This window comes from Callorhinchus milii, unplaced genomic scaffold, assembly GCF_018977255.1.
Source record: "Callorhinchus milii isolate IMCB2004 unplaced genomic scaffold, IMCB_Cmil_1.0 Scaffold3, whole genome shotgun sequence".
NCBI classification, from domain to species: Eukaryota; Metazoa; Chordata; class Chondrichthyes; order Chimaeriformes; family Callorhinchidae; genus Callorhinchus; species Callorhinchus milii.
Genome location: NW_024704744.1, coordinates 61462762 through 61534850, shown reverse-complemented (window position 1 = coordinate 61534850; position 72089 = coordinate 61462762). Strand labels below are relative to the sequence as shown.

The 72089-nt window shown below is 41.4% G+C and overlaps 1 protein-coding gene and 1 long non-coding RNA gene across 2 annotated transcripts; one reads left to right on the top strand and one right to left on the bottom strand.

Annotated features, from left to right (window-relative positions):
- Positions 1–45793: 45793 nt before the first annotated feature.
- LOC103181762 lies at positions 45794–48685 on the top strand. Its single transcript, XR_488237.1, has 3 exons — positions 45794–45862; positions 47971–48047; positions 48625–48685. It is a non-coding gene; the product is annotated as an uncharacterized LOC103181762 (long non-coding RNA).
- A 1-nt stretch (position 48686) lies between these two features.
- zgc:174356 (uncharacterized protein LOC100137120 homolog) lies at positions 48687–71794 on the bottom strand. The gene is made up of 6 exons (XM_007898437.2): positions 71643–71794; positions 66852–67578; positions 65963–66060; positions 57237–57375; positions 50614–50697; positions 48687–48847 (listed from the first exon to the last, which is right to left on the bottom strand). The coding sequence occupies exons 1-6, from the start codon at positions 71742–71744 to the stop codon at positions 48687–48689; spliced, it is 1311 nt and encodes a 436-aa protein (XP_007896628.2). The 5' UTR covers positions 71745–71794.
- Positions 71795–72089: the final 295 nt, after the last annotated feature.

The following is a 72089-nucleotide window of genomic DNA, read 5'->3' as shown; positions in this document are numbered from 1 at the left end:
AGACTGGATGGGCTGAAGGTCCTTCTTCATCCAAACTGATCTTATGATCATATGAAAACTGTAAACGTTACAAATGAAAGGAAATCTCTACTTATCAGCACTTGTCAGTTAGGAACCATAGAAATGTACCTCACGGTATGAAATCGTTCAACCCACTGTGCCTGTTCCTTATTACCTTGGTGCCCCTTTTGAGCTCTCGAGCCACCTCATCGCAGCAGCCTCCGAGCTGCTATTTTGTGTGTAACTCTGCATCCTATTACCTCACAAATAAACATTGTGTAGACATCGGCCCTCAGGCACATACCAGCAGCTCTGAAGCACGAGCCCAACAAGGAGTGATTGATGGGCACCGAGCATTAAAGCTTACCGAGGACTAAGGGGCAATTCAGTGAATATACAAAATACAATTTACAATTCACGTTTATATAGTGCCATTCACGTCAGGAGGATGGCTCAAATCATTTAAACACATTTAGGTCTCTTATGAATTCCAAAGATGCACATAGTTTTAGTTGGATAGTTCTGTGCATAGGCAGGAGGTTTGTATTCCACCAAATCAGGTTTTCATGTTTGACGTGTACCTGGGGAAACAGCCTTGCATTGTTGAGTTGAATACTAACACACACAAACCGTCCTGCACTGTTCATCCATTGAGGGCAAAGCAAGCTGTTTATTCTTTTCCTCTATCAATGACATCATTGTGCATGACATCACCAGCCCCCTCTCCCTCCCCCACCCCCACCGATAAGCACTCCTACGTCCTTGACATCGATCTTTCTCTACCAATGATAACAGATACCAGATCGTTGTAATTCAAAACACAAGGATACAGTCTGAATGGGCAGGATGTGACCTGAATCACTGCCGGCCAAGGAATTGGGTATAAGCAGCTTGAAGCACTTGGGGAGCTGCTTTGCTGCTCTGAAATTCAGACAGTACAAAAGAACAAAGGCTCCTTTTTATGCAGGCAACTTACCTGTTCAGGCTTGGGTCAATTTGATAAGCCCTGTTAAATTCCTATTAGCATCACTGGCTGCCTGCGGTATTTCTCACCACACATTCAGAGTGCCAGGAGAGGCTGACTGGCTGGGACCTGACCTGAGCAAATGCCCTCCCACCTAAAGGTCTGTCACTTTTCAGGACACCTTGCAAGATACCAGGGATACATATCTGTGAGAATGGAATTGATGAGGAAGTGGACTTTTCAGGGCAATCTTCACCACCTCTCCCACCATTCTCTGTTCAAAACTCTCCAGTCCAGACTTTGTCTCTCCACAGCACTACTCTATTAACACCTTGCCTCTCTGGAATTGGGATTTGTTGTCCCTTCTCTTCTGCAAGGCCTTAAATAAGTGTTAGTTAATTGTATGCAATCCATTTCTTGCCTAACTCATATAAACTTTGCAATCAATCTTTAAAGGGACATTGTATGTACAATATTATCCTAAGTGTAATTGAAGTGCAATGAGACAAATACTGGCCTCATGCTACCATTGTACCGTTGATGTACAGATATATATTTAAATATTGGTAGTCATACATTGTCTAGTTCTGAGAAGTCAATATCTACAAATTGCACAACATATGACTTTCTGAGAACTTGTGTACCTTGCGTTTCTTAACTCTCTTGCTCTAAAGGTGGAGCTTCATGCTGAGGCTCCGTGGGTGTCAGATGCTCTTCAGTATCTCACCAATGTAGTCATTCTTCTCTTTAGCTTCCAACAATTGTAATAAACATAAAATGAAAGAAAACAGTTATCAATCAAATAGATAGATTTTCAGCAGCCTCCCTTATCACATTAAATTCACATTTCACAAACGTAGGCAAGGTTTCCTTTCAGCGCAATAATCTGTAGACCACAGGTACCTTTCTGATCCAATTTTTTTAACCTTTAGCAAGTCCCACCGTTGAAGATGCAAAATTGGTGAAAAGGGCCTAAATGGATTTGGTTGGCATAGAAGGTAAAACAAAATAGAAACTAATTGACATTTATATAGCGCAATATCACGTTAAAAAGTGCTAACACAAGAAATGATGATCAATTTCCCACAAATAGCCATGAGATGAATGATCATTTTGTCAGAAGGATTGTTAGCTAGGCCACTGTGAGAAACTCTCTGCTCTTTTCAGGTAAAGTCAGGGGATCTTTAACAGCTATTTGAGCAGCAGGACGGGGTTTAAAGATGGTACCTCCAACAATACAGCGCTCCCCCACAGCTCCACTGAGTGTCGGCTCAGGTTATGAACTGTAGACAACAGTCTTCTGACCCACAGATGAGAGCGCTACCAAGTCAGTGAAAGAAAATGGGAATCCTGATTGACTCTTTCCCTCCTCAATTTGGCTCATTTCTTATTGAGTGTTTCTTTCTGCTGATCCTTGAAAAGTCTGTTGCTTTCTTTCTTTCCCTCTTACTCTTGACTCCAAATCCATTCCTTTTGGCCAGTGACTCCGGTCCATGCTTTTCTTCATCTCTTGCTTTCCTTATATTTGAAGTCGCTCCGTTTTCTAACTATTTCTATGCATCTTGATCTTGTTCTGTCTTTTTTCCCTACGACTGAGCCCAGACTGATCTTCACTCCAAAGATAAATGCAAAATCTTCACAACACCCAAACCCCACACCACCCCACCATCCCTCCACCCTCCCCCACCACACACACACAAACTTCTATTGTTGGCACCTCAACTTTGCACGACTAAAAAATAAAGACAAATAACTCATTCTGTGTGGGAGAAATTCTGTCTAGCAATGCCAAACCACATGGTCCAAGTCTCCACTACTGGAACCCAACCCCCCCACAAACGAAACATTCACTTCCCCCTTTGCCCCATTCCAGCAAAGTGGAAACATATGGAACAGAAACCCCTACCATCCACCCCCTCCCTGTTATGAAAAGCCAAACCTCAGTGGAAAAGAATCATCCATTGCCAGATTTAAAATGTAATAAAATTAAAGCATTTCAGCGTGACAAGGGGTGGGAGTCCAAAATAAATTTCTTAAACACACGCCAGCAGTCGATGTGCAATTTGAAGAAAGGAAATGGGTACAATACCAATGGAAGAGAAACGCAGATCTTTGAATTTCTTTTGTTTAAGTTCAATCTTCCTCTTCTTTAATCGATGTGCTTTGTGTGGCAGTTTTCTGGTTCCAGGCTAAGTGCTATTTTGCTTCAATAAGAGATGTTTTGTGCATTTGCCCCTGAAATGCAATTATAACTTAGAAACACTGGGACATTATACATGTAAGATTACATTTTTTTTAAATGGCATGAAAGTGCACGGAACCATAGAAAATTTACAAGACGGATGGAGGGAAGGATTATTATTATTACATTGAACCTTAGCATTGTACCTCAACCTTAGAGAGCAACTCTTGATTACAGGACCACCCATTTCTATTTTCCAGATTAGCTATATATGTGGAACCTCTGAATGAGACCAACAAACTACAGCCAGTGTTACAGCTGTCAAGATAATTTGAATAGGTTGCAGCTTTTCTCTCTGGAATTGTGAAGAATGAGAGAGAACCTGATAGAGGGTTTAAGATTATCAAAGGATTCTATAAGGTGGACGTCAATAAATTGTTTCCACTTGTTGGTGAGACGAAAACTAGAGGGCTTATCACTGGATAAGATATCCAGTGATAAATTGAATAGGGACTTTGGGAGGAATTTCTTCACAAAGAGGGAGATGAAAATGTTATACTTACCACCAGAAGCTGTGGTTGAAGTAAAAAGCATCATTATATTTAAGAGAAAATGTGATGCATACAAAATGGAATAGAAAGGTGTAGGAGAAGGTAATAGGAATAGGGAAGAGGACAAATTACATTTGATCCATCTGTGACCAGCGTTCCCTCTGCCTCCTCATCCTCCTTGACCACTCTGCTGCCTTCGATACCGTTGACTACTCTATCCTCCTCCACCGCCTCTCCTCTCACCTCAACCTTCATGGTTCTGTCTATGAATGGTTCAGATCCTACCTCTAACACGGTGTCCATTTTATCTCTAGAAACGGCTTCTCCTTGAGCCCCAGTACCATCTTGTGGGGAATTCCTCAGGGCTTTGTCCTTGGTTCCCTCCTTTTCAATATCTATATGCTCCCTCTTGGTGACATCATCTGTAGACATGAGGTCAACTTCCACATGTATGTGGATGACATCCAACTCTATCTCTCTGGCTCCAGCCTTGACTCCAGGACCACTGCTGTCCTAACAGAATGTCTGTCAGACATCAAGTCCTGGATGAGAGTTAACTTTCTATCTCTGTGACCTTTTAACGCCCTACCAACCTGCCCGCTCCCTCCACTCAGTGCGCTCTGGCCTGCTTCACGTCCCTGCCTCGCCTGCCCCATCATTGGTGGGTGGGCCTTCTGCCACTCTGCCCCCACCCTCTGGAACTCCATCCAGAAGTCCCTCTGCCTCGCCCCCTCCTCTTCAACTGTGCCCTCCTTAACCCCCTGCTCTCCACCCCCCCCCCCCCCCCCCCACACACACACACCGATCCCGACCCCCAGCTCAGGTCCGAAACAACAACAACAACAAAATTCCATTTGAAACACTGATTATCAAGCTCCTTGGGACGTCCTCCTGGCACGAAAGGGGTTATACAAATATAATTTGCTTGTTGTTGTAGGAGAGATGCAGGTTCACATGGTAGACAAGCACAGGTACAGACTAGTTAACAATAACGATAATAATAATAATCCTTGCATTTGATATAGCGTCTGATCACGTCTTCAAGACGTCTCAAAGGACGTCACAGAATATACTGTAAAGTGAATCAACTGTACATTTGTGGGTGAATTATTATTTATTATTAGTTTATTATTTTTAATTGGGCTGAATGGCCTGTTTCTGCACTGAATCACTCAACATAAATCTATGTAACACTGGGATGGTTTTGATCTGTAGATGCCATTCAACAAAAGGGATTGGCCCAGATTCAATTCACCAGCAGCTATTAGCTATCAGGAAACATTCATATCTTCAGCTGGCACTGGTTGCTGAAGTGAAAGGTGATTGTTGAGCAGTCGATCCCTAGAATTATCTTTATTCCAAAGTTTATTTTGTCAATATTAAAATCAAAACTTTGTCATGGGAGAGGAAAGGATAACATTTCGAAGAAACACATAAACCCTGCTTGGTGACAGATCAGAGTGGGCCTCGGTGATTTGATCTTACTGATGTGCTGCCAGACTCTAAAACTGCAGGAAATTATTTGGGAAAGTTCTTTGGTGACTGTAAATAGATTTCAATTAATCTCTATAAACAATTCCCATTAGTTTGCTGGACCAACTTGCCATTTTTTGTGTTCGGCAATCAAAGAAATGTCAGCTGTAGCAACAATAACTTGCCCATTAAATGAAGCAGTCGACAGGGCAACAGGCACCCCAGGACAGGGAGAACTCAGGATAGCTGGGAATGATTACAGGGTCTATAATCTCATCAAAAGATCCAGATAAAACCATAAACTTTAAGAACTGTCATCCGAAACCAGAGATAAGATTACAGCTTTGAAATCGCTCCAGTGCAATTTTTAAAAAATATATAATATATACTCTGAAGTTTTCATGGCAATGGTTTCGTTCAAAGTTTTGGTCCGTTCTGCACCAACACTGAAGGATTATATATCATGTTCAGTAAACACAGCAGTCATGTCACAATCAAACAGTCGGTTACACTGTCGCCAATGCAATCTCTTTGTTAGTTTCAAAGGGATTTGAAAAGAAAAATGGGCCAAGGCATTCAGGGTTTTACGCTCATGAAAGGTGAGGGATGTTAGTGGCAAGCAATGGAGTCCTTTGTGGGGTCCTATAGTGTATTGGTTAGATCACTCGCCTGGCAAGGGAGAGGACCTGAGTTTGATTCCCAGGCAGGGCAAAACTTTAGGCAAGTTTCCTTACTCCACACGTGGATCGCTTTCCAGGGGTAATAATCCATTCAAAAACATTAAATAAATTTAAGAAATTGATCACTCAATCCACGACTGTTTGTGGGACATTGCTGTGCACAATTAACTTCACTCTTAATTTCCAGACAGCTATTTTTAAGAACCGAGGAAACCTGCCTTTCAAATACAGACAAATGAAGAATTTTTCACAATTTTGCGCCATCTTAAATCTTAAGATAAAATGATCCTACTGCAGACTACACCCAGGCCTCAGGGCTTAATCTGACCATTAATAAGCACATGCCAGCAAGGTGAGAGATATTACTGACCAGCAGAATTTGACCTCCCTCATGTCAGGTTCAAGATAACTCCCAGATCAGATAAACCATGCCCACAACTCTGTGCTCTTTCTGTAGTCTCTGAACAGTACTTCTCACTGCACCAGTGTCCTTCTCCACAGGCACTGCTCTCTGAATGAGACTGATAATTCAGCGATAGTTTTGGGGTCTGTACCCACATGTATTGGAGCGAACGTAAGCCAATCTCACCTCAATCACAAGCTCACCCAAACTCACTTCATGTTGGATATTTACAGAGAGGCGGCTTTCATCCTACTTGTTTAGGCTGCATTGGAACCCAGGTTGTACGGGTGAGAGTTCAGTTTATTAATTCACTACACCATCCAGTCTCCTGCTAAGTTAACTTTTAAAAAAAGCTTGATTTTGGAGAAATATGGTTATAACAACAAGATCCGAAGTTTGCAGCCTGGCTTAGTTGATAGCATTCATTCCGAGTCAGAAGGTTGTTCGCATATTAGGATGTTTAGCTGGAGTGTCTAGGCAGACACTCCAACGGTGGGGGAATATTGCATTGTCAGAGGTGCATCATTTGGATGAGACATTAAACTGAGGTCCCATCTGCCTATTAAAGTGGATATTAAATATTGGCCCAGTTTTGCTTGTTTTTCTCTCTCCTGCTGTTCTGGTTTTGAAAAGTTATTCTGCTCAGGCCGTCCATTCCTATATGTTATGATAAAGTGATGTAGCTGTGTATTTATCTATGTCACCTTGTGATTTTAAACCTACAGTATTTAACAATTTTGATTTTTAAACCATACAATGTTTTTTTCCTGTTAACTAGGAAATATGTGTCACTCTTAAAGGGCTGGATGGTGCAGTGAGTAGCAATGACATTATTTCTGAATCGCCCAAAAATGTGTTAAACATTTAAAACTAATAAATATTTGCTTCTGATTTTCAGGTTTTGTGCACTAAAAGCACACAAAGTGCATCGGTGTGCTTTTCTTTTAAAGCATTAGGTTCCCCTGGGATATATTTGTTAATAGAGGCAATAACAGGACCAGTCCATATTGCCCAGCCGATTTCTATCAACATGTAAAACAACTATTGGGATCACACTCTCGTGGCATGGTTCTCATTAAAAAGTAATATGGTTCAGAAGCAGTAGAATAAATCAATTGATTGTGTAGTTTATATTGATCAACCGTTTTTGCCTCTAGAGATTTTTGTCCCAAATCCTTTGTCTTTGACAGCAACAAACGACTTATCCACAGTTTTACAAAGTGAGCCAGCTGTAAAATAAATGATGTGCATCTTGTGGTTAAGCAATGCATATGAAATGGCAGGATTTTCCGGGAGGCACAAGATTAACACAATAAAAGGTCGGCCTCTAATTCATAAACTGTAAGATCACAGTTCAACCCGCCTGTAACCTGAGCTCCACTGAATCCAATGACTGAAGTTGCACATGTGGTCAGTCTGACAGCCTTCAAACCGATAGGTCTGAAATTCAGTCCACTTTTAGCGTTAACATCATTTTGTCTTAAAATGTAGATCTCGCAGAATTGCAGAAGATTCTTAAATTTGGCCTTAATTTGAGAGAAGGATTTCTGTGGTTCTTAGCAAATTAAGGCTAAAATTAAGAATTTTATATTAGGAGTAGAGATTAAATTGTAATAAGTGCTTTGAGATGCTACCTCACATGAAGGGCACTATATAAATGCAATTTGTTGTAAAATTTTCAGGTGGTACATGTTTGCATTTGCTCTGATTCAGATTGCTGATGCCTAAAATAATTCTTACACACGCTGTATTATATATGTTTGTTGACCAGTTCAACAGAGAAACATTTGAAGACTTCCTATTGGAGAGAAAACTCTAGAGAGGTAAAATGATCACATTCAGGTGAAAGCAGTCTGACAGTGGACTCATTTAAAAAGCAGCTCTATACTATGATGAGGGAATGGTAGGATGATGCGATGGATGCGCCGAAGAGTGTTCTTCAACCAGACCAATCTTGCGATCTTGGCAATTAATCGGGAACAGCTCAACTATAATATGACATATAATAATAATCACATCAGAAAGCACTTCACAGAGGTTTCTGTAACATGTAGGTGACTATGTATGTGTAGGCAAACTCAGCAGCCAATTCCCACAAATAGCCATGAGGTGAATGACCAATTGTCATTGTTGGCCAAGAATCCAGAAGAAACTCCTCTCTCTTTTCAAATAAGGCATGGGTTCTTTAACATCCCTCTGAACAGACAGACAAGACCTCAGTTTAGTATCAAACCCAAAGGATGGCACCTCTGAAAACAGCACTCCCCCAACACTAGAGTATCGACCTAGCCCATTAAGCGCTTTAAGACATCTCAACAACGTGATAAGACTCTATATTAAATGCAAAGATTATTATGAGTTGACAGTCCCCAAAAGAGAACTTGACCCCACAACCTTCTGTCTCAGAGACAAGAGTGCTACCAATTGAGCCAAGATGTACGCATCTGAAGAAGAAAAAATGTTGACTCTTTATTTAGATGTTTCTCAGTTTTGATGAAGAATTTTACTAAAAAAAAAGTGTTTTCTCTTTTCAGAAGCCGATTAATCTCCTTTGGATTTCCAACATTTCTGGTTTCTAGGTTTAATAGTATAGTAATTGGTTGCAGACATTACTAACCAGACAACCTAAGGTCCCAGTGATCCAGATACCTGCCAACTAATATGGTGCTAAGTAGTTGTATCTGCTTAGAATCCTAGATTCAATAAAATTGACAGTGCAGAAGAAGTGTATTTGGACCATTGAGTGTGCACTGACTCTCAAGCAAGCTGTCTTTCCCTATCCCGAACCCCACATTCATTGATCGCTGGACTGATAAATAGTTTTGGGGTTCCTTTACTTCACCAAAGAATGAATTCAATTTTCTCCTCTCCCAATTAAACAAACCAAACTTAAACAAAATTGTTTCTGTAAAATTGCCAGGCTATTGTAATACAATGCAGACCAGAAGAATGGATAACCTATAAGTAGGTGAAAATTTTCAACATAATGCTGCTTATAATTCATCCATTCTGATGACAGAACATTGGGAGTTAAGACTTCCCGGCAATGGTGCGGTTCAATGGTTACAACAGCATTAGCACATCGATTAGTTTGCACTGCAAATGAATAGTTTGAAGCTTAAGGCAATGCACTTGGACTACTGCCAACACATCTGGCTAACAGTATCAAGATATGTAGGAATGGTATCAAGATGGATATGTTCATAAGCTTTCGCCGCACTTCATATGATTAATATGCATTATCAATAACAACAATAACAACAATTTTATGTTGCGCAGCGTCTAGGAGCAAGCAAAAATGATGTGTTTGTTCCCTCCGTACCACCTTTGCTACTGTTTGCACCATTTTTAGGTGAATTTTGCACTTATCAAGATGAGGGAAGGGCTCCGGTCTAGACTGACCTGTCGCTAAGTACCCTAGAGGCGGAGGATTAAGCAGCTGGTGATGAGCAAGCCTGGTACATAGCATTGGACTTGGACCTCAAAAACATCAAGGTAGTTAGCTGTCAACGTCACAAGCTGTCCTGTCAAGGTCCTCCAACCACACTGAAGACAGATGCCCGCCAGATACCTGATGAGGAAACTCTGAGGCTTAGGGCGACAGCTGCTGGATGGCGTTACCTGGAATCCAAGTTCGTGAACATACGTTCGTACATCCAGTGCCTGGAATCCACCATGATTGGCCTACAGAGAGGCAAGTAACTGCCACTTCAACTCAGCACCTCAATTTGTGGAACCATCGCTCAATAGGAAGGATGTTTGCCCGAGCAGCGGGCAGGAAGACAGTAGCAGTTCTCTCACCCATTTCATGCTGAGATGCGTTGCCCACTGGGAAGGTCACAGGGAGTTTCTTGTACATACCATCCACCTGGTGAGGATCAAACCTGCACTTGGCAAATGACCAACTAGTGACTATCCTCCTGGGGTTGGGGGGGAGGGGGGAGGTTTCGAGGACTCCTTGGAGCTGAACTGGCTCCAAGGTGACATGCCTGGCAATGAAATATCGGAATGGAGCCAGCCCTCTGTGACGGTCTCGGTAGTCCGGTTCCTGAGCCAGGCAGGTCCACAGTATTCCAAGGCATTGCTGTTGACAACACAGCCAGCCTGGCTCATCAGTAGGACTTGGAAGGGCAGATTAATCAGTGGGGCAGTGAGTCATCCCACTCAGCTCCTGTTAACTTTGCAAGCCAAAGCCCTAATGGGTAGGGTGGTCCTAGCTGGTAGGGTGGTCCTCATGGTAAACCTTGCCAGACAGCAATATCAATGGCAAGCTATGTGGTTTTAGCTGGTCAGACTCCAGCAGTACCCCAATGCAACTCTGGAGTCCACAAGCCCTGGCTCTTGCCACACTGCGTCTAATACTTTCCGGAATTAGGTAAGCAAGATGCGTCTCTCTAGGGAGAGAGTGCACACTTATATAAAATAAGTTTAGCCAGTGTCAATCCAGCTCCTTGTGGGCATGAGCTCACAGGACAAAACAATCTAACAATCTATCTCTATCACCTATCTCCCAATCTATCACCCCCAACAATCTATCTCTGGGATTTCCATGTGTGTGTAGGTGGGCTGCATGGACATCTCAGCTTGGTTTGGATACTCTTGGAGATGGGTTTCCACGTTAGTCAGACACCCAGCTGATTCACAAAAAAATCAGGGTGAGAGATATCAGCCCTGGAAAATGGGCCATTTTTTCCCCCATTTTAAGGATCTGTTGCACACTTAGGAGGAGTACAGCATGGGTTAATTGAAGAGTAAGGCTCCCCCCTTCCCCCCAACAGTGTGTGCATTTCAGCCCAGTCTGAGAAGCGCACTCCTGCTGAACCAGTCTGACATTTTCGATTTCCCATATCAACCATCTTGTGGCCTCTCTCGTTGAAATTGCCAATTAGAGTCAAATTAAGGGCAATTTTGTCCTGTGAGCTGATGCCCACAAGGAGCTGGATCGACAATGGCCAAACTCATTTTCCATAAGTGCAATGTTTTGAATAAAGTTTCTATTGCACCACAAGTGTATAATAAATAATCAGTGGCTATTTATGGATTATTTATGAGCCCTGTGCTTTCTGGCTTCCCAAACTGTATGGCCCATCACATTGATGGCTGGCTTTTAAACTGTCCTTCCTTGCAGTAAATTCTACCGTTGCTCTGACTGACTGCAAACTGAAAGTTTGGGGGTCACACTGTAGCCAACATAATTTTCGCCCACAAAATACAGAGTCAATTCACTTTACAATATATTCTGTGAAGTGCTTTGAGATGTCTCAATGACATGATATATCAAATGCAAGGATTATTATGATAATGAACATGAACACAAGCTGCTCATAAGCACTCCGAGACATGACACACATATATAAATGCAAGTTGTTGTCATTTTACCAAACCAAAACAAGAGATAGTATTTAAAATATAGTGATATTCAAAGGTTTCCCTGTTAAGGACTTCAAGGCACAAATGAGGACTCTGAAAGTACATCACATTGATTCATGTAATAATCTGCACCTCTGACAATATAGCACACCTTCAGCACTGCATTAAAGTGTCGCATTTTCCTGTTCAGTTGGTCACTAAAGATCCCATGACACTAATTCAAAAAGAGCTCAGAATCCCAACATGAAACTTGAACCCACAACGTTCTGCCTCAGAGGCAAAGGCCAGGCTGACACTAATATACTTCCAGTGACTAGAATGAGTCCTTGTTATGACTGCGGCACCGACCCGAGCTGCTTCCCCACAATGCCCCCACCCCTGTACTCTACCCTCACTTACTCTCGCTCAGTCCTCCTCTCCCACTGCTCTCCCCGACTCCTATCCCTGCATGACCGTCCCACAACCTCCCTCTGCTCCAGCCTACAAATTCTCCGTCGGGCCCACCGTGGGAGTTGCCGCTGGCTGTCCAACAGCAGACACTCTGACTGCCCTATCCCCCACACTCTCCACAAGGCTCACCAGTCCCCGACCACAGGGGCCAACCTCTCCTCCCTGATCCACATCCCTACCTTCCTTATCAGTCTCCCCCCCTCCTCCGTCTCACCCCCCACTTTCCGCCATCAACTGTCCCCTCCGCATTGGTCTACAAAACGTCCATTCCTCTCCAACAAAACACATACCATCCAAGACCTCATCATCGATAAACACATCGCCATCCTTGCCCTCACTGAAACCTGGGTCACTCCAGGTGACACCTTCCCCTGACTGAGTCCACACCACCCAGCTACACCTTCCATCACACCCCTCGGCCAAACCGCCATGATGGCAGGGTGGCTCTCATCTCCCGGTCCCTGCTCGGCCTTTCCCCATACTCCTCTGGAACCTTCCATTCCTTTGAGCACCTTTCCTTCTATCACCCCTCCAATCTTTCCCTCAAAATTCTCCTTATCTACTGAACCCAAACCCTCCCCCACCTTCATCCCTGACATCTCCACCCTTCTATTTTCCCTCTCCCTTTACTCTGAACGCCTCCTCATCTTTGGCGACTTCAACCTTTACTTCATGCCCTCCTGCTCTACCTCTGCTGACTTTTCCTCCCTTATCTCCTCCCTCAATCTCTCCCTCCACATCCACTCCGCCACCCACGTCCGTGGTCATCCCTTCGACCTGATGATCACTTGGGGCCTCACCGTTTCGGACCTCACCATCATCGACAAAGCGATCTCGGACCATCTCTTCATCTCCCTTAACTCTTCAATCCTCGCCCCACTGCCACCCAACCCACCTCCATCTCATACCACCCATGGAAAAAAAATCTCCCCCCCTCCCTCTCGACTGTCTTGGAGTCATCTGAACTCCTTCCCCTCTGAGTGTCCTCCCGCACTGACTTATCCTCCTTGGTCACCCTTCTCCACAGTTCCCTCACCTCCACTCTTGATTTCCTCTCTTCCCAAACCATCTCCTACTCATGCAAATCACCCTGGTACACCAGTCACCTCCGCTCCCTTAAAGCCCAGGTCCATTCTACTGAGTACACCTGGCTTAAATCAAACCTAACTGTCCACCGGCAGATTTGGCTGGACCATGTCAAAACCGACCGCTCCGCCCTCGTCTCTGCTAAATCGTTGTTCTACTGCAAGACAATCTTGGAGGCTAAGGACAACTCTACGTTCCTCCATCACGAACCAACTGCTCCACCCATCCTCTCACACCTCACCCATCCTCACCTCAAATGCCAACTGCGAGGCGATATCGGACTTCCTCGAATCCAAAGTCGAGGGAATCTGCTCAGCTGCCTCTGCCATGGCAACTACTACCCCTTCCCCATCTCCTCCTCCCACCCCAGCCCCTACCCACCCCTCCCTCCACACCTTTGAACCCGTCTCGCCCTCCTCTCTCATCACCATTATAACCCGTATGAAACCCATCACCTCTCCCTGGATCCCATCCCTACCCCTCGCCTTACCTCCCAGCTCCACCTCCTTGTCCCTCTACTCACTGACATCGTTAAACTCTCCCTGTCCTTTGGTACTGTACCCACCCCTTTCAAAAATGCTGTCATCACTCCTATCCTTAAAAAATCCTCCCTGGACTCTTCTCTATTCTTTAACTACCGCCCCATCTCCAACCTCCCCTTCTTCTCCCAGGTCCTGGAACGAGGTGTTGCTTCTCAGCTTCGCTCCTTCCTCTCCCACCACTCCCTTCTCGAACCCCTCCAATCGGGCTTCGGTGCCGCCCACAGTACAGAAACAGCCCTGGTCAAAGTGACAAATGACATTCTGTCCATCTGCGACCAGGGCTCCCTCTGCCTCCTCGTCCTCCTTGATCTCTCTGCTGCTTTCGACACCATCGACCACTCTCTCCTCATCCACCGCCTCTCCTCTCATCTCAACCTCTACGGCGCTGTGCTTGATTGGTTCAGATAGTACCTCTCACACTGCCTGCACTTCATCTCCTCAAATGGCTTCTAGCCCCCAAACCATCTCATGCGACATTCCTCAGGGCTCTGTCCTTGGTCCCCTCCTCTTCAACATCTATATTCTCTCCCTTGGTGACATCATCCATAGACATTGGGTCAACTTCCACATGGATGCGGATGACATCCAATTCTACTTCTCTGCCTCCACCCTTAACTCTAGGACCACTGCTGTCCTGACAGAATGTCTGTCAGGCATCAAGTCCTGGATGAGAGCTAACTTTCTTCAGTTGAACGCCAACAAGACTGAGGCTCTCCTGATTGGCTCCCGTCAGCACCTCCTCACCTCAGGCGCTGACACTATCAACATCCATGTTGCACACTCAACCTCACTAAGCCAGTCCAGAACCTTGGGGTCTTGTTCGACCCTCAACTATCCTTTCTACCCCACATTCGTGCCATGACTCACTCTGCCTTCCCCCACCTCCACAACATTGCCCGGCTCCGACACTGTCTTACACTGCAGGCCGTGGAAACCCTCATACACGCCTTCATTACTTTCAGGCTTGACTATGCAACCTCACTGTTTGTCGGCTTCCCCAACTCCACCCTCCACAGGATGCTGATCATCCAGAACTCTGCAGCCTGTGACCTCTCCCGCACCAGGCTCCGTGACCCTATCACCCCCATCCTTGCCCAACTCCACTGGCTTCCCATCACACAGAGGATACAGTTCAAGATCCTGGGCCTCACCTTAAAAGCCCTCCATGGTCTTGCTCTCCCTTACCTCTCCGACCTCCTAACCCCCTACTATCCTGTTCGCGCCCGCCACTCAGCGGGCTCTGACCTGCTTCACATTCCCCTGCCTTGCTCGCCCCACTATCGGCGGGCGGGCCTCCTGCCACTCTGCCCTCACCCTCTGGAACTCCATCCCGCAGTCCCTCCGTCTCGCCCCCTCCCTCACCACCTTCAATAATAATAATAATAATGATCCTTGCATTTGATATAGCGCTTTTCACGTCTCCTGGACATCCCAAAGCGCTTCACAGAATATACTGTAAAGTGAATTGACTATATATTTGTGGGCGAACGCGGCAGCAATTGCGCACAGCAATATCCCACAAACAGTCGTGGAGTGAAAATGACCAATTTATTCAAACCCCACCTCAAGACCCTCCTCTTCAATCATGTTTTCGATCTACCAGCTTCCCCCCTGCCCTTCCCCCTCCCCAACCCCAATCCTCAGCTCGGGTCCGAAACACTGTCTGTCCAGCGCTTGGGACGTCCTCCCAATGTGAAAGGCTCTATATAAATGTAATTTTGTTGTTGTTGTCATTTGCTCCTTGGAGGTTTTTTTTAGACTTTTAATCCTGTTAAAAATAGTCAAATTTTAGACACAATTGTCTCAATCTAAGGTTAATAATATGATTGTAATATCTCTCATCTTGTAGTAGAAACATTTGCAGAAGGATTTGGCCAGTCACTGAAAATGAAAGCCTCGGTGAATCAGGTCTGTACATCTCACTCACCTTACTGTTATTCAGTAAACCACAATGTATCCAATGTTCATAGGCTCTGCTAAACCATGGAGATGTAGGACATCATGTCCGGCAAGAAGCTGTCAATCCCAGGATGTCAGTAAATAGCAAGAAATGAGAATTTTTTTAAGAATAGAAAAAGCCCCTGGTTAAACAAGCCCACCCCTTTTCAAATCTCAAATGTACCTACTCTCCTTCTCATCAGACCCTTTTCTTTTCAGAAACATATTCAGGTAACCCACTTATCAGAATGTATAAGACCAAAATAGGTCCTGAGGCTTAATGACAAACAAAGCAAACACATGCCAAGCAATGATTTGTGGGTCACATCATATGCAGTAAAGTCGCATTATTCAATGGACTATCCGGAGACTTATTTATTGTAGAAAGATGATGAATAAATAAGTTACATTTCAAAATTAGGCTAATCAGACATCTAGGAGTGATGGTGTCACAGGGAAACCTAGGTGAGAGGCCAGAGCTCTTAACACCAGATACCACTAAGGATAATAGATGAGATAATGAGATAAATCAATCAGTAGTGCATAGGTGATGCCAAGCACTGAGCATCCCTGCTTGGAGAGAGTGTGCATTCCATTTCAATACACATACATTTTCAATTACGGTAGCATGCATGGAACTTTCAGGTTGGTTTGGATAATATTAAGTATGGTGATAGGTTTTCGCATGTGGCTGACCAAAAAGAATGTAGCGTGAAAGGTGCTATATCAAATGGAAGGATTATTATCATTTTTATTAATAATAAGGTCAGAGATCTGATCCATTGTTCATAAATGTTCCATGCTAGCTATTTAAAACAAACATAAACCAATAAACCTTTATGAGCAGACAAGCAACGGCAACTAAAGAAATAATTTCTGCATGATCGACTGAAGATTAATTTTTGAAAAAATGACAATGCCACCTAAGCACAAAGGAGCAAGTCCCAGTTGCACAACTGTGTCATTAGTACACTCTGACTAGGCACAAAATACTCAACAACAGCAAGACTCTGTAGCATGGAACAAAATATATTTTCTTTTACTGATTCAGCAGCTTTCAACTCCTATGTCAAGTAAAATGAATATCTCAACAAAGGAACTAAATATCTTAAGTCAAAAAGGACTAATATAACAAGATGTATAGCATCTTATTGAACAGTAGCTGCTTCAAGTAAGTTTGGAATAAAAAGTCTTTGTCTGAAAAGTTAATCCACTGTCTGAATTACATGAATGGAATTCCGCTGTGAGTATCGAGCCCTCACTGGTCAAGTAGAGCGCACACAAATGCAAGGTGATACATTAGAATACATTAGAATATACAGCACAGAAACAGGCCATTCAGCCCAACTGATCTATGCCGGTGTTCATGCTCCACATGAGCCTCCTCCTGCCCTTCCTCAACTAAGCCTTCAAGCATAACTTTCTATTCCTTTCTCCCTAATGTACCTATCTAGATTTCCCTTAAATACATCTATGCTATTTGCCTCAACAACTCCTTGTGATAGCATGTTCCACATTCCCACTACTCTCTGTGTGAAGAAATTTCTTCTAACTTCCATATTTGATCTATTTGTGACTATTTTATATTGATGGCCCTTGGTTTTGGGCTCCCTCACAAGTAGAAACATCTTCCCTATGTCTACCCTATCAAAACCGTTCATCATTTTAGACCTCTACCAGGTCACCCCTTACCCTCCTCTTTTCAAGAGAAAAGAGTCCAAGTATGTTCAGCCTTTCCTGATAGGTATAACCTCTCAGTTCTGGGATCATCCTTGTGAATCTCCTTTGCACCCTCTCCAGTGCCTCTAAATCCCTTCTATAATGTGGGGACAGGAACTGCACACAGTAGTCTAAGTGTGGTCTAACCAAGGTTCTATAGCAGTTTGCCATAACTTCCCTGCTTTTCATTGCTATCCCTCTAGAAATGAACCCTAATGCCTGGTTTGCTTTTTTATGGCTTTACTAACCTGCGTTGCTACTTTTAGTTAATTGTGTATGTGTACCCCTAGGTCCCTTTGTTCCTCTACCTCATTTAGGTTTTTATTTTCCAGGATGTATGTGACTTCCTTTTTCCTTTTACCAAAATGCACCACCTCACACTTTTCTACATTAAAATGCATTTGCCATTTAAATGCCCACTCAGCAAATTTGTTAATGTCTTGCTGTAATTTGTTGCAGTCCACCTCTGTATTAACTACTCCCCCCAATTTGGTGTCATCTGCAAATTTTGAAATTGTACAGCTGCTTCCCGAATCCAAATCATTAATGTATATTGTGAACAACATTGGGCCCAATGCCCATCCTTGTGGAACACCACTGTCCACCCCTTGTCAGTCTGAGTAGCTACCCTTTACCTCTACTCTCTTCTGTTTTGCAGCCAGTTGCTATCCGTTCTGCTATTTTTCCCTTGACTCCACATGCTCTGACCTTATTCATTAGTCTATTATATGGTACCTTATCAAATGCCTTTTGGAAATCTAAATATATTACATCTACCGCATTACCCTAGTCGACTCTTTCTGTTACCCATTCAAAGAATTCAATGAGGTTGGTCGAGCATGACCTTCCTTTTTGAAATCCGTGCTGACTATTCTTTATTATGTTTTCTGTTTCTAGATGTTTTTCTACTACCTCCTTCAGTAAGGATTCCATTATCTTTCCTACCACCGATGTTAAGCTGATTGGTCTATAGTTCCCTGGGCTTGTTCTATCTCCCTTTTTAAATGCAGGTATAACATTAGCTATCCTCCAGTACTCCATCACTACTATCTTTTCTAATGAGTTATTATATATGTGTAATAGTGCCTCTGCTATCTCTTCCCTCGATTCTTTTAATATACTCAGATGCATTCCATCTGGACCAGGGGTTTTATTCTTTCTGAGTTTCGTTAGTTTTTCGATTACATTTCCCCTTTGTATCTTAAATGTATTTATATTATTTTCGATCTCTTCTTCTATTGTTCATGTCCACCTGATCCGTCTCCCTGGTGAATACTGAGGCAAAGTAATTATTTTATATTTCTGCCATTTCATTGTCACGGCCTGTGAGCTTATCTTGTCCATCCCTTAGTGGCCCTATTCCTATTTTGATTTTTCTTTTGTTATTTATATGTGTTTAGAATATTTTACTATTTCTTTTTATAATCCTTGATAATTTAATTTCATAATTCCTCTTTGCCTTCCTAATTTTTTTTGGACTATTTTCCTGACCTCTTCATATTCTTTTTTGTCATGCTCTCCCTTGTTGTTTATGTACTTAGTGAACACCTCTTTCCTGAGTCTCAACTTTGCCCTTATGTCTTTATTCATTCACAGTGTCTCATTATTATTTAGCTTTGTCTTGCTTTTTAGCAGAATATATTTCTCCTGGACTCTACTGATCACTGTTTTAAATGTTTCAAGACTGAGGTTGATAGATTTCTGAAGGATAGAGGGATTAAGGTATACAAGGTATATTAAGGTATATAGGGCAGGTAAATGGAATTAGGTTAGAAAAACATCCATGATCTTATTAAATGGCGGGGCTGGCTCGAGGGGCTGAATGGCCTACTCCTGCTCCTACATCTTGTGGTTTTGTAGTCTTAATTTTCCCACTACTGCTTTATCTCTTTGTCTGCCAATATTGTTTTCCAGTTTATTTTCCCAAGTTCCATTCTCATTTCCTCAAAATCAGCTTTTTTTCCAATCTATTACCCTGGTCTTTGTCATACTCATGTCCTTCTCAATCTTTATCTTAAATGTTATTAAATTATGATAGCTATTGCCTAGATGTTCCCATACTCGTACTTCTCTTATCTGCTCTGGTTCATTTCCCATTACTAAATCCAGCAGGGATTCCTCCCTTGTTCGGCTGCTTACATACTGGGTAAGAAAGGAGCCCTGTACACATTGAAGGAACTCTATTCCCTTATCCCCTTTACCTACCTCTTCTAGCCAATTTATTTTGGGATAGTTGAAATCCTCCATGATTACTATTCTATTACTCTATGTCTTTAACTCATTTCTCTAATTTGTTTGCATATTTATTCCTCTACCTCCCTTCCATTATTAGATCTGTAGAGTACTCCTATTTGTGTGATTGATCCCGTCTTATCTTTTATCTCTATCCACACAGATCCTGTTTCTATCTTACTGTTGGTTATATTTTTTCTACTGCCATGATGTTATCCCTACCGAATACAGCTACTCCACCGCCTTTTTTCCCATTTCTATCCTTTCTAAATATGTTATACCCTGCATTGCCAGTCCTGTTCTTTTTGTAGCCACATTTCAGTAATCCCAATTATATCTGGTTCCTCACTACAAATTATTGCCTCCAATTCTCCTGTTTTATTTCAGATGCTGTGTACATTGTGATACAGACAGTTTAATTCATTATTATTAATTGTTCCTCTCATTTTATTTTTGACAGTCTTTTCACACTTTCTGTTTTATAATTGTATTAATTCCCTAACCATTTATATTCTTCTTATTTCTGACTTTTGTCTGGCTTGAGTCATTTCCTTCTGATCCCTCCCTCCCTTTTACTAGTTTAAAGCCTTTGCCACAGTCCTATTTACCCTTTCCGCTAGTACTTTGGTCCCCTTCCAGTTCAGGAGGAGCGTGTCCCATTTGTACAGCTCCTTCCTGTATCGTTTTTAAATTGGGTTTCTGAGGTCTAGAATGAAACAGGAGTTGATATTTTCCTCCAGACCTCCACGATCTGGAAGGGACAACTGACATTCCGCACGTCTTGAGGCCAATATGTAAATATTGCAATGACATCAAGGTTTTGCACATGAATTATATACCATTAAGGTTTGCTTGAAACATAAACAACAGCAGTGGACGGCGGGGGAATATGCCTTAACATCAGGTAGTTTAACTCCTGGCTTTAGTTTTCCCACATTTCTGCTATTGTTATTTTGCTAGCGCATGTCATGCAAACAACAACAACTTGCACTTATATAGAACCCTCTATGCAGGTTAGCATCTTAGAGCGCTTAACAGTGGCGCAGCCTGACTGCAAGCTGGGGGTTTTCAGGTGGGACTTGAAAAGGGGGAGGGGGCAAGGTAGAGGGATTGAGGGAGAGTGTTCCAGAGTTTCGGGGCGTAGTGGCTGAAAGCACAACCTCCAATGGTCGGACGGAAGATGTGAGGGACGAGCAGGAGGCCGGTGCCAGTCGAGTGGATCCAACGGTGATTCAAACAATTCTAACGGTGGTTTGCAATTGTGTAAACATGGTTGAGTGAACTTACTCCAAATCCATCATTTATTTTTATTTTCTCAGATCTCGTGTAATAGAGGTCACGGAGGGTCCAATTTAACACTGGGAGCCAGGGACACTGCCCACTTTACAATACTAACTGCCTTTGGGCATAAACTTGCAGCTGAACACAAAGGCATTGCGTGAAGCTGCTTCTCCACACCCTCCAACAGTAAATTTTCGCAGATAATTGGTTGTGACAATAATCCCTTTTTCATAGTTTATTTAAGAATACCTAATCCAAGATCATTAGCACACAAGATACCAAAAAAGTAACCACTTGTTATTTATTCATCTGTCTGTGAATCAATCACACTCACGCCATTGTCAGGAGGCCGACAAACAGTGAGTTGGCATAGTCAAGCCTGGATGTAATAAATGCATGGATGAGGGTTTCTGTGTGAGACAGTGGTGGAGCTGGGCGATGTTGCTGAGGTGGGGGAAGGTAGAGCGGGTCACGACACAGCTTTGGGGTAGAAAGGACAGTTGAGGGTCAGACAAGATGCCAAGTTTCCGGAATGGCTTAGTAAAGTGGATTGCGCATCCTTGGACGGTGATGTGATCAGCTCCTGAGGTGTGGAGGCGCTGACGGGAGCCAATCGGAAGGGCCTCGGTCTTATTGACATTCAGTTGTAGAAAATTATCTCTCATCCAGGACTTGATGTCTGACAGACATTCCGTCAGGACAGCAGTTGTCCTTGAGTCGAGGGTGAAGGCAGAGGGATAGATGAATGATCAATAAATGAATGATCTATCTGTATTGCTGAGTATTGTTTTCATTGCCATGAGCTCTTTATTACTTTAGGATACAAAGATGAGAGTTGTGAATATGATTCAAAGTTGTAGTATCACATATAATAAGTAATAAGGGATGAGAAATATGATATTGATTTTATTCTTATACTACCAATTCCTGTTTTTGTTGAAAATATTCAGGGCTTCATAGCAACACAGAGCTTAAACACATTGTGGTATTAAGTCACACCATGATAGACCCTGGTTTAAAATCCCCAATTTCATCTCAATTGAGTTAGATCAAGGGGAAAACTGAAATTCCACTCAGTCTTAGCCGATAACACTTCTCTGCCTTAAAATGTAAAATTATGAGGAATTGTGGAAAATTCTTAAACCAATTATAATTGAAATTCCTTAGAAAAAGCAGCTTCCAATTTAAACCTGATATTATGCTTTTCTGTAATCATGTGGGATTTCAAATTTGAAGACTAAATGGTCTTGCAGGCTAAAACTAGATGGAATGTTGAGGCCAGTAAGAAAATGTCTTTGAGCCAGGGAAAATGGGACAGGTTTCCAATTCCTGATTCTTATCCAGTGATCCCTCTTGTGCACTGGAACAACACAAAATTACATTTATATAGCGCCTTTCACATCGGGAGGCGTCCCAATGATCGTGCACTTGTATGGAATCTGGGTGACTCACCTTTACAATTGATCAGGCATATTTTCTGATGTGAGAGAGCGCACTTGGGCCAAGGGGGCTCATCAGATGACCAATTTATTTGCAGATTAAATATTGTTGAAATGGATTTCCAACTCCATCCAGATCATCGGCTGAACTAACTAAAAGCTCCAAGCACCTAAATGTAGATTGCTGTGGCATGGCCAGCTTTGTTGAACTACCTCTGTATCAAAGGAAAGTTATTGATATTTCTATTTTTCACTGTAACTGGTAGTGGGAGGGTGGTCAAGTTATGTAATAAACAGTACAATACAATTCACATGAAGAAAGTGGGGGGAGGGGAGATTGACGTCTTACTGACATCTTATTGACCACGCCCAACGGTAACCGTTTATATACTATATGGCTAACATGCCTAGGTAGGAATTATCACCTCATTGCAATTGTTGAACCAGGTTCCATGTGACTATTTGTTGTTTCAAATTGCAGAGAATTGTATCAGCAACAAACTCAGAGGCCAGTGATTGGGAAGGGCGTGGGTGAGGAGTTGAGGGGACAACAGCAACAACAACAAAATTACATTAATAGAGCAGTTTTCACATTGGGAGGACATCCCAAGGTGCTGGACAGTCAGGGGAAAGGACGTGAGCATTGGGGAAGGGTGGGGTAGGGGTGAGGGAAGGCAGAGAGGTGGGAGGGCGACTAAAGGCACGATCGAAAAGAAGGGTCTTGAAACCGGCCTTGAAGGAGGCAAGGGAGAAAGCCAGGTGAAGGGACTGTGAGATGAAGTTCCAGAGTGTGGGGGCAGAGAGGCTGAAAGCTCGGCTACCGATGGTAGGGCAGGTCGGGCGGGAGACATGGAGCAGGCTGGAGCCCGCTGAACGGAGGGAGCGGGCAGATTGGTAGGGAGTCAGCAGGTCAGAGAAGTAGGAGGGAGCAAGGCCATGGATGGCCTTGAAAGTGAGGATGAGGATCTTGAACTCGATCCTCTGGGGGATGGGGAGCCAGTGGAGTTGGGCGAGGGTGGGAGTGATGGGTTCACGGAGCCTGGTGCACGAGAGTACATGAGCTGCAGAGTTTTGAATGATCTGCAGCTTGTGAAAAGAGTTGGGAAGGCCGATGAGGAGGGAATTTCTATAATCGAGCCTTGATTTGATGAATGTGTAGGTGAGGGTTTCGGCAGCCTGAGGGGTGAGGCAGTGGCGGAGTCTGGCAATGTTGCGGAGGTGGTGGTAGGCAGTGCCGGTCATGGCGCGGATGTGGGGGAGAAAGGACAGTTCAGGGTCAAACAAGACACCCAGGTTCCTGACTGGCTTAGTGAGGTTGAGTGTGCAGCCGTGGAGGCCGATGCTGCCAGCACCCGAAGTGCGGAGGTGCTGGCGCGAGCCAATCAGGAGAGCCTCGGTCTTGCTGACGTTCAGCTGGAGAAAGTTGTTCCTCGTCCAGGACTTGATTTCAGACAGGAGGCTGGTCGGACATCAGTAGTCCTGGAGTTGAGGGTGGAGGCAGAGAGATAGAGTTGGGATGGACAGTAAAACATTTGCGTTCATCACCAGTGATAATTATGACAGGAAAATATTACACTTTTCAACCCAACTTCAGTAAAGTTCCATACATGCATGAAATCTCCAATTCAGTATTATTTGCACAAGTTTCCTCTGACAGATGCATTCTGCTTCAGTAGCAAACCAAAAGAACTTAAATATCATGTCCAAAAGTACGTACGAAAAGCAAGCCCTGTTTCAAATATCTACCATTCAAAGCAAGGGCTTGGTGGCTCCATTTGAATAGAATTTAATAGATGAATAGGATACATTTTTTTTACTGATGTCAGCATGAAACTCCTGCCCAAAATGGTAATGCATGGGTAGATTACTATCCTTCCCTGAATAAGATGGATGGAATTGTATATTTGGACACATTTCCTCAGTTATTAATGAATGCAATAAATGTCAGCTTTAAAGGCTCATTACTTGTTCAAAAAAAAACTGGAAATGAATTGCTATCGTGATTTCCAGTCTGTGTATGTAATGTGTAATAAGTGCAACAATATGAGTTTTAATTGTAGAATGAGCAGTGTATAATTGAGTCAAAATGCGCACTTTCCATCCAGTTAGAGTATAAAAGCAAGATGTGTTACATTCCTCACCTCTAAAATAGACTTCTTGTAAACTCAACTTGTGTAGGTCATAAGATTACAAGATTGGTTCAAATGAAGAAGCCTCTTAGGTCCATCTGATCGCATCATTCCAGAACACCCACTCCACGGTCCTCCCATCACAACATCAAGTTGCTTTTATAAAAAATTTAATCCAGTTTTGTGGCATCAACCACCCTTTCTTGTAGGTGCAGAATTGGAGAAAATAGTTCAGTTCATTTTTAATTTGGAAGCCAGTTCGTTTTAAGAACTCAGAAACTGGCTTACAAATTAAAATTGAAAAGGATGATTTTCCACAATTCTTTTGTGACCTTCAACTTTAACACAAAATAGTGCTACAGACAAACACAGCAGTTCAATGTTACCATTTTCATTCTTATATTCTTTCTAAAGCAAGATTTTTATTTACTTTGGTTGCACCAAGTTCAGAACAGGCGTGTTAGGATTTTCACACCAGTATCACATTGATCCCTATTTACTATTTTCTATCTAGACTGTTCCCAATTTTACATTCCAACTGTATCTCTCTGCCTCCACCCTTGACTCCAGGGCCACTGCTGTCCTGACAGAATGTCTGTCAGACATCAAGTCCTGGATGAGAGCCAACTTTCTTCAGTTGAACGTCAACAAGACCGAGGCCCTTCTGATTGGCTCCCGTCAGCGCCTCCACACTGACAGCATTCCCATCCACGGATGCACACTCCACCTGACTAAGCCAGTCCGGAACCTTGGGGTCTTGTTTGCCCCTCAACTATGCCACATCCATGCCATGATCTGTTCACGGCCTTGCTCCCTCCTACCTCTCCAACCTACTATCCCCCTACCTACCTACCCTCCGTTCCTCTGGCTCCGGTCTGCTCCACATCCCCGCCCCAACCGCCCTACCATCGGTGGACGGGCCTTCAGCCTCTCAGCCCCGAGGCTCTGAAATTCCATCCCCCAGTGCCTTCGCCGCCTCCTCCCTTTCCTCCTTCAAGGCCGGTCTCAAGAACTTTCTCTTTGACCGTGCCTTCAACTCCCCTCTCGACTCTCTACCCCCTCCTCGCTCCCTCCCTTCCCTCACCCTGACCATTTCCCCCCTGCTCGGGTCCTGACCCAACTGTCCAGCGCCTTGGGGCGTCCTCCCGACGTGAAAGGCGCTCTATAAATGGAATCTTGTTGTTGTTGTTGTTGTATTCTGTGAAGTGCTTTAAGACATCTCAACGACATGGTAATATATGGAGTCCAGCAGCTCAGTGGTTAGAGCACTCACCTCACAAGCGAGAGACCTGGGTTCGATTCCCGGCAGTGTGAAACCTTGGGCAAGTTTCCTTACGCTACATGCCTCATAATAATCCCTCAAGAAAAAAAAACAATAATAAATTGGTCACTTCAATCCACGATTGTTTGTGGGACACTGCTGTGCGCAATTGGCTGCCGTGTTTCGCTCACAAATATACAGTCAATTCACTTTACAGTCTATTCTGTGAAGCGCTTTGAGACATTTCAAAGACGTGAAAAGTGTTATATCAAATGCAAGGATTATTATTATTATTGTTATCAAAAAGCTTCCTTTCATACAGAGATACTCGTTCAGTTAAACTCGCCATCCACATCTAGCACAGCAATCCATATATAGGTACTTGGAGCTTTACTTTGCAAATTATACCCAATGATGCTTTTCTTTTATTCCAGGCAATATTTTATCATGATCCATCTAAACGACAGCAGTGGACATTTTTATATAAAAATTGCTGAAGGCAAAATATTGCAAAGATTAAACTGTCAGTTATTTTAACACATAGAGGTAAGGTTTGGTTCCCAGACAGTGCTGAGTTAGATGTTCTCTGCCAACCCAGCATTTGAGGTGCTAAATATTGCTCTCAGTGCTCTATGACTGAGAAGACAGAGAATTACGGCCCAGACTCCACAGGCCTGAAATTTCATATGTTCTTAGTCTGAAGATTATATTCTTCAAATTTATGATCATGCAGAATTTTGGAAAAAATCTTCAATTCATTCTTAATCTTAAGATAAGTTTTCTGCATTTTTTAAAAATAACTGTCCTCCAAATTGTGATTTTAAGAATTTTCCAAAATTCTGCACTCGTATTTGAAGTCAACATTCTTCAATGTAACACCATGAGAAATGTCATGCCTCTGATTATTATTGAGAGACTGTGGAAGAAAGCTCTTGTATATGGACATTGGGTGAGAACAAGATTGGGTTCAGCTCAATACATTCCATGGCTTAATGACCTGCCGACACTCACTGTCCACTTGAAGAAAGGCCATTTGAGCAAAATAATGACTAGATAATTGGGTCATGGAATTGTACCCTACTAGTCAACGTGTAAGGGGAGATAAGAAATTGAGACAGTTTGAAAAAATGAATAAACGCACACTGAGAGGAATCAATAATCAATCCAAACCAGAGAAAATTTTCAAAAGAAGATAGGGTTGTCCAGAGAAGAAGAAAATCATTAGCATGGGACACTTTGTAAGAACCAATTGCTGCTGAAGATTCACACACGGTAAGTTATTTCCCTCAGAGGACTTGTGCTAAGTCAGCGGGAGCAATGTTTCCCTAACAAGTGCTATTGAGCTCTTGTCTAGTGTTATTTGCGATGAAGTACAAGCAGTAATTTGCTTTGGGGGAGGGGTGAAGAGATTGCTCTCTTTGCATAGTCGCATGTTTGTTTTTAACATTTGTGAAAGAAGACCTGTGGTCAGACCTATTGCAATGCAACCACTTATGCCAATCTCCTCTCCTCTGCTCCTGAAGATAGTGACTGATGCTGGAGGTCAGTTCTGTGGAGTCCTCAGTACAGTACCTTGATTGAGTAGTCAATCTTCACCAAGTCTTTTACTGTACCAAGGGGGATATCACAGCCATACTGACCTTATAAATGTCCAACAAAGCTGGTCTTTGCTGAAAGTCACTGGAAAACAATAAGGAGCAGGGTTCCGGGCTGTTTCCCCCCAGCAGATTTTGATATGCCTCCAACTACTGCTCTGAGTGGCTCAATGTTACACGCACAATGCAGTGTAATGTAATTCAAAAACACAACTGCATAAAACAATAAATGTGCAAAAAAAAGAATGCTACGTACGTACATGTGATAAATATAGCAGTGTATTTCACAAGTGCAGTATACAGAAATAATCATTTGAAGGAAATCAAGTGTTATCCAACAAGCAATCTCTTCAAGATTCATTCGAATCACAGTGCATTAGTTGCATGGTCATTGGAATACACACTTTAAAGTCTACCTATGTATTAACCTGACAATTACATTTGCGCTTTTTTTTAATGACTTCAATTGGGCCAAAGGATACCAAGGTAAATGGTGATCATTGCTGACAAGAAGCATTCACACACTTGCCAAGCAGCTCAGTCAGTTAACCTGTTCATTCAGTCTACCCACTGACAGGGCAACAGTGATATTCTGCCCATTCATTCCTTTTGGTTGGTTTTATTAAGCTGCCAAAGACATGTTTTGACTGGACTATCACTGTTGGAACTCCAAGCAGTTTTTCATAAATATATCCCTCGCGGCTTCTGATAGCTAACGCACTTATTACAGTAAAGACAGCAGCAATGTTAAATATGTTGGCAGGTTGTCACCAACCATGTAGGTATATGTGTGTGCATTAAACACTGGGTCCACATTACCTGTAGCATAAGTGCTAAAATCAAATGTGAGCAAATTACTAGAAAGCAAGGAGACTTAACACAGGGATTGAGTCTTAACTAGGGCTTTTTTCAAGAAGGGAGAAGGGAGTTCTTCTGTGCTTGGTCAACAATCCCACAAATAAAACACTTTTGTTCATGTCACAACTTTTTGTGGGGCATTGTGGTGAGCAAATTGCTTGCCGCATTCATCCACAAAACATCTAGTCACTGTATTTAAAGTCTGTCAGCCTGACTCAGTGATAACACTCTCACCCACAAGCTCCACAACAGCACTTGGAATCACGTAGTCTAAGCTGACACTCCAATGCAGTCCTGGGGTGGGTTGCATTGTCAGAGGTGCCATCCTTCAGCTGAGACGTAAAACTAATTGGCCATTTTTAATCTGTTTCTCGTGGGTTCTGATAGTCATCAATACAATACAAATTACATTTGTGTAGGCCAATTCACGTCGGAAGGACATCCCAAGGCACTGGACAGTCAGCGTTTTGGATTGAGATTGGGATTGAGTTCCATAGTATAGGGGCAGGAAGATTGAAGGCACGACCGCCGATAGTGGAGCGGGCCGGGCAGGGGATGTGGAGCAGGCCACAACCTGCTGAGCAGAGGGAGCTGACAGGATGATATAGGGTCAGCAGGTCGCAGAGGTAAGCAGGGGCAAGGTTGTTGAGGCCCTTGAAGGCGAGTATGATGATTTTGAACTCTATCCTCTGGGGGAATGGGGAGCCAGGGGAGCCAGTGGAGCCGGGTGAGGGAGGAGGTGATGGGGTCACAGAGCCTGATGTGGGAGAGGACACGAGCTGCAGAGTTCTAGATGATCTGCAGCTTGTGGAGGGAAGAGTTGGGAAGACCGACAAGCAAGGAGTTGGTGTAGTTGAGCCTGTATGTGATGAAGGTATGAATGAAGGTCGCAGCAACCTGAGGTGTGAGACAGTGGCAGAGCCAGGCAATGTTGCAGGGGTGGGGGAAGGCAGAGCAGGTTATGTCACGGATGTGAGATAGAAAGGGCAGTTGAGAATTAAACAAGATGCCAAGGCTCCGGACTGACTTAGTAAGGTGGAGTGTGCATCCTTGGATGGTGATGCTGTCAGCGCCTGAGGTGTGGAGGTGCTGATGGGAGCCAATCAGGAGGACTTTGGTCTTGTTGATATTCAACTGAAGAAATTTAGCTCTCATCCAGGATTTGATGTTTGACAGACATTTTTGAGAAATCCAAAGTTATGAAAAATACAGGTTGGAGATTATTACTGGAAATACAAGGAGTCTCTAAAGTGACTGCACCAAGCAAATCCCACCAACAAAAATAATAACAATCTAAAGTTTTGATTTTGTGCCTTGCACATCGGAAGGATGACTCAAAGCATTTCACAAGATTTTACAGCAAAGTGTAGTTATTGTGTATTTTGCAAGTGGACGAGTAGATGAGATGAGCAGCCAATTAATTTGCATTTGTTGATAAATTTGGATTACAGAATATAAAGCAGGATTACTGTCTTAATTAGTGTTTTAATAACCAGTTAATGATCCATCAGTGACTCTGTCCCCAACCCAAGTATCTTAATTTCCCGGTTGTACCATGTGTAATTCCTTCATTTGATATGTGCAAGATCTCATTCAGTGAGATTGAAGGATTCAATTTGATATCAGTAGTGTTCCTGATGTCTGTCTTTCAGATACATGATTCAGATTGACAATCTGACCTCATTTTTATGGTGCTACATTCTTGGGAAACGGATGTGATCTTCTGTAAAGGCTAGATTATAAATTGGTCTGATGCATAGCAGGACATTCCAACCCAGTGAACCATCCTATTCACTTTTACATCCATTGAAAAAATATAACAGCCTCATCCTTTTTCTTACTCTTGATCTCACGATCGGTGCATCTCATAACCAAGCATCCTCATTCAGCCACGATCCCCTCATGACATTCATCAAAGAGAGCTTTGTAACTCTTCTGACAAAGAGTGCATTTTTGGAGTGGAAAGCCAGTCAGCTACCAGCTCCTTCCTGAGAACCAGTACACTGCCATGGAACAGACCTGTATATTCAGTGACCAGATGAGATGTTTACTTACCTTAATAATCATCCTTACATTCGACCTTTCATGTTGTTAGGACATCTCAAAGAACATGACAGAATATATTGTACTACAAAGTGGAGTGACTATGTATTTTGTGAGCATTTAAATAATCCTTCAATTGTTCCCGTCAGACCTGTGTTGTCTGCCCACATCTTCCTTCATGAGTTGGGTCTAAAGACTTTCCTCTTTGACCATGCCTTTCTCTCTGGTTCAGCATCAAACTATAATAATAAATAATCCTTGAATTTGATATAGCACTTTTCACATCTTCTAGATGTTTCAAAGCGTTTCATAGAATATACCGTAAAGTGAATTGACTATTTGTGGGCGAAACGCGGCAGCTAATTGTGCACCGCAGTGTCTCACAAACAGTCGTGGATTGAAGTGACCAATTTATTATTGTTTTTTTTTCTTGAGGGATTATTATCAGGCATAAGGAAACTTGCCCAAGGTTTTGCCCTGCCGGGAATTGAATCCAGGTCTCTCACTTGCGAGACGAGTACTCTAACCATTGAGCTACAGGACTCCACTCTTCCATTCTTCAACACTCCTCGATGCTATCTCGCAAGAAGAGTGTGACATAAATGCAAACTGCTGTTGTTGTTGTAGAATTAATAACACTTTCAAACCAGATATCTCTACAACACAGCTGGACATTTAAAAATGCTTTCTGAAAATCTAAATAAATGCTAACTACTGAACAGTCTCAACTGATAATTTAGTTATCCCTTCAACATATTATAATATCTTCCTGATGCATTATAAATTAGAATGAATTCCTTTGAAAATAAATATCTGATTGGAATAGGGAGTGAAATGGATTACCATGCTAAAGCAGATAGGGCTGATTGATTGCTCAATGGGGTACCTCACGTCTGGTCCAACAGAAATGTCACTGTGGATAATAACCAATGGTAAATAATAGAAGTTGTTAAATAAACATTCTGGCTTTTCAGAACCTTTACAGAGATTAAATAAATTGGATAGAGCAAATTGAACAAGATCCTGGAAGGGACCGAGGCCCATTGAGATGAATGGCTTTTTCTTATTTCTTGTTTATGTTCCTGTGAGATTGACAAATTAGTTTGTGCTGTGGATCCAGGCCCATCAGGATCTGGGTTAAGGCTTTCCAAAATTCAATATGCATAGAAGCCTTACAGCCAAGGCAGGGTCAAGATTTGTCACTCCATCAGTCTGGGACTAATTCAAATTCAGTCCCTAGGAGTGAAAGCTTGAACATATTGTGCCACCCAGTTCCCTTACGTAATATGTGTTTGAATGCAGTGGTGATTCACTGACTTAAAGAGTGTGTTAATATATTCAACTCACATCAACACAGATGACCTTGAATACCAATGTTCCCCTCTGAACAGCTGATAGGAGGCACACTTACTATGGACGAGAAGGGAAAAGTCTCCTTTGTTTTCATTTCCCATGAAGAAAAATTTTCAAATTAATGCAACATTTCACCTTGCAGCCACGACTGCCAAAAATAGCCTACAAGTTGGGTTCAGTAAGGGACAAACACCACAGCAGGTCAATTGCTTATTGGTTTATTAGTCAGTGATTATTTCAGGGTTTACTGAACGTCCAGGCATTTTTGACAGATAGAGTAATTCACCGTGTTCTTATAAAACCTGGATTAATAAATCAAAGTTACAGTGCATTATAGACTTGAGAAGGATAACTCTTAACTTATTGTTGGCTTCAGGTAGTCGGTTAATTACTGCAAGAAGTAAACTGTAGTACAGGCCGTCTGGCCTGCAATGTAAAACTGCTGTAAATTGTGTGTCCAGGGAGCTTTTGCATTAGTTACACACCGTGTACTTCACAAGATTCACAAATGTGCCTCACATCACTATACTTTCTGAATATTTACAAATGTAATTTTGTATTGTATTGCATTTGTATCAACACTGAAAACCCAACATATTTACATATGCTGATTGCAGTAGTGTTGTGTTCAGAGCTCAAAATATCAGCACAGCCTTCCATAGCAAGGTGTGCTGTGGAATACAAAGTGAAGCACTGCAGCTTGCTCTATCCATGACATATCAGAAAATAGCTCTATTAAGTCTTTAACTGTATTCAAACTATGTAGAGTCATCTTCATCTCCACTGACTGACTTCAATCTTCCAGTTTCTAGATTTAAGATAGATGGGAGCAAATCTAAGCTCCCAGTCCAGATATAAATATGTTTCTGCTATCAGGCACTGTTTAAAAACACAACATAAAACTCCCACGTGCGGCTCATTCCTCCTACTCTAGCTGCATATCATTTTGTGATCTCAATACCTTGATTTATAAAGGTAGAAACAGTTTCTTGTGTTCAGTCCCATTCAGGTATAACAAAGGTTTACTTAAAAAGCTCCATCAGGAGTTTCCTTGTATGAATGTGTTGTTCCCTTTTGCCCATTTTTAATATTCAGTTTAACATGCAGTAGATCTGGTTTAAAAAATTGAAACCTATACATTGCACAATTGTAACATGAATGCATAGAATGAACTCCTTCATTCCTTCCAGTGTATGTTAATCAGCACTGAGGATGATAGCTAAATATAAATTCCTTGCATAAATGTCTGGTTTGGATAATCTTAAAGTGTGGTGATGGGTTTCTCAGACACCTGGCTGGCACCCTGAAACAAATTGGATGTACTTTCAAGTTGCTAGGATAACTGATCAGTTCACCAGCACATGTACTGGTTAGTTTCATGGTGCTTGAGCAGCTTGGTTCTTCTACTTGCTCAGGCCTTGGCTCATAGGGTTGAGGAAATTATATCCATCCAAGTCTGATTGTTGAGCCAGACAGCCTGGGTTAGACGTGGACAAAGGTTTAATTTTTTAAAACTACTGACACTGAGTCAAATATACACCATTCATTCCAAATGTTATACCAGTAGCAGCGGATACGAAGGTAGTCTTTCATTCTTCTGACGTACTCTGACTGGCTGTCAAAGGATAGTGTGAAGGCGTGATTTCACTGACCCACCTATTGGAAACAAACGGGAACAAAAGGTATATGTGTTTGGAATGATATTCATATAAAACAAGGGAATAGTCCAACTAATTTTTTTACATTCTAACTTAAACTATTAAAGGATGGGCAGCTCCAATGGTGCAGTGGATAGAGCTATAGCTTACAGAGCAGAAGCTCGCTGGTTTGAAGGGCTGTACAAATGAGGAGGATAAAGTGGAAAACCAGCCAGGGTTCCCAGTCCCTCTCTACTGGTTGTATGTATGTATGTATGATGTATGTATGTATGTATGATCAGGAAAAGAGAGGCCCCTGCTTGCAGAGAGAAAATTATGCAAATAATTGAAGACAGTAATTTTTTTTTAAATTAAAGGGTTGGGGGAATGATCAGGGGAATGCAGGCCTTTAAACCGAACCTTGGTGCATTCTGAGCCTCAGCTCTTAGGACAGAACCATAGACATTTACAGCACACAAGAAGGCCATTCGACCCTTCCTTTCTGTGCTCGCTCTTTTCAGAACAATCTTTTCAGTTCTCTGCAGTTAACTCCTTTTTAGGTATTTGTCTAGTTCCCTTTTGAAAACTAATATGTATTCTGGTTCAACCACCACTCCCTGCAGGGCATTCTATATCCTGACAACACTGCGTGAAAAAAATTCTCCTAATTCTCTTTGCCGTTTACTAACTATCTTAAATTGACACCTTCTAGTCACAGAGTAATGGAAATAATTTCTCCCTATTGACTTCTATCAAAACCCTTCTTCTCCAAGGTTCTCAAGCATTTTATAAACAAAAAGCTGTTTTGTACCCTGCTACTGGGGGTGTTCGTGCAACATCAACTGGAATGATTTGAGCCTTTGCATCAGATAAAACGCGTTCTTGAAACATTAGACATAACTGGTGTTGGTTTCTGAGCATTCATATGTCAATTCATCTTCAGGAAATTCAGAAACATTGAGCTGAAATTCTGTGTAAACACCTCCAGAAAATCCATTTAACTCTCAAAGTACCAACTGAAGAGCCATTTTCAGGAACTAAGGATATTTCTATCTCTTTTCCATGTTGTTTGCACATGTTGTTGCGAAGGGTATCAGCCTGGTTTGGTTATTAATACTCTTGCCTCTGAGTCAGAATAATGTGGGATCAAGCCAGATATCGAGACTTTGAACTCCCAGCCTTAGCTGATACTTTAATGCAATGCTGGGGGCTAGGGGGGTGTGCTGCATTGTTGGAACTGCTGCCTATGGATTCATGTTAATTGCTCCCCCAAAACACACAGTCACTCCATTTCACAGCATAGTATATCCTGTGAAGTACTTTGAGACATCCTCCTGACGTGAAAGGCACTATACCAAATGTAAGGATTACTATTCAAGGATTATTAAACCAAAGGCCCATCTTCTGTCCAGATGATTGTTAAACTACTCGAAAAGAAAAGGAAGTTTCTCCTGGTGTCCTTGATAACAAGCCTCCAGATAAAATTGTTCATTCACTTCATGGCTGTTTGTGGGCCAAAATTGCCACATTTGCCTCCAGAAACCACTACACTTTACAGTAAATCCTGTAAGGTGCTTTGAGACGTCCACCCAACCTGAAAGGTGCTTCATCAAATGCAAGGATTATTATTATTATTATTTCTTTTTTAAAAAATCTCCCACTGCAGATCTTCCCATTTTAAACCACTTCTCTTAGCCTCTTGCTGCAGTGATACAGCGAAGATTAAAGAATATACAGGTTACATCATCAAAGCAATGTACCATCAACCAGCCCGAGGAAACCAATATCCAAAAATACTAATTTAATAATTGTAGGTAATGGCTAAATTATTCAGTGTAAGGCAAATAATACTTACATACTATTAGTCCTTCGGTTTCAAAGTCTCAGTGCTACATTATGCTTTGGGTGTTATGCAAGAAGTTACTTTGTTTCACATGTAGAATTTGCAATATTTATTGGGCAAAGAGGCTGTTTCAGGCGCATTGCTGTGCGCAAATTGGCTGCCGCATTCTCCCACAAAATACAACAACAACTTATATAGTCCCTTCACCCCGGAAGGGATCTGCAAGCATTTAACACACAGTCATTATACTCCTGCAGTAAATACTATGAAATGCTCATGTCCTCCTGACTTGAAATGTGCAATATCAAATGCAAATGATTATTATTTTATTTTAAAATCTGATCCTTCCCCAGGACAGCTCATAAAATGATACAGTACGGAAACAGGCCATTTGGCCCAAATAGTCAGAGAAAGTTGTTGAACTAGTTCTCACACGTAGAGCAAGGTATTAAAGCACCACTACCCAGCACTGTGCTGGTAAGGTGAAGGTTGTTCACATTCCCTCACGGACTGACGTTCCAATCTAAGACAAAACACTGGTGAGAGATATCGGGCTGAGGCCTAGCACTTCCTAACTCTTGTGGATTGAGAATCATTGCAACACTGGAGTATTAAGTATCTCCTTTATTTGCTGCTCCCAACAATCCAATACTCCAACCATAAACCCACAACATCAGTTATTCTCCCAGAATCTTTTTTATACTTTCACTCTCATCTCATTAGAGCACTCGCCTCGCAAGCGAGATTCCTGAGTTTGATTCCCGGCAGGGCAAAATGTTGGGCTAGTTTCCTTACTCCACACCTCTGTTTACCTAGCAGTAAGTAGGAACCCGGTTATTAGTCGAATGGTGGATTGTTTTTCCGGAGTAATAATTCCTTGAAAAAATAATAATAACAAATTAGTCACTTCAATCCCGACTGTTTGTGGGACACTGCTGTGTGCAATTGGCTGCCGTGTTTCGCCCACAAAATATACAGTCAATTTACTGTACAGTATATTCTGTGAAACGCTTTGAGACATCTCAAAAACATGACAAAGCGCTATATCAAATGCAAGGATTATTATTATTATTAATTCTCCAATTGGCCATTTGCTTTTCAAGGGATATCTAATTACTCTCCTTGCTAGCTCTTTGCTCTCCAGTGAATTGTGCCCTTAAATCTGCTGGCTATTTTTCAGAATATTTTGAAGACTCTCAGCCAGGCTATGGGTGAGGTTGTGTACCCTTAAAGATGTTCGGGTGGATCAGCAAAATTATTGGGTCAAATTCGTTCGGCAGCTGAGCTCCAAGTATGGTGTTGGCATTGTGATCACCGTCTGTCATTGTTTTCCCCGAATGTCACATCTGAAGGAAGATAAATGAATTTGTTCTCAACAGTACCAAATCTCCGTTGTTTAAACATGTTTATTGTCTTACTAGCTGCCGCTAGGACAGTGTTCTTTGTCTCAGTCTATGCCATCTGCATTTGAAAACCATGAGTAAAATAGACACAACATATCCCATCTTATCTGAGAACTTCTCACGGGTATTCAAGCTTGCAATTTTATCATCTGAATAGTGGGTAACTATGCAAAAATACAAACACATAGTGCGGTTCTGTTTAGGGCATTTATTTTTTTCTTCAGGGGAGGATTTTTTTTGAAAAGGGATTGTTTTCTAATGTATATATGTCATTGCAACAGTTTTGTATCACTAGGACTTGCACCAAATAAACCAGGCACAAAATAGATGATTCATTATTACCCGCAGATGGAAGCCAAAATAGTAATAATAATATTTGATATAATTCTTTTCACGTTAGGATTTAATACCTTTCACATATGGAAACAAGTGGAAATGGCCAAACAGGCTACTTCAATTAAATCTAATAATTCTGTTTTTTGGGTGCAGGAAACTACATTCCTGGTGTACCCACGTCAAGGAATCCTGTGAGGCAATCGTCCATTAAGGGAAGTTGATACCCAATTTGGTGCACATGCCAATGTTACCTATAGGTCAAATTTCTACAGTCTATGTCCACCAAGCAGCATTAAATCCCATGATTCTACTTTCTCTCTGTGTGGACCATGAGAATAGCCTTTTCTCCCATCCAGAGCAAAACAAGGTGAAATCAATCTATTTTCAAAAAATGAAAGAATAGCTCAGATTAGGCCATTTGGACTATTAGCTCCACTCTAGCATCAGCACCAAACGAGCCCATCATCTCTGAGTTTTCTCTCTGTAAAATCTACCATTCAATCCCACTCTGTCTTTTCCCCACACCCTTTAATATTTTGCCCTCTTTAAAGATATGTCTAAATCCCTTTTAAAAGCTATTTTCGACTCTGTAATTCGTATCCGGATGAACCGCCTAGTCTAATCCCAGACACCTGCCTGCTCCTCATACCCTATAATATTCCTCTTTTGCAAGCAACTATTTCCTTTTTAAAAAGTTTTATAGACACTGCCTTCTGTGTGCCTCCGTAGGATAGGTTTCTAAATGACTGGGAGCAGATTGCTTGTGTTGTTCACGGAAGGGGAGAAAGGAAGTTAAAACTAAATGGAGGCATTAAAGAAACAGCAACAAATGAATGGTACAGTATTCTTGGCTGTGATAACATTAACAGACATTCTGATGTCTTACATTCTGCCCAGTACAAGGATGGGAAGAATCATATTCTTTGGCCCACTAACCTCCCAAAATGCATCCTTCTCTTGTTCACATCTGTATAATTAGAGAATCGTGAAAATACATAACACACGACTGTGCCACTTACTAAGGAGGTTGCAATTTGTGCTTTCAACGTTGTGGTTAATTATACACCATTTTCACTTTAGCATGGTATCATCTCTCTATAGATTCAGACAATTTCTTATAGCAGGCCAGGTAACCAAGGCAGAAGTATACAAGCTTTTTTTCTGGGGGTGGGGGAGGTGGGGGGGGAATAGCGTTGTGCAATAATAGCGATAAGAAAAAAATCTAATATTTTGTTTGTTCTCCATAAGGAATGCAGTGTTTGTTGTGATTGACATGTCCTTGATCTCTAACTCTGAAGTCAGCTTCAAGCTTCATTGCGCACTTTAAGAGAATGGTAAATCTAACATCAAGCGGTTTGGTTTGGTTTCAATGGGGTTTGAGAAATGTTAGCGATTGTGCGCTGGGTTTCCCATTTCTGATTTCTGATCACACAACATAGGAGGATACTAGGGCATGATAACTGCAGATGGGAAGGATTGAACAAAAACAAGAACAAATCGTATTTATAAAGCGCTTTTCATGTAGGGTGAACGTTCCAAGATACTAAATGTAATCTCTAAGCAGGACCACTGCATTGATAGCAATTCAACTGTTGGAGACCAGCCAGAAGTTTATTGTCAAACAGTATCAGCAACGGTTGAAGCACACAAATGCTATCTTTTTGTGGTCAGATTGGTGTCTGACACAGACAAAAATCCATTACATGCTGAAGAGTCTTCAAACCAAACTACTGAGAATCTCACTCGTGTGGTTTCCATTTGTCTAGGATGGAGTGTGCACTCTCTCCCCAGAGGGACACACCCTGCTGATCTCTCAGAGAGATTAAGGCCAGGTTCACAAGAGTCAAGAACCCCAACCTACGAGTTGGGGTATTGTTGGCATTTAACTACTCAGGTTGCCACTGTAAACACTGTCAAGCTTTCTGACACTTGCCCAGCTAGAACCACCTGATCTGTCAGGGAGTCGGCTTGCAGGTTTAGCAGAAACCAAGTGGGAAGAATAATACTAAATGCTATTTTGTAGTAGATCTTCTCCTATCCCCACCCGCCTCCAGCACACACACCAATAATGTTTCTCTCTTCATTCCTGACAGTGCAGGATTTTATAAAATGTTACAGCACTGAAAAAAGCTCATTCAACCCATCATGTTTTGTGCTGATGTTTTTTGCTACATTTGCCACCTAACACCAACCTCAAGGATGAGTTTTACACTATAATCTAATCCCACTCTCCTGCTTGTTTTCTAGATCCTTCAATATGTCCATGTTATCTTGCTGTAGACAGAATATTTGGGATGTTTGCAAAATGCTCTTCAGGTCCATCCACACTCTGTTCCTGTAACAAAGGATAGTTTGGGCCAGCAGAGAAATTCTACCTGTGTATAGATTTCCAGTATTTTCTTTGAATTTCAAAGGGCAGAATTTGGCAAATTGTTAAATTTTATCTTAATTTTAAAGTTGTTTTTCTGTAGTCTCTCTTAAAATCTCAGAGCTGGAGAGAACCAGGGGGACGGAGTGGACTGGAGGCTTGGAGCAGGCCTGAGCTAGTAGAGCCTTGCTTTCTGTCATTCATTCTCAATACATTTTAAAAACATAACCTTATTTTACTTGAATGCATAAGCAATCCAAACTAACTGGTTTCAGTGATTCCATTTTGGGAGATAGTGATCGAGACAATCGCTTCTTAAACTCAGGTTGCTAGTTCTTGCTCTCCAGTGCTGCAGCACACCCAGCAACAGCAAAGCATTGAAATTCTAATCCAAAGACTGACATGCTGGCACCAGGTTTAACTGGCACTACCAAATAAAAATAATTTGCAGTTGAGGACGGTCATGTCATTGTGAATTGCTCTAAAGTGTTGGGACTGGGCATAGACTTTCCTTCTGAAGATCTTTCAAACTTGCGGCAGAGTTTCATTAGGAATCAGGAGACTTGCATTAAAATTCCTGCACTTGCCATATAAAGCACGATCCGAGATGCATGAGAAGTAAACTGATCAGCCGAACGAGCTGCTCCAAGCAGCAGTGACAAAACTAGTACACCTATTTATTTTACTTGTGTGAAAAAAAACCTTTTTCTCACCTGCATCATTCTTTGCAGACAAGTTAATCTCGGGGCATCGCCGAAAGGCCAACAAACAGCATGAATCTATCCAAGTGAAGCTATACAGAGCACAAAGGGTTCCAATCTTAATTGAATTTCTCTTATCACTTTTGTCAAAGTATTTTTTTTAACATTCTATTTCATTCCAAAACACACACAGAGCGTAAAGCAAATGTGATGCATTGCACATCGGGTGTGCAGAACATGTGTACTTTTGCCATTCCGGGTTTCTGGATACTAATGTGACAGTCTATAATGAAAGACTCCTCGATCGTGTGCTTTTAAAAAAAATCTGATCCACATTTTCTCCCTACTTTGGCAAGCTGGTGTGAAGAAAAAACTGAAATAAGTAACTGACTGTGCAGCAACTGTGGTATTTACAAATTTGGGACTGTCCTGTCCCACAGGGCTTTGGCTTGTAGATATGAAGACATGTACAAAGGTGCCTTGGATTACCGCAGACCTCTGCTTCTTTCAGTGTAGGACAATGGCTACTCCAAAGCTACAAGATCTCTGAACAATATCCGTTATAAAATAACAGTAACAATTTTACATTCATACAGCGCTATTCACGTCAGGAGGACAACTCAAAGCACTTCACAGAGCCGACTGGGAGAGGAAATATGGGGGGAGAGGGTAAGGTAACCAAAGGTGTGGTCAAAAAGAAGGGTCTTAAGCCAGGCTTTACAGGTCGGGAGGGAGGGAATGAGGTGTAGGACTACAGGATGGAGCTCGGCGGGCACTGGACTACTCCATGTCGCCTGTCCTGCCAGCTGTTCTGCCCCAACCCTCTGGAACTCCATCCTGGAGTCATTTTCCCAATTCCATGCTCTACTTCTCTTGATTTCAACCCCCAGTTTAGGTGCAAAACCTTCACTGCCCAGTATCTTGAAACACATATCTGCTGTGAAAGATGCTATATAAATACAATTGGTTGTTGTTGTAGTTCCAGAAAGCATGGGCAGAATGGCTTAAAGCTCACCTCCTGACACTAGGCAGGACGTTTGGGGGAATGAAGCAGGCCAGTTTTCACTGAGCAGAGGAACAGGCCACAGTGTTGAGGTGCAGGAGGTCTCGGAGGTAGGATAGGTGAGGCCGTGGAGGGAGTTGAACATAAGGACAATAACAAAAGACTATCATAGTTCAACACATTATGATATACTTTACATTTTAATACTGATCTTTCTGACACTCCCCGCAAATCATATTACAGTGAATCCATACCTGAAAGAGCCTCATGTTAGCTAAACCTTTGCTCGTGTTTAATAAAAACTGAAATTTAAAATCAACCATTTCTCTGTTAGTATAATTCATGCCAGGACATTTATTTCTTAAAAAGTGGATATAAAATTTACTGTAGTGGAGCCCAGTTATAATGCGGTGGTTGAATCAAATTAAATTTCAACCCACACTATAAAGAGGTGTGACAGCCGGTTTCATTATGTCACTAGACTGTGCTCCAGCAGCCTCTGCTCTTAAAAAATGAACTGATACAAAAGTATTTTGTATTTTGTATTATTTCCTGTGTGCTGCACATGTGCAAAGCAAGAAGTGACAATGGTATCAACCTGATAACCTAGATGTCAGTTTATTTACTTTTGCACACCGGAGGCTAAAATGGCTCCTTTCCAGGTCATCGGTTCTCCACCCATGTTACTTTCTTCTCTTTTTGAACTGCGTCGTCCAATCTTTACCATCTGACCCAGCAGATGGGATCTCAGTTTAAAACCTTATCTGAAAGATGGCACCTCCAACAATGCAGCCCTCTTCCCCCAGTACTGCACTTAGGTGTGAACCTGGACTGAAGATTACCACAGAGCTATTAAAGTGCTCCATGAATTTCCTCTTTCCCCCCAAACACCAAATTAACCTTCTTTATACAACATCCACAGTAGACAAAGATACAGCTCGTAATTCTAAATCTTTTCACTCACTTTAAAATGTCAAAACAATCTGAAAACTGCTGTTTTTAACTGCACTGGTCTTTATTACTCAATGTTACTGAGTAATCCCTCTCCCAGACCACAAACTGCAATTACACGTGGGTCAGCGCCAGTCTATAACCTCTGGTGCAGATACAATCTTTTTCTAAATATACATTGCAGGTGCTTAAAGATTACCTGCTGGGGACGGTTCCGAGAGGAGATATTAAGAAGAAGAATGGATTGCATTGAACAGGCTTTTTTTAAAATAGGGGGATGGGGCAGGAAGGCAGGGGCAACAATTCTTATCAACAGTTTCCATTGATGGAGTTTGGCTGTTTCTGAGAATTTGTGCAATATGAGATTTGTTAGTTTAATCAGATGTACTGTTCACTTTACTTGTAATCTTATACAGTTCACTGAAGAATGTTGTTTACCACATTATCCGTGTACTTGTATTTGTTTCCGGCTCCCTGGAATGTTTTGCCACAGTTTTCTTAACTGATAAGTGATACAACAGCAAAATATCGGGCCCTTGATTGATTGCACAAACACTGTGGCTTTGTTTCCCAAGGTTCACGTCCTCCCGACGTGAAAGGCGCTATACAAATGTAATCTTGTTGTTGCTGTTGTTGTTATTGTTGTAAAGGAAATGCTCAAGGCAGAAACTGCAGCTAAAGTGCCCAAATAAAGATCTCTGTCACCTGGAATGGGGTGTAAGGAAAACATAGCTCTGTAGATGCTGGGCTGAGCATGTGTACAACTGTCCCCATGTGCAGCTGAATGAGTGTGCAATGCATTCACACGCAACTGAGCATGTCCACACCAAGTTTGTGCTCAACTAAATGATTGCATGTATGCATGTGTACAATGAATGCACACTGGACATATGCTCAGCCAAGGGAAGGTACAACCAAGAACAACAGCAACATTACATTTGTATAGCGCCTTTCACATCGGGAGGACGTCCCAAGTCACTGGACAGTCAGTGTTTCGGACCCGAGCTGGGGGTCACGATTGGGGAGGCTGGAGAGCAGGGAGGGAAGCAGGATGATCAAAAGCACTGTAAAGTGAATTGACTGTACATTTTGTAGGCAAAACATGGCAGCCAATTGGGCACAGCAGTGCCCGACAATCAGTCGTGGATTGAGATGACCAATTCAATATTATTTAAATCAATACACTGAAATCAAGGAAAAGGCTGATGATCTTGTAGGTGAACAGGCTGCTCCTGTTCTACTGTACAAGAGGGTGAAAGAAGGAAAGTCACCAGAGTACAATCACCGGAGGCTTTTCAGCCCATTTGATCCGAGCCTGGTTCAATTGAGAGCACTCTCGCCTCTGAGTCCGAAGGTTGTGTCTCAAATTTTGAAGTTTAATTTGTAATGAATGTTAGTTTTATAAGTTGTGTGGCATATACAGTAAACTCCTGGTAACTTGTCACTCCTAGGGAAAAGAGTTCTGAGAATAAGAGTGGTGAGATAGACATGTGTAAATACAGAAATAAATACCACCGGGATAGTGGCAGCATGATGACTTAAGTGAAAGTGACAAGTTCAGCTAGTGTCGAGTTATCAGAAGTTTACTTGTATTTATTTTTTGATATTTAGTACTGAGTTGATTACAATTCATGAGGGATAGAGAAATCCTGTAGCTCAGTGGTTAGAGCACTTGTCTCGCAAGCAATAAACCTTGTTTTGATTCCCGACAGGGAGAAATGTTAGGCAAGTTTCTTTATTCCACAAGCCTCTGTTTATCTAGCAGAAAGTAGGAACCCGGTCGTTAGTCAATTGGCTAATAGCTTTCTGGGGATAATAATCCTTTCAAAAAAAAATTTGGTCATTCAATGCACCACTGTTTGTGGGACACTGCTGTACACAATTGTATGCCGCATACTCTTGTTCTGCTGTTTCAGTGCGTCAATTCACTTTACAGTCTTCTGTGAAGCATTTTGAGATGTCTCGAAGACATGCTAAAGTGCTATATCACATGCAAAAGTGCTATATCACATGCAAAGATTATTACTATTGTAGGTTCAAACCCCACATCACCACTTTCATTTTGTGTAAGCTGACACTCCAATGCAGTGCTGGGGGTGCGTTTCATTGTTGGTAGTACCGTCCTTTGGATAAGATGATAAACTGAGGTCCCATCTGACTGGTCAGATGGATGTTAAAGATCCTATGACACCATTTGAAAGAGAAGTTTGTTTCTCCGAGTGTCCTGGCCAACAATCCCCAACTAAAATTGCTTATTCACTTCATGGCTGTTTGTGGGATATCGATGTATGCAAATTGGCTGTTGCATTCATCTACAAAATATACACTGCAATATTCTGTCCTGCTATGAGACGTCCTCCTGACATATCAAATGCAAGGATTACTATAAGGATTATCTTTTCCTTCCAGGATACCCACCCTTCTATCATAGCATCAATCTGTTTTTTTTTAATGAATCCAGAGGCCTGGCCTCAACCGCCCTTCCTGGCAGCCAGTTCCGGGTGTCAACTACACTTACGTGTGTAAAGAAATATTTCCTGATGTCTGAACTGAAATTGCCTTTTCTACATTGAACCTGCATACTCTTGTTCTGCCGTTTCAGTGCGTCTGAAAGTGTTGTTCTGGGTTCACTTTGTCAATCCCATCTAAAATGTTATATACCTTATAAGGTTCACCCCTGAAACATTTATTTTCAAGAATGAAGAGCCCTAGTTTGTCTAAAGGTTGCTCATAGCTCATTCCTCTAACACTGGGATATTCCACATTGCTCCCCTCTGCACTGCCTCCATGCCTTGGGCAGCTTCCTAATAACTCAACTCTACTGTATTGAAGGGCGTGATCTTACATCTTGCCAACACAAACCCATAAACTGGGCCAAACTGATCTATCTTAAGAAAATAGTCTTCCACCTGCCAAAAACGCAAGGCGTGTGCTTATATAACCAGAAGTGTAAATAAGGGGTGCTGGGCAGAGTCCCTGATCCTGTCAAAATACAATGATTTGCACTTCCTGAGGAGAGCAGCACTTTTTTTTCTCATTCTTGACTGTACTGTAAACTATATCTGGTTTACTGTCCAAATTTGACAACTACTTCAAATGAAACAGAACGTACTATAGTTTGCACACATAAAATCTTCCCAGTTGCCTAAAGTGCCAGATCCACACAAGAGAAATGTTATCGCTGTGTCAAGAGAGAAAAAGGGGCGAATAAACAAAATCCTCACCTGCACTAAATTCCACTTGCCTATCACCCCAGTCCTCGTTGGGCTCCACTGGCACCCTGTCTCTCAGGCATTGATTTGGGGGTTCTATAAACCCCTCTATACCCTAGCGCCTCCCTATCTCTCCTCTCACCTCACTCCTCTGCTCATCCCTGTAATTGACTAACTCGAGCTTGCTGCACGTGGCCTTGATGGCTGGCTTTCCAAATCCACTTTCCATCCGCTGAAACTCCCTCCCTCAATCTCTCTATCTCACACCCTTTTTTATCTGTCTTCCAGGCCCACTGAAAACCTACCTCTTTGACGTGCCTATGGTCACCTCCTCCCCCTCCTCCATCTCGGCATTTGCCCGCCATATTGCGAAGTACGCCAGAATGTTATTCTATGTGAAGGGTGCTATTAAAATGCAAGTTTTTGTTGAAAGTGGAGCTAGGAAGACTCCCAGTGAAAAAGCCAACTTCAGCACATTAAAATGAACAAGTACAATACCTTTTTTGACCACCATTGACCACACTGCAAAAATGAGTATTCGGACTATTCCCAAATAATCTTTGGGACACTCCGATCCTGCAGGGTTTGAACCTGGAGTCTGTGGCTCAGCTCCCTCTTAAAGGTTTCAACTCGCTGAGGCAGCTGACAGAAAAACTTCAAAATACGTCAAAGAAAAATTAAATAACAATCTAGATTGTTATCCCTAGACTGTGGTTTCAGATTATGTTCACAACCACAACAATAACTTGTATTTTTATAGCACCCTTAAATTAGGATAACATCTCAGCGTGCTTCATGGGGACAGATGCCATGCAAGGCAGAAGGAGGACGGAAAGTGACCATAGGCACGGTCGAAGAGGTAGGTTTTAAGGTGGGTATTAAAGATTGATAAAGAGGGAGATGAGGTGAGGGATAGAGGGAGGGTTATTAAGTGCATATCACTCTCTCACACCACCAGAGTTTCAATTCTGTGCTTGAAAACATCTCCTCAGTAACAGTTGTTATCAGATGTAAAGTCAGTGCTAGAGGAAGTAAAACAGCAGCTACTTTGCAGCAAGTTTTTCATTTCTTTGCACAGCACAATGACTGCAGGTCCCCGAGTACTCAATGTCTCTAAGACCACATTTCTTAGATAACATTCTGTAACATTATGTGTACCATTCATCTGATGAAATGCTCAAAAAAATCAAAAGCTCCATACATCACAGAGCGACTGCTCTGTTTGTTTTCAAAGCATTGCTTAATTTCAAACTAAGTACAATTTGTACAGGCTGTTCCAAGAACAAATTGTCTGAGAACGTAAAGTAGTCAATGTATCAAACTCATGCAACCTGATTAAGAAGCCCCTTCCCCCGAATGCTGAGTGGATCAATATTCTGAATTGTCGGCGTGTACAACAACAACAACTTGGATTTATATAGCGTCCTCCATGCCAGCCGGCGTCTCACAGAGCTTCACAGTAATGGATCCCAGGGCCGAGCCGGGGGAGGGGGAGGAAGGTGACCAAAGGCACGGTCGAACAGAAAGGTCTTATAATAATAATAATCCTTGCATTTGATATAGCACTTTCCATGTCTTCTCGACGTCTTAAAGCGCTTCACAGAATAGACTGTAAAGTGAATTGATCGTATATTTGTAAGTGGCAGCCAGTTGCACACAGCAATGTCCCACAAACAATCGTAGATTGAAAATGACCAATTTATTATTGTTTTGTTTTTTGGAGGGATTATTATTAGGCGTGTGGAGTAATGAAACTTGCCCAAGGTTTCGCCCTGTCTGGAATTGAACCCAGGTGTCTCGCTTGCAAGGCAACTGCTCTAACCACTGAGCTAAAGGACTCCAGCAGGGACCTAAAAATAGGAAGAGAGGGAGCGATGTGAAGGGAGTGAGGAAGTGAATTCCAGAGCCTCGGAGCATAGTGGCTGAAGGCATGGCCACCAAGGGTGGAGCGGAGGATGAGGAGGAGGCCAGACCCGGAGGAACGAAGGCAACGGGTACTGTTTTGAGGAGAGAGGTCAGAGAGGTAGGGGGGTGCAGAGGAGTGGAGGCATTTGAATACAAGGGCATTTGAATACTTGAAGTTGATCCTCTATGGGTACAGAGCCATAGGTAGTTAATTACAACCAAGGGAAGGCACTATGGGGAAGTAGGGAGGGAAAGACTCCTAATCACACTGAAATTCCTGCTGGTGAGGACAGGATATGCCTTGCCTTGAATGGACTCTATGGTCAAGTAGCCTGTCGATACTAAGTAGTTTTAGCCAGTTAGACTCCAGTAGTACCCGAACACATACTCTGTAATAATAATAATAATCCTTGCATTTGATATAGCGCTTTTCACTAAGCGTCTCAAAGCACTTCACAGAATAGACTGTAAAGTGAATTGACTGTATATTTGTAGGCAAAACGCGGCAGCCAATTGCGCACAGCAATGTCCCACAAACAGTCGTGGATTGAAAATGACCAATTTATTATTGTTTTGTTTTGTTTTGGAGGGATTATTTTTAGGTATGTGGAGTAAGGAAACTTACTGTAGTCGCCAAACCTTGGTTCCCGCCAGTCTGTGCCTTATACTTTCCGGAATTAGGTAAGTAGGATGGGTCGCTCCAGGGAGAGAGTGTGCATTCCATTCCAACAATCTATCTCTGGGATTTCCATGTGGTGATGGGTTGCATGGAATTCTCAATTTGGTTTGAATATACTTAAGCATGGTGATCAGTTTCCACATGTGTCAGACACCCAGCTGACAAAAAAATACTAAGTGAGTAACTTTCTATATAAGGAATGGCACTGGCATAAGGTCACTACTGGCTTCAAGTAAGAAGAGGTAAAGGGAGAAATCAAGTTGGAGTGAAATAAATCTAAGCTAGATTTACTATATGTTGCATTTTAGAGCATTCAGAATTTGTCAATTTCTTAAATACAACTTAATTATGAAGCCTTTATGTGTGATTTTTTTTAACAACAGAAAAATTGACTTCAACATTAAGACTGAATTCAACAAGTTGTTAAATTCTGGACCCAATGACTTGCTACCTAAATAGAGTAAGTATGGACCCAGGTGGAAATCCTCTCCTCAAATGCTACCTAGGTCATGTAATTGTTAACAATAACTTGCATTTATATAGCGCCCTTCACACGGGGTAGAGTCCCAGAGTGCTTAGATAGCAATGTGTCTCCAATGGCTCAGTTGGTGAAAGACACTACCCAGAAAGGTGGCAGGTTCAATCTCCAGCTTGTACTGAGATAGTCTGAACCAGGGAAGCAAAATTGGTCTTATTGCCCCCAAGGCTAGAGAAAGAAAATAAATTTACCCAGGGTCCTACTCCAAGGAACAAGACAGGGCATTCAGCTCATTTGAGACTGTTCCACCATTTTATTAGATAATGGCAATTCCCATCTTCATTATTTCATATCCCTTAACATCCTTGCTTTCCAAGTATTTATCTGTATTCCTTTTAAACATCCCAAAGAATTCTGTTTCTAAAACCTCTGGGTCAATGCATTCAACATTTTCCCAACCCTCTGTGTGAAGAAATTTTTCCAAGTTCACTTTTAACAGCCTTAGCTCTTACAAAAAATTGTAAAATGAAATCCCCTTGTAATATTTTTTCTATTCCAGAACAGGTAAACACACCCATAGAGTGTATTCACAGGAGGAGACTCATAAAAATAATTGGCTACTTACTGTATGAGGATCAGCACAATCACTTGGAAGCCTGCCATTACGATGAAGCCAAATCCAGGAAATGATGTGAGTGTTTGTGGATAAAGTGAATTAAATATACCCACTCCAGTTAAAATACACAACATTTCCATAGATGACATACAGGAAAATATTGCACCTAAAGATAATGAAAGAAACAAACACAAAGTGTATGAATTATGAGATTCCCATTTATGTCACAAAACAAGTTATCGACAACAACTACAACAAATTACAGTAAAACTCAACTGACCGTCTTCCAGTGGTGGGTGTGTGGAGCACTGTATAAATCATTGGTGAGACCACACTTAGAGTACTGTGTACAGTTCTGGTTGCTGCAGTACAAAAAGGATATTGGAGAAATTGAGAAGATACAGAGGAGGGTAACCAAAATGATTGAGGGAATGGAAGGACTGAACTATGAGGAGAGACTAAGTAAATTGGTCACCCTGGAAAAGAGAAGATTGCGAGGCGACATGATTGCTGTCTTTAAAATTCAAAAGGGGCTAAAGGACAATATAGATCATCTCAGGCTGTTTCAACTTGTCCAGAGTAGTACAACCAGAGGACACGCCTGTGATTGAAGGGGGAGAAATTCAGAACGAATCTTCGCAAACACTATTTCAGTGAGCGAATAGTGAACCTGTGGAACAGGCTCCCTAGGGAGACAGTTGAAGTGTTATTTCTTTCAAACACAGATTAGTTAGTTTTCTTTTAGGAAATAACATTATGGGATATAGTATATAGGTAGTTTGGGACGTATGTGCATGCGACCGGCAGGAAGGTCTTTTTTCGTCCAGCATTTCTTATGTATTATGTGAGCAAGATCAGGAATGACAAGCGTCTGCCACAAAGACTAAATGCTGGAATATTGATAGAAATTCTAAAATTGGTTCAACGACTGGGGATAAAAATAAATGACTACTCCATACCAAGAACTGTCCATTTCCGAGCTTGACCATGATAGATAGGGGCAGTGCAGTTACTGCACTCTTTTTGGTCACCACAACATAAGCGGTGCTACCTGGGCCCGAGAGGCAGTGCAGAGGAGAGCAACGAGGATGATCCCCAGTATTAAAGAAATGAGCTATGAGGAACTATTAGACAAGCTAGGGCTCTTCAGGCTCGAGAGAAGATGTATCAGAGGGGACCTTGTAGAGGTGTATAACATTTTAAATGTGATTGAAAAAGTAAATCCAGAGCAAGACTTTCGGATGCATTAAAACAGTTAAACAAGAAGACATGGGCTTAGAGATGTAAAGGGCAATTTCAGGACAGATACCAGGCATTTTATCTTTATCCAAAAGGTAATTAATGACTAAAATAGGTGTCCAGGAAGAGTAGCTGAGGCTAGGACACTGGATTTGTTTAAAAAGCAGCCTGATGCAGTGATAGGAGGATGGTAGGTGGGTATTCTGGAGGGACAAGATCAGATGGGCTAAAGAGCCTAAACTAATTGTGTGATCCTGTGAAGATACATGGTTGAAAAAGAGGGATACTGAAATGTAAGTGGAACTGGAGGGAGGGAGTAGGTTGGTCCATATGGAGAAACATCCCACACAGTCTTGAAGGACCATCTCTCCTCTGTAATATTCTAGAGCTATCAAACAACATAAAGTAATTGTTCGCAAAAGCACACAAATTTCTTGTCAGCTGAAATGTGTAACCTTTACAATGGTGACGATTATTAAATCAAGGCTACATCGCACTTCGTTCACACCACAACAAAGCTTATTTGAGTGGAGTTCTCAACTTTGTATCAAAGTACTGTCTGCTGGTGAAGTGCTTCATTATTGCAGACATGAGATTAATATCATGTATTGCAGTATATTCGATTGAATAAATTGAATCAAAAGAAAATCATTCCATTTAATTACGATTTTAGCAGTCATCCACAACACTGACCTTGTTCATTTGCTTGCACGATCTTGGATGTTGCTGAGCGCAACACAGCCATACTGAAGCCAGAAATACAGTTCAATACAGCGCCTGAAACATCAATATTTAAATATCACTGCACTGCATTTTATTGAATATGGATATAAATTTCACTAATGCTTACACTGCACTCCGTTTGCCATGATTCATAAAAGGATTTGTAGGGCTATGGGGAGAGAGCGGGGGAGTGGGATTGAATTGGATAGCTCTTTTCAAAAAAACGGCACAGACACAATGGGCCGAATGGCCTCCTTCTGTGCTGTATGATTCTATGAAATCCTTGCAAACCAGAACCCGGTGATGAATATGTGGCTGAGACAAGTCAGGAAGTGACTTGTGAACTAATGACATGTGGACACTCCAAGGCACCACGGTCAAATTCATTGCAATAATTCGGTACTTAGATCTTCCTGATCCAGGATGATAGTAATAAGAGCAATTACATTTAATGATTTATCATAAAGAGGAGACCCATCCATCTGCTGTGAAATAAAACTGAACTATCGACCTCATGAATGCTCGATTGGTTTAAGCAGAAGTGTTTGGTTTGTTAAACAGAAGTGCCTGCATGAAGATTCAGGACTGCACAAGATAGGGAATGCCAGGCGCGGCACTAGGAAGTACTATATTAGTTTATGGTAATTGCATGACAATAATCCCTGTGAGTTTACCAAGTAATCGATTTAGTTGTTAATCCTCCACTAAGTCACTTATGCATCAAATGTACACTATCCTCATGTCAACTACTATCGTCAACAAAAAAGTTTATGTGCCCTCTGCCCTGCCATCTGAAAAAAGGAATAAAGACCCTGTGGGATTTATGGTATACATTATTGAAGCAGTAAATAAATAATGGATACTCTGTAGTGATTGAGCCTGTAATCTCATTCCAGGTTTCTGATGGTATTTTTGTACAATTTAATCTTACTTTTCATGGTTTATGAAGCCACATAACCCCCTTGATGAGACTACGACCTTGTAATCGCTTCCAGATATCCATTATTTAAACAATCCTAGGTTGTGCAAATACTTCTAATAAGTAGAATATTTCAATCTCCCTTTGAAGCACTCAAGATTTATCTCTTTGACCACGCTTTTGATTACCTTTTCTTTCCCCACCCTCTGCAGCTCCCACCCTTTGCAGGTCCCAACCAGCAATCACCCTCCCACTTCCCCCCTCTCTCCCACCCACCCACGTTGGCTGCCCAGCGAGAAGTGTAAAGTTCTTAGAGATGTCCTCCCAATGTGACAGATGCTATATAAATGTAAATTCTATTGTATTATATCACTCCGATGTGATCATTTGAAGCAAGTGCACTTCAGGGGAAAAATACTTTTCATTCCCAGATGCAAGCTGTGTAGGTGTTCAGTTTATCGGTCTTATGCTATATAATTTCAGCAAGAGACCAAGGAAGGGCGAAAATAAGGGTAACCATTTCTGAACAGCAAGTTCCGATAGTGTGAGGCCAGGGAAGGTGAAACAAACTGCAACCCAACCTTGTGATAAAAATACGGATATTATCCTGTGAGAATGGATTCCATTTCCACCACAATCACACTATATATTATCATGCAGCAATTTTGAGTGTACTAGCCAAGAATTTCTAATTGTGACACCTTAACCCCATTTTTACAGTATATGAAAGCAGGTCTCAACCATTAGGGCTAATGTTAGTGTACAATCCTCAGGTTTATAAGCCTTTCCACACTTAATAGAAGCATGAACTATATGTGACAATAATCAATTCTCAAGCTTTACTCTGCATAAAAATGAACCACTTTTCTAGAAAGGGACCATTCGCACTGTAATACTGTAAAACTCGACTTCCTATTCCCGTAAAAGAAATCATGAGCCATTTTATTAGTTACATAATAAAATACATTGTGACCTTTGCATATCCTCAATGTTTTCTAACCTCATTCTTGACCTGTGCCCAAACATCTTCAGAATGTCACTTTTCAAGTTACACACTATCATATAATTGCAGGTTTGCCTTTTCCTCAATTTCCACAGCAATGAGTTTAAAAGTGAACTGAACAGATTTCAACTTTGTGCTACGATGATAGGATTAATAGTAAGAGGTGCTTTATCGCTTTCCAACATGTCACACAGCATCAGAAGTAATAATAATAATAAGGGCATATGAGGAACTGCACAAGAACCGGTTGCTTCAATGTTTCGATGGAATATCAAATCTCACCGACGAAGAATGTAGATGATTTCAAAGACATTTTAGTGCAGCACTCTATAAATATGTTGGCCTGGCTCATTTGGTAGCACAATTACCTCTGAGCAAGAGAATGTGGGTTCAAGCTCCACACTGAGACTTTGAAGTCACAAAGTCTAGGAAAGTTGACACTGCAATGCATTGCCGAGTAGTGCTGCATTGTCAGAGATACTGTCCTTTAAATAAGACCTTTAAATGAAATCCTGTTCATAGTGAGCGAGCTTTCAGCCATTCCAGAGCTGAGATCGACCCCCTGTGCAGAGAGGACCTAACCTCTCACGACTTGCTTGAACATTGACAGAGCCCACCCTGCAGTCAAAGCCATTGCTCCTGAACCTAAACCCTTGGACTGAAACCCCACCAATTGTCCCCTCTCTACCCACCTTTAAACCCCGCCTGAAGACCTATCTACTTGACCTAGCTCTGTCAAAACTCCCCCCCACCCACCCCCTTCCCCAACATCCTTCACCACCCTCAAACCTTCTCAGCTCCCTCAACAGCTCAGATTTCCAGTCAGCTGTATGAAATCCTTTGAAATGTCCTCCTGACATGAAAGGCTCTAATAAATGTAAATTGTTGTTGTTCAAATAGCCTCAGCCAGCCAGGAACTGGTATTAGCCAAGGACAATAAAATATATATGACTCTCATTGTGCATATCTGTAAGACCTTTATAATTTAAATTGAATTGTTTACCATCTCTTTGATTAAGAAAGTCTTTGAATCTTGTACAACCCAACCCCATCTAAATGTTAAAAAGATAATGCTCAGGGGTATTTTACATGATATTACCTAAGTTTTTCTGTTGAGCACAAATGCTTTTATCTATGTTTGTGCACCTAGTCAGCATGTTTGTTTAGAAACAATGTTAATGTCAGTCCGCCACTACCTATTAAAATAAGTTAAGGAGGTGACTACATTTGCAGAATACAGCTATGCAGTGGAGTTGCTTTCAATAAAAGGTCAACATTCATAACATTTATGCAAGTTGTTTGGCTGGACTGAAAACTGGCTAAACAAATAAAAAGCAGAATGTGACAATAAGTGGAAAAGGCTGTCAGGGGCCAGTGACTGCTGGAGTTCACCAGGGGATCTATCCTGGGATATCTGTTTATACTATTCAAAACCAATGTAGAACAAGCTATTATATGAAAGGCGACATGAAAGGCTCTATATCAAATTTTAGGATTACTTTTATTATTATGTGGCCAGGTGACAGTCTGACGGCTTTAAAGTGGATCGTGGTGAATTAAGTGGATAGGCTCAGTAATAACAGACTATTTAATATGAATAGGTGAAGGGTAATGTATATTGTAACAGGAACCATGGCTATATATTCACTGTGTAGCCATTAGCATAGATAGGAAAGGAAATGGATATGGATATGATTGCTTTTCTATCTAGTCAGTGTGAATCTGTCAACAAAGCTCATCAAACACTGATACATCGCAAAGATAGTTGATCTAAGTTAAAAAGGGGAGATCCAACAAACCCCTTTCCTTTTCTCTTGAAAGCACACCAATTTGCGATACCATATTAGCACTCCAGTTAATCCTCATGTCCAAACCTTGTCTATTAGCCCATTTTCATGAGCCAGCCAGGGGAATGAACCTTTCTATAGTGAGCTCTCGCCAGTCTATAGTGGTATACAGTCTATAGTGGTGCGGGTGAGGGCAGGGAGGGAATGGGGGTCATTCTTAATAATCAGAAGTGGGAATCCCAAACTGAGATTCCCCTCCAAAGCCCAGGGATATCTGAGGCCTATTGTAGAATTCACTTTGCTGAAACATTGCATTTATATAACACCCTAACACCCTTCAAGCAAGGTAACATCTCCGAGTGCCTCAAGTGATAATACGGACATGCTTGAGATAAGAGAAATTCTGATAATGATTAGAAGTGAGAATCGTAGCTGAATTTCTCCTCCCAAACCCCACCCCCCAACTGTTGCTCCAGCTGACATCAGCCAAATCAGCACAAACTTATAGCCTTCCAGGCTATATCATTCCATGTCACAGGTTAATGCTTCTAGCCATAGGGATTCCCTGGAGCCATCAGAATTAAGATTAATAATCTTATTAACTGGCAGAGGACTTGGTATTTCTCTTGGCTTTGGGTGCTGCAAATGGATTGAGTGAGCATAATGTACACTACATTCTCAACCACTGGGGCTTAGTGATAGGAAATTATCATGCCATTTCTATTCAGCGCCTCCAGCATCAAGCTGCTGGCACAAGCTTGTTTCTAATCATTTCATTTGCACAGCAAAAATAAGTTTCAAAGTAAAGTTGTTTCTCTGCTGTATAGAATAAGCTAAACATCTCTGCTATGCCTCTATCTCTTCAGCATTGGACCAACTCCTCCCATCTCCCGAGCACCACATTACAAATGTTGCCTCGCTGATTAGGGTGAAGGTTCATGCACACTAATAAATTATGGAAAAACCTTCCATCGTTCAGCTCTGAGCACTTCAAAGTCAATCACAGGACGAGTAATAACCCTACAACATGCTATGAAGATCATGCAAATTAATACATCTAATCTTAAATATATTAAGTCCCTCTGGAATTCCGTTCTGAAATCCCTCAGCCTTATTCCTTCCCTCTCTGCTTTCAATAACAATTGAAAGCTCAATCTCTGTGGCTGTATCTTCAGCCTCCAACCCACCCCTTTCCCCTCCCATCTTCCTCCCCACCCCTCTTTCCCAACACTACTATCAACCTTGGAGCCCGGGCTTCCATTCAGTCTTTGTGAAACTATTGAGATAACCTGCCTACACAAAAGGTGAATGTAGGGAGGACATCAGTATAAATTATTATGTAATTTATCGGTTAGCATACATCTTCTTGAGCACCTATGTTCAAGTTATTCAGAAGAAATGTTCTCCAGAAGCAGATACAATTTACATACCGGTTAATGATAACAATATCTATCAGCTTTACAGTGTAGCCCTATTCTAACACACATCTTGACTCCCTCCCCCATCCCCCACACCCCCACTTTCCCATCTTTGGCACAATGGATGGGTCCAAAACACTGGAGTTGCAAACTGGATCAACTAAACATACAAATCGGAATTGATTCAACAACAACTTGCATTTACCCCTCACACAGGATATAGTCTCAGAGCTCTTAATCCCAGTGAGTCAATATCCTGGGAATCCGGGTCTCAAATGCTCCTCCGGGAGCAGCAACTCTAAAGGCAGCTTCAAGCTCAACCACTGTACCCAAGTTGGGGAGGGGTGGGGGGTCATGTCTGCAGGCAATCGATAATTGTCAATTCCTCAGCTGCAATTTTCCTCCCACTGTTCAGATAGCAATGCACAAGAGGATGCATTGTAAATATGAAAATCACAAAGTGTACCAACATTGTGAACATCAGCTTACTGTGAGGAGTGATGGATGTGAGGGAAAATTCTGTTGTGTTAACACGCGCATCTTTTTGCAATGTGTCAGCCTGAGTAGCTGGTAGCACTCTTGCCTCTGAATCAAAAGGTTGTGAATGATATATATATAGGCTATAAGCCCCATTTAGAGACTTTGATCTCTGTAATCTTGGCTGACATTCCATTTCAGTACTAGGGGTGCATTGCAATGTTGGAGGTGCCATGTTTCAGGTGAGACATTAAACTGAGATCCTGTTTGCCTGTTCAGGTGGTTGTTAAAGATCCCATGATATTATTCAAAACAGAAGTGAGTTTCTCCCAGTGTCCTGGCCAACAATATTCCAGATAGTAAATTGTTAATTTACTTCATGGTTGTTTGTGGGACATTGTTGTGTACATTGTGCCTATGTTTTCTGATAAATAGTCACTACCTTTTTACAGTAAAACTGGTGAAGCTGCTTTGAGATGTTTTGACATTGTGATAAAACGCTATGTCATTTACAATTATTATTAATAGTAATGTGCAACTATAATGTGAAATCCCATTAAAGCCAAATAATAATCCTTACATTTTGATATAGCGCCCGATCATGTCTTTGAGACATCTCAAAGCACTTCACAGAAGATACTGTAAAGTGAATTGACTGTATATTTTGTGGGAAAATTGCAGTAGCCAATTGTACACATGAGTGTCCCACAAACAATTGTGGATTGAGTGACCAAATTATTATTATTTTTTTTTAGGGAACATTACCTCTGGTAAAATGATACGCCAATCGACTAACAACCGGTTTCCTACTTGCTACTAGGTAAACTGAGTCCTGTGGAGTAAGGAAACATTTTGCCCTGCCTGGGAATCAAAACCAGGTCCTCTTGCTTGCAAGGCAACTGCTCTAACCAATACACAGGACTCTACATTTATCTCAATGTCACTAAACAAGGAATTTGTACTGTTCTGGTTTTGGAATCTTTACTTACTCAGAAATATTGTTAAGTTGTGCGTGGATAAGGCCAGCAGAACAAATGATACAGCCCTCACCAATAATGCCACTTTGGCCAGCGTCATTTCATTGATGCAGCGGAGTAATAATGGGAAGAGACATAGCATGGCAGCTCCCTGCGAAAAGAAGTTTCATTTTAACATGTTGTTGAATTCTGGAAGCTCTAGTTCTTTTCTCTTAAAATTTACATTTCTCTTAGCCTTTTACAATATTATAAACACAATACAATAAAATGTGGAGATCCATATCCATAATGTAGGACAAACCCCATAACCACATGTTGGTTAGCACTGCGTTTCTGCACACAAATTTACAAGAACTACCAGTTAGCTTGTTAGCTTGGCTCAGTTGGTAGCACTCTGATCTCTGGGGTCTGAAAGTTGTGGGTTTAAGTCCCATGTTGCAACTTGCACTCATGGTTGACTCCAGACTAACACTCCAATGCATCAGTCTGGATGTTAAATGCCCTGCTATTCTGTTGGTGTCTAACAATCTTTATGGCTGTCTGATGGACTTGCTGATGCATGCAAAATCTGCAGTATTTGCCCACGAAGCACTTTGACATGATAAAGCACTATAATAATGCAAAATTTTCTTTCCTGTTTTTTACTATGTTCTTCATGAACTCAATAACATTTTAAAAACATGGATTTTAAATCCCTCAAAAAAGCAGTTAAAAGTCATTGAAAGCACCTTGCGGTAAAATGGCTTAAGCTCCCCTCCATTACCACTGGGTTTACCCCATTCCTTGCCAAGAACACAAAATTAATGAAAAACATCTTTCCATAGCTTGTACCAGTTGTTTGGAAGACTTAAGAGGAAAAAAAAGACACGAGCAAGTACAGACAGAAATGTTTGGCAAGTTTTTTTTAAATTTAACCTTGTCGGTTTGGTAATTTAAAAATATATTGTTTCACTAAGTGCCACTATAAAACCACTAAGTACCGCTATGTGGTTTGCACATGTCTTTTTTTGTTGTTGTTGCTTCTTTCTTCAATAAGCCATTAAACTTTGAGAAATGGGCTCTTAAAACGAGACAGATTAATGACTGCACCGATGGATTTTCAATCTTACAGATAGGTGGGCCCATTGGAATCAATGCTCTGGTGCTCCCTTACCTCACATCCAAACAACAGGCATAAGCAACAACTAATGTAATTCCCAGCTATTCCATTTTTCAGTTTTACGGTCCTGTGCTCTTTGTTTCTAAGAAATAATTTATACACTTCGGATGATCTCAATCCAGGGATTCTGCATTAATACTACCCCACTGCTGTAAACAGCAAAGAATAACTTAAACTCTTCTGAAAAAACACTCATTTGAGTACTAGTGCCAGCAGTAAACTTTACTGTGCAGTTAAAAAAAAGGTGATGCAATTCATCGGACACACCAAACTGTGTTAGCACTCTGCCACTTGTGTAGGTCAGCTGAGAACACACCTTGAAATAGGAATCCTGGTTCCACCTAGAGTTTAAAATATGTCCCCTCGGGAATATTACACAGAAGCAACAGTATCAAAACAGGCCATTCGGACCAACCAATCTGTGCCAGACTTTTCATTCCACGTGAGCTTCCATCCATCATAAATCCCCTCCCTCACCTCCCGCCATACCCCCTATTCCCTTTCCGCTCAGTATACATAAATAAAAAAAAAGCACAGTAAATAAGTTTTGAAACAATTATGCTAGATATTTTTTCTTCCACTGTTTCTAGATGATTTTCCTTTGTTTAGCTACAAGGTGCACCAAGTTAAACAAATTAAGAAACTTGCAAGTTTGAATGTAACCTGAATTCTGTCTGAGAAAGATAAACCTACAGTATACTTTTTGTCTCAGTTTTCCATAAGTTAGCAAACATTACTGATTGATGAACATACAATGTCGCCCGTCTACAACCACTCAAGAAGATAAAAAGGCAAGGCGTCTGGGGAGAATAAGGTTTGTGTATTTACTATCTCTTCAAAAGAATCCAGCAGATTTGTCAAGACGCATAACATTGCTCTATCGAAAGTGGCATTACCATGAGAACTTCAATAAATCATACAGAAAGGAAAGCAAAAGGCATAATTGCTGTAACTGAGAATCTTTTGTTGTCACATCTATTTTTATTCTCTCAATTTTGGCAAACTTGCCATTTTATGGACATGAGTGACAGGAGGCTTCTGGTCTCAATGTGATCTCTTCTTTGTCCTCAAGGCATTGTGCCTCTAAATTTATCCTCATCCTTAAACAGTATCTGTTATTCCCAGTCCATCTATCCTTCTCCTTGGAAGTCTGCTCATATTCATCCTACCCTTGAGAAAGTTGATTCCTCACAACTTTCAAACTTAGACCATATTCTCCTTGCACCAGTCATTAATTCTCAAGTCTTTAGAAGGCCCAGATTTTCCGAAATGTGAATCCTGCTCCCATGACTGCAGTGCGTCTTCCAGACCTTTATTCTACTCGACACATAACCTAAAGAAAGATTAGGAACTTCTTGATGTATATGGCTCAGTTCCTCACTGGAAGGCACAGTTACCCACTGATTCACGGGACGAACTGAGTGTGAATTCTCAATCAAAATTTTCAGGAGATGAAAGATACTGTAACACCAGTATCTCACTAAGTATTTCATGACGTACCCAAATAGGGTTAAATGCTCAGATAAACTTAAGATGGATATAAATATAGTGGACCTGCTACGACAATATCATTCTCTTTTCAGCTGCTACCTCTGATCTCAATTTTTCCTTTGATCTATGTCCATTACAGCTGCTCTTTCTCATACAGTAGTGGAAATAGACATTAGGTTTGCAAGAATTGACTCGCAATTCAAATAGCCTTCCTGCTGAATATTGAAACCATCCTATATATCTTCAGATAATTTATGAGCTAACAGATAGCAGGAGAGGGAACTATTTGCATCTCTCACCAATTTAGGGCAGCAGATTCCACTTTACTCATCTGTGCCTGATGCTGAATGCAAAAATAATCTAGAAATAAAAGGAGAGAAAAGATAAAACTTAAGATACTGTGCTTGTACAAGCACGGTGCATTCACACATATGTGTTTGAGCAAGCAGTCTTCCTTTCTGGTTCTCTTTTTGATATCTTTAGCTCGTCTCTACTCATTCAACAAAGTGAAAACTAGTGAATGGGGAATTGGAGAGCTGGTGATGGACTAGCCGATGCTTTTAAAACTCAATGGACTTGAGGTGTGGTATCCAGACATATGTATTTTCAAGGCACTTCAAGGCTAATGAGAATGTGCACTGTTCACTGTAGACCTTGGAATAATGAAATTAGTCTCAATTTATCAATCCCATGTCCTTTTTGTGGAATGTATCTAATTGCCCTTAAAGTTGTTTTTTATGCACAATGATAAGAATAATCCTTCCATTTTTTATAGGGACTTTTAATTGGGAGAACATCTCAAAATGCTTTACAAGACTGTTTTGTGGGCAAATGCCTCAGCTAATTTGCACACAACAATCTGTCACAGGTCTTACATCTTCAAATAACCTGAGCGTGGAATGCATATGCTGGTAAATCGTTTATACCATTGTACACCTTTCCCAGACAACAACAATAAACAACTAACAAATTACATTTGTATAACGCCTTTTGGGAGGATGTCCCAAGCTGGACAATCAAGGATGTGCACCCGAGTTAGGGATTGGGATCAGGAGGGGTGGAGGGCAGGGAGGGTAGGGGTAGAAAGGTGACCAAAGGCACGATCGAAGAGGAAGGTCTTGAGATTGTGGAATTGAGTCCCAAATGATGGAGGCAATAAAGTTGAAGGCTCGACAACCGATGGTGGCATGGGCAGGGTGGGGATGTGGAGCAGGCCAGAGACTGCCGAGCGCTCAGACTACACAGACCAGGTAAGTTTCAGTAAGTACAGTTACTTGGCATTCAGTTCCTATCATAGAAACATAGAAACAGAAGTACAAGTAGGTCATTCAGCCCTCGAGCCTGTTCCACTATTCTGTAAGGTCATGGCTGATCTGTACCTCAAGTCCAATTACCCATCATTGACCCGCATTCCTTGATAGCCTGACCTAGCAAATATCTGTCCACCTCAGTCTTGAAAATGTGAATGAATCCAGCATCCACAGTCTTTTGGGGGGAAAGCGGTAAAAATTTATTTTAATTGTCCTGAAGAATACAAATATCTAATTCACCTACAGAAGCAGTTATTTGCCGAGAAATACACAGTAAATCCTTTGAAGTACTTTGAGGCATTCACCTGACCTGAAAAGCACTTTATCAAATGCAAGAATTATTTATTAATCCTTTATTTATTAATCCCACTGAGCTACAGGAGTCCTGTAGCTCAGTGGTTAGAGCACTCGCCTTGCAAGCGAGACACCTGGGTTCAATTCCAGGCAGGGAGAAACCTTGGGTAAGTTTCCTCACTCCACACGCCTAATAATAATCCCTCCAAAAAACAAAACAATAATAAATTGGTCATTTTCAATTTACGACTGTTTGTGGGACACTGCTGTGTGCAATTGGCTGCCATGTTTCGCCCACAAATGTACGGTCAATTCACTTTACAATCTATTCTGTGAAGTTCTTTGAGACGTTGAGAAGACGTGAAAAGCACTATATCAAATGCAAGGATTATTATTATTATTATTTTTATTACTTAGACCAATTTACAGCACTGCACCTGGGGCAATCAGATTAAGACAATAATGCTTAGTGAAAGCAAATAGACTGTTCCAACAACTTTGAGAAATCCTCCATATGTTTGTGCCTAATAATAATAATCCCTCCAAAAACCAAAAACAATAATAAATTGGTCATTTTCAATCTACGACTGTTTGTGGGACATTGCTGTGCGCAATTGGCTGCCGCGTTCGCCCACAAATATACAGTCAATTCACTTTACAGTGTGTTCTGTGAAGCGCTTTGGGACGTCCTCCTGACGTGAAAAGCACTATATCAAATGCAAGAATTATTATTATTATTATTATTAGATGTGGCCACTGCCTAAACAGTTTGTGCTCTGACTTTCTCTGGTGGGTCCTGCCCTCCTAAGAAGTAATAAGAAAATTTACTCTGCTGCGCACTTCATTAATCTTGGTTTAATGATGCAAGGATTATTATTATTATTATTATTCTCTAAATCCATATTCCCTACAACAGGCAGTGCTACCCAGGACTGTTTAACCTTGCTGGATCTAGTGATCCCTTTGTCCTTCAAAGCAAGAGCTATACTGCAGGGTTCATCTCCCTCACGTTCCTTGGTTCACATTCCTTTCAACCAGTAGTACAGTAGTTCCTTCACACAGTTCATTCTCCAATATAATCAATCACCAGCCCAACTGATTCAACCAGCAATGAGTTTCAATTGCTAAAATTTTCATAACAGCAATTTACAGTAACGTCATTCTCCAAAAAATCCAAACACAAATTCAAACTATCCACTTACAATTTGCTGAATATTTATAGCCTCAAAAAAACTTAGACCTGTACATCCTGTATAACATGTGTTATGCATACCGATTAGGGATTTTCTGCATACCAAGTTGTGTTAATAGGAATGTTAGATCAATGGTTTTCCAGACTTGCATAAATTAAATGGAGCTTCGAGTAACTTTCTTCATTTTAGTTAAATATTTTTTCATGTAGGCAGCACACTGCCATAGCATTTTGGAGCTCCATTAGCTGCCCCACAGGGAGAAAGATGGAAAAAACTTCAATCTTCCCTCATTTGGAGAAGGCTACATATTCCCAGAAATTGGTAACCACAGCCACTTAGTTACTGCTATTGGGGTAAAAATTGCAGTGTTTCTTATTCAAGAAAAGGCATTACAATGGGTTTTGAAATATCATCTTCACACATACACATACATATGCACAATCATTGAGTATTCCTAAATTGGGAGTACATTGTAGTCGGGTGTTATTATTAGTCATAAGAGTAGCAGGCATCTCAAAACATTGGCCACTTTCAACCTATAGGTAATATATGTAGTTTAATTGGTTTGGTTGGGATGGAACAACCAAAACAAATCACTTGTTAGTTAGCCAATTCTTCCTGCTGAATTTATGAAGATATATAAATTCAGAGCATGAAATTCCTAGCATGACATGTTCAACTGTATAAAATCAAGCTAATACAATGAATGAGGTGAAGGGGACAAAATTTAATAACAGTAAATAAGGCAAGATCTTGCAATACACAGGCTTATATCAGCTTATTGTATCAAGCCTCATGCTAAAAGTGGTCTTTAAAAAAAGTTTTCAAGTTTCCAGTCAAACAAAATACTTCTGGTTTTGATAAATATTCTACCGAATAATTTACAGTGGCTTTAAAGACAATAAAAACATCTAGTACAATAAACCTGATGAATATTTTAGATCAAATGTTATAATACAATTTATGTACACCTTTTTTGTTGGGAGGATGTTTCAAATTATCTAGCTATTAGCAAGTACTAGCAAATGTTTTGTATGTTATTTGGTTTTGCGACCAAATTACCTGAAGAAAATTTGGGGAATTAGGTAAAAACATCTGATCCCTTGTTATCTTTTTTAACTGCAAGTGCAAATTTAAATAATAATCCTACATTTGGTATAGTGCTTTCATGTAAACATATATTGTAAAGTGTAGTCACCCTGTGTTTTTGAGCGACCCAACAGACAATTTGTGCACAGCAATGTCTCACAAACAGCCATGGAGGGAGTGACTTATTTTATTTGGGGGATTGTTGGCCAGGACCGGGAGAAACTTCCATCATTTTTCAAATAGTGCTATGGGATTTTTAACATCGACCTGAAAAGGCAGAGAGGGCCTCGGTTTAACATTTCATCTGAAGGATGGCACCTCCAAACAGTGCAGCACACCCCCAATCTGAAGTATCAACTTAGACTGTAGGAGTTCCAAGTCCTGATGTCAAACTGCGCTCGTGCAAATTTAGAAATAATAGTGATCCTGAAGAGGTTTGCAACTCTTTGGATAGGCAGCTTAAAGCAATGAAAACTTATAGCATCTCTGCCTCTAAAAGTGCTTTGGACACAGAAACTCTCCTGCCCATCTTCATGAACCTGAGTGAACAACATCTGAGAAAGAGAAACCATCATGCCAGTTCATAAGAAAGGAAGATCAATCACTATAAATGATAAGCACATCTATTTGTCTCTTTGGTCTCATTGGTAGCACCTTGGCTTCTGGCTCAGAAGGTTCAAGATCCATTTCAAGACTGGAGTCCACCGACCAGATTCCCATCTGTCTAGTCAGGTGGACATCAAAGATTCCATGATACTATTGGAAAAAAGGAAGGGAGTTTCTTCTGGTGTCCTGGCCAACATTCTTCCAGACAGATTAGTCACTCATGCCTGTTTGTGGGGCCCTGCTGGCGCAAAATGTAAATAGTTGTCTAGTTTGCTACATTTCACAGAAATTATCTGTGGAATGCTTTTCAGACACTTTGATGTGATAAGGTGCTACAAAAATGCAAGTTTCCTTTTTCTATCTCCTACTTTCAGACTTAAGCAGAAACTTGTGTGCAGCATTCTGAACCTCACGGCACATTGCAGGAGAAAGAGAGAGAGATCATAGCGCCGCTTCCATTCACCTTGCGTGTGGTCATATTATACCTTCTCTCCACTTAACTTCAAACTTAATCTTCGGTATGTTTCCCATTAAAGATGGTGCCAGATGGCATACATTATCCAAAGTACTGAGTTTCAAAAGACTGCTGCAATCAAGTATTTCATATATAATGTGTACCACCTGAAGCCATTTTGACAGGAAGACCAGCCATCCCACCCCTCCCCCCACCAAGAGAGCCAACCAGAAGAAAGCAAAATACCATTGCTCATAGGGTTTACTGAGGAATATTGCTGTGAGTCTCTGCTGCATGAGGCAACAACAACAACAAGATTACATTTGCATAGCACCTTTCACGTCGGGAGGATTGTAAGACAAAGACATTGGCTTAATTGACCTCCTGGGCTATTGACCTAAGTAGAGCATGAAGATCGCAAGTTTGATGCTTGGTCTGTGCTATTAATTGAATTTTGCTAGGACAGCCATGGGGGGTGAACCTATTCACTATCGAGCAAGTCCTGGTGATACGTGTAGTGGACGCCACTGAGGAAATCAACAGGAATAACTGGGACTCATTAAATGCAGCCTGCTAACACTATATCAGGAGGGAATTACAGGTGCTCTTAACCACATAACATGTAATGAGAATGATCTCAGATATCTTCTTAATTAATTATGCATAATTCCATCTATGCACATAGAAACACAGAAACAGGAGTAGGCCATTCAGCCCCTCGAGCTTGTAATGCCATCTATACGATCATGGCTGATCTGTACCTCAACTCCAATTACCCACCTTTGCCCCCAAATCCCTTGATAACCTTCCCTAACAAATATCGAGCCAACATGGTTAGCACAACCAGCAGTTTGTACCAAAAAAAAAGATCAAATAATGTGGGAAGGCTGATTCAATATAATAGGATCTAAATTGCCAATTAGGCTAATACCAGATGATTCTGCAATCCTTTCCATTGGTGAATTGTGCAATTAAATGCATTTGAACATGGTTAGCCCAGGTGCAAGTAGCCCAACCTGCATCTTACCTCCCGAAAAAACCACATGAGAAATGATTACCTTTGACATCAGTGATAAATCCATATTGATTAATGTAAGTTAAATGCAATCCACAGAGGAAAGTAGAACATGCCCAGTACTTACTGAAAGAAACATCTTAACGGCGGTGAATATTCCATATAGTTCACTGGAAAAGTGGCGTGGTGGATACATCAGAAATAGAATTATAGTTGACATCTCACCTGTGAAATTAATATTCAGGAAAATTTAATCAATAGATCTGTCAGAATAATTCCTGCAAGTTATTTACCACAGAAAGTTTGAGAACAAATTGTTCTTTTTCAGAATTAGAATTATGTTAATGCCACTTCCCAGAATTAACATCCCTCATTTCAATGAGCCAAAAAATATAAACAGAAAAATCTATATTTAATCCAAAAAAGTAGCCTGTTGTACATGAAGGGTGCTATATAAACAACAACAAATTTACACTTGTATAGCGCCTTAAGCTATTATTACTACTGTAGAATTAGTTTATCATCATAGAGGTGGTCAAGGGAAAGCAGAGGAAATAAAGATACTCAAATACATCAATCAAATGCTATTAGAACCATCAAACCATAGAAATTTACAGCACAGAAGACAATTTGGCCTATTGTGTCTGTGCTGGCTTCCTAAAGAGCAAATCTACTGATGTAAACACTATCAGGAGTAAAACTCAAACTTTTTGCATTGAATATTGTTTTTTTATGATCATACAGGATTGTAGGGAAACAACCGGTAAATGGGAATGAAAAAATTGCTTTCTAAAAGAGCCAGCAGAGGCACATTGGGCCAAATGGCCTTCTCCTATGCTATGTTTCTATTTCTATGGTTCTATACTTTTGTGTTCATTGAGGTTTTGCAATTGGCTATAAACTACACCATTGTTAAGTGCTCTGAGACGCTACTTCGATGGCCTCTACTACTATTCCAGGTAATCTATTCCAGTCATTAATTAGTATTCGCGCAAATAAATACTTCTCTAACTTACCTGCATTGGAAATGTTGATGAGCATGCAACAAATGAAAATGAGGTGGAGCTTGAAATGGTCTTGTCCTTCTCGCACCTTGGAAAAGGAATGCCACATTTCTACAAAAGGTGAAAAAATAGAAGCTATCTGGGTGGTGCCACTTGTAGCAGGGGGAGCTTCCATCACTTGTTCGGGAACATCGTCTGGCTCCCGCAGCCACAGGATCACATACAAAATAGACACTAAATGACACCCGCAAAATACACTGAAAACAAAAATGTAGGTATAATATTGAAGCAGCCAGCCGCTCAGCAGGAATCCAACAGTTCCTCCAATGAGGATCATAGCCTCCACTATCCCAAAACGCAAGGTACGGTTCTGCTGGTCTGTAATACTCGCCACATAACTAAAGATACTGAGAATAATCGCAACATAATTCCCAGACAGTCCCATAAATGTTGCACCAAGAAAACACCAGTAGATAGACATGCCTTCAACTTCCACAATTGCTATGAAGATAATTCCACTGAACGCTGCACCAATATTGGGTAAGATCATGCCAAGCTTGTGACGCCCCTGGTCGGACCAGGAGCCAAGCAAAATAGATGGTGGGATGGACACGAAGGTCAGGATAGAAGTGTAGAAAAGCAAAAAATAGGAAACTTTACTTTGGACAACTTGAGACTCTTTCAGATGGTATGTGAGATCCCCACATATTTCTTCTTTAATATATATCTCCTCACAAATCTGAAAAAACAAAATCAGTCACATTAGCAAACGACCCAAACACTATTTCAAAGGAGACAGAACCAGATTCAGTTCTTTGTCACAGATGACAGTATCTGCACAATGAATGAAAAGAAAATGATGTTTCTTTAAAAAAAATCTTGTTTGTCCTGAGCCGTCGCTGTAGTGCGAGTCCCTGCACAGCAGCTCGGTACTCATTCTGGTGATGGTGAAAACATTAACTGAAAGGAGATTTGTGTACTTGGTCACATGCAATTACTGCATTTGTAGTAATGATTATATTGCACTTTCACTTCACTGAATATCAGGTGCAAGATCAATGCAATGTCTATCCAACATTTCTTTTGAATATTACTATTTCTGTGATACAATGTACCAATGTTCTTAATTGGATTTTATGCCTTGCTCTATGCTATTTATGGCTGATGTTCATAGTGGGAGTTTCTGGGGAATACCCAAAGCAATTCCTGTGGGTGCATGTGTATGTTGCTTCCATAAGCAGCTACTATAAATACGTTTAAAATGAAGCTGGATATAAACAAGCAAAAAGGGAATGAATAGAAGGGTATGGAAGGGAGTTTGCTGTGCGCAATTCGCTGTTATGTTTGGCTCACAAAATATAGTGAGTTCACTTTACAGTATATTCTATGAAGTGCTTTGAGACATCTTGAAGACGTGATAAGGCCCGATATCAAATGTAAGGATTATTACTATTATGGAGTTGTTGAAATAAAAAGGCCAACTACCACTCATGTCACATGCAATATTGAACAAAACAGCAGATGGCTAGAGATGTGTTAGAAGCAAGTAACACTGAGGTTCACACACTGGCAAACTGTGCCATTTCTGTTCTTATTGTTCAATGTTACCTCACCTTCAATTTGCACAGCAACAAATGTATTTTAAAAACAAATCCCAGTGTTCTAGTTGGAAGAAGCACCGGGCCAAACTAAGCCAAAGGCTTCTAGGTTTAACACCTGATTCACACTGAGCTGACGTTGATTTCAGGCGAGACTCCAGTGGGGGAGCTAAAGTTCACCTCGTGGCTCTGAGGTAAGGAAGGGAAATAACTGGCATTTGACCACTCCTGATCTGTTCTATTGAGCTCTGTTGGAAATTATCTGTGTATGGACATTGAGTGAGGACAAAATTGGACTGGACTGTGATTTATCCCCACCCCAGACCCTCACCCATCCCTAGTCAAAAACCCTCATTGTGCTCATACACAGAAGAATGGGAATTTGTGCACCTACACAAAGAATCATAATCCAGCTAGAGGCAGTGTCTTCAGATAAAGAAAGGTGATGCTGTAGTGGCAAAGACCTAGTAGAATCTTCTTCTATCTATCTTCTTCTTCTATATGAATAAAACAACAATGTCTGTCTGTGTGTCAGCCAAGATCTCAATAACCAATTGACATAGAGATATGATTTATATCTCATCGGAAAGGCGTTGCATTTGGGAATGTCATGGGCATATCTGTTTATAGAGATCTCCTATCGTTGGTGAGTTATGACCTAAACAAGCTCAGCACACATGTATGGCAGTTTTGAGTTTTGCGCTGCAATTACACCTGGTGGCCAGGCCGACTCCCAGTGGTGCTTGGTATTGTGCATCACAGAGCACATAAGTATGCATTCACGCAGCGTGCACACACTCAGACGAAACTAAGTGGCTGGAACAAGATAAAGATGCCTAAGTGAACATCAAGCCTTTCAAGTACAAATAAAAATGACAGACAAAAGAAAGAAGACTGATTAAATGAAACTGAAGAACAAAGAAGAGCACTTCTGCATTGCAATAACTCGAGGACCTGCCAAATCACACAGTAAACCCCTTCGGTTAGCATAGCTTTGATAAGATCTTCTATCATTCATGAGCTATGACACTTTGTTAGGATCTTCTATCCTTCATGAGCTATGACCCAAACAAGCTCATTGCACATGTGTAGCAGTTTTGTTTAAAGTGTTTATGATATGTTAAATGGTTTGTGAGTGGTATCACTGAAGTCTGCATTCCATATTGGATCCTTTGGTTGCAAGCGTAGCTCAACGGATACAGCTAGTATATAATAAAAGGCTAATTGGTCACAGCATGTAAACTGGACTGACATTAGAACATCAGTCTTCACCTCACCTACAGCAAAGCATTCCTCGCTTACTGTCACCTTGTTTACACCCAAGGGATCAAGCGTAAGGTAAGTACCCAAATGAGGAGAAGCACGTATCAATACTAAAGTAAAATTAGGCAAGAAGGCATAAAGCAAGACTTGGTTTTGTAGGTCATGGGTTTGTGCAACATTTGTCACATGAGCAGTGTTTCACTTCAACAACACAACAACAACAACAGTGGAGTCCTGTAGCGTAGTGGTTGGAGCACTCGCCTCACAAGCAAGAACCTGGGATCGATTCCCGGACACAGCAAAACCTTAGGCAAGTTTTCTTACTCCACAAGCCTCGGTTTACCTTGCAGTAAATAGGAACTCGGTTGTTAGTAGATTGGCGGATCACTTTCCGGGGATAATAATCCCACCAAAAAATAAATAAATAATTTGGTGACTCAATCCACAACTGTTTGTGGGACACTGCTGTCTGCAATTGGCTGCCATGCTTTGCCTGTATTATACACAGTCAACAACAACTTGGTTTTATATAGCACCCTCCACGGCGGATGGTGTCTCAGAGCGCTTTACAATAACGGATCCTGGGGCTGAGCCAGGGGAAGGGGGAAGAAGGTGAGATCTTTGCACTTTACAATATATTCTCTGTCACTATTTACAGTCACTGCACTTTACAATACATTCTGTGAAGAGCATTGAGACGTCTCAACAACATTATAAGGTGCTATATCAAGTGCAAGGATTATTATTATAAGGATTATAATGTGGGGCGGGGGGATTAGACGGAGGTATCAAAGGGAGGAATTCCAGAGGTTAGAGATATAGAATTGGAAAGCTCAGCCACTGATGTTGGTGCAGGTAGGATGAGAGACAGGCAGCGAGCCCAAGTTAGCCGAGTGGAGAAGGCGAGCAGAAAAGAAGGGTAGGAACAGATAGGAAAGGTATCACAAGGAAATGTCAAGTGTGAATCTATCCCATTTTGGTTTGCCTGGCCTCCTAATCACAGCACAAGTGAAGGCAATTCTGAATTGTCATTTTCTAATTGTTCACTAACTTCATATAGTCATCAATTACATGTCCGGTTCCAATACATCCAGGGGAGAGGAAGGTGAGGCATTATATTCAATGGAAAATTTAGCAGTTTGTGATTATAATATAGTTCCCCACTCATAACCCCCACTCACCCCACCCCATATCTCTATTCTCCATAGCACATGTTCCGCCACAGATCACTGAGAACAATGAGAAACAACCCCACTTTTCTACATTCAAGGCTCAGTTTGGAAGCTAAAGTAACACAAAAATTAATTCTGATTCTAATTTTTACAAGAACGTTGCAGTAGAGTATTAGTGGGACTGCATCGTTAAGACATTTCATCTGTTACCACAGGAGGCCATCGTACATTATACAATATTGCTGTGCTGTCAATTGAGTTTGAAAGTACTTTTTTTCTTCTTTTTAATAATCAATCCACGACTGTTTGTGGAACACTGCTGTGCGCAATTGGCCCACAGAATATACAGTCAATTCACCTTGGAGTATATTCTGTGAAGCGCTTTGAAACGTCTCAAAGACGTGATAAGGCACTGTATCAAATGCAAGGATTATTATTATATCCATGACTATTTTGGGACACTGTTATGCGCAATTGGCTGCTGCTTTTCATCTAACGAATACACAGTAAATCAACTTTACAATATATTCTGCGAAGCGCTTTGAGACGTCTCAATAACATGATAAGGTGCTATATCAAATCAAGAATTATTATTATTATAAACCTGCAACATCTTAGTAATACCCAAATGCCACCAAGAATATCTTTCAAGAACTTATTCCTAAAGTATTATGAAGAAAATCTGAATGGCTTTTTTAAAATAAAACAAAGTGCAGCACAGGAGGAATGGCTTATTCTATTGTACCGTACGTCACTTAGTTCTAACCCACCTTTTTCAGTGCAAGCTGTTGCAGTGCTGGTGTGCACAAGAAAGACCCAGTAAAGAAGAGAAAGACAACTGGCTCCACTGTGATGATATGCCTCAGATTCATCTTGTTGGGGGCAAAAAATCCCAAACAATAGTCAGGGAGACAAACAGGTGCAAGCGAGAATAAGGAAGTGATAGTCACACATAGTAATTAGTTGTCAGAAACAGGAATGCAAAGTGCAATGAATCACATGATGTAGAGAGGGCGTTCAAAGCAGAATATATTGGCTTAGTTAATCTTTAGCCTGTCGATTTGGATGTCGTTGATATTGTGGGGAAAGAGTCAGCAGTGCAGCACAGCGCAGCGAAACAGGTGCCAAGCGCCGACAGGCTGGTCTGAGCTGGGTTCACCTGGCCTCAGTCAACTTGGCCAGGTTGTGCGGATTTTTAAAAGGTTATTTAAACCTGC

Bases quoted from the DNA above. Each gene is read 5' to 3' on its own strand.
- zgc:174356 (XM_007898437.2), bottom strand. From the start codon at position 71,744: ATGAATCTGAGGCATATCATCACAGTGGAGCCAGTTGTCTTTCTCTTC. The intron at 50,698-57,236 runs GTAAGTAAAGAT...TTGATGTTTCAG, and splicing joins CAACTTAACAATATTTCTGA to GCGCTGTATTGAACTGTATT. The intron at 48,848-50,613 runs GTCAGTGTTGTG...CATTATCTTTAG, and splicing joins CGTGCAAGCAAATGAACAAG to GTGCAATATTTTCCTGTATG.